This window comes from Rhinolophus sinicus, linkage group LG14, assembly GCF_036562045.2.
Source record: "Rhinolophus sinicus isolate RSC01 linkage group LG14, ASM3656204v1, whole genome shotgun sequence".
Classification (NCBI taxonomy): Eukaryota; Metazoa; Chordata; class Mammalia; order Chiroptera; family Rhinolophidae; genus Rhinolophus; species Rhinolophus sinicus.
In genome coordinates this window covers 46,127,786-46,188,733 of record NC_133763.1, presented here as the reverse complement: position 1 = coordinate 46,188,733, position 60,948 = coordinate 46,127,786, and the positions used below count along the sequence as shown (strand labels likewise).

At 47.1% G+C, this 60,948-nt stretch overlaps 1 protein-coding gene across 1 annotated transcript; it reads right to left on the bottom strand.

Moving 5' to 3' along the window:
- Positions 1 to 4,224: 4,224 nt before the first annotated feature.
- VANGL1 (VANGL planar cell polarity protein 1) lies at positions 4,225 to 53,582 on the bottom strand. The gene is made up of 8 exons (XM_074318608.1): positions 53,451 to 53,582; positions 44,052 to 44,255; positions 35,779 to 35,911; positions 31,596 to 32,203; positions 14,136 to 14,269; positions 12,576 to 12,708; positions 11,404 to 11,638; positions 4,225 to 6,036 (listed from the first exon to the last, which is right to left on the bottom strand). Exons 2-8 carry the CDS (start codon positions 44,120 to 44,122, stop codon positions 5,776 to 5,778), a joined length of 1,575 nt encoding a protein of 524 aa, XP_074174709.1. The 5' UTR covers positions 44,123 to 44,255; positions 53,451 to 53,582; the 3' UTR covers positions 4,225 to 5,775.
- Between the last annotated feature and the right edge of the window lie 7,366 nt (positions 53,583 to 60,948).

The window sequence follows — 60,948 nt, the reverse complement described above, 5'->3', positions numbered from 1 at the left end:
TGAAATTTCATGTCACTCGGGAAAGCTCAGATAAATATAAGCCCAAACAAATCCAGACAACTGTACATTCAAATATGTTTATCCAAATATTCAGTGCCAAAAGAAATACCAAAGACATTCAAGGAAAAAGCCTGGGGGTTGTCACATTTGTCCCCAAGGCTTAAGAGAGTTTTTATTCCACTAAGACGAGGACGGAACACTGATGTTTTCAAGCGGAGAGAGACATATAAGTTATAGATTCTTAGCGCCATCCTGGAAGTAAGATTTCACTGTGCTTCTTCAGGTGTTAGGAATCTGTTATCGTGTTGGGGAAGCTTGAAAACAACCCTTCCAAGAGGTTTATTTCACAGGTGAAACAAATGGGGTTATCTAAGCAGAAATGAGACAAAGTCCTGGTATAAGGGACTCAGAGAGTCCTAAAATCTAATTTTATTCAGTAGTTTTTGATTTCTTATCCACCCTTTGAAACTTGTCCTAATTCCTAATGAGTAGCTGTGCTGAGTGGTATGAGTGCCATCTTTCCTTTCCTGTCTTCCAGTGAAAGCCAACAGCAGGCGAGAAAAAGGTAGTTTATGCACAACTAAACCAAACCTTTAAGACTCTAGAATAGAGAAAAAACAGTGTTTTCAGAGTCCTATTTTGTGTCTGTTCTTTAAAACTCTTGAGGGAAATTGTGAGGGACACCAGTGGATGCAAAGAGCTTGCTGAGAACACGTTGTCGGGGAGGTTGCCCACGGACTCCAGCTCCAAACTGTCCAAGCTGGGTCTGCAGGAAGTCCCTCCCACCCCAAACAGGGACACCTGGTGACCTAGTATGGGAAGAGGCTTCCTCAGCTCAGGAAGAGGCCAGGTCAGCCCCTACACCCCTCCCTGTGAGCAAGGCCCAAGGTGCCTACCTGCCTAAGCCAGCAGGGAGGGTCAAAAGCAAAAGCTGGCTGTTGGAGCAACAACAGCTGGGTCTTACAGCAGGTGAGACACAGGCAGGGCTGCTTTTCCTGGGGGGCAGGAGGCATCTCAGGTACTTTTCTTTGAAAATCCTAAGAAATCTGCCAACCTGGTGGAGAAGCTTCCGATGGGATCCCCCTGCGGGGCAAACCCAAAGTGAAAGAGCAGCAGCGATTCCACCTCTAACGAAACACCATCTCAGGTTCTGATCCAAGGTTGTGTCCTCAGGCCCCTCCTCTACATCCCCAAATGCCAAATCACTTAGATCAGACCTCAGGGGACCGAGGTATGGAGGGACTGGAACAAAATATTAGATGTGAAATTCCATTTACCAGCCACGAGACTGTGGGCAAGTCTCTGAGCAACGTTTTCCTCACCTGCCAATTGAGAGAACCCTACCTTAAAGGCCTATAAGGATAACAAGGCTGTCTAGAACAGTACTGAACATACAATGCCTAATAAATATGTGTTAGGACCCTTCTCTTCCTTCTTTGGCTAGAATATGCCTTGTCCACAACGTGATCTGAAATCTACATTTTCTGACCATCCACTTGGTGAAAGCTCAATTCGGTGATTTCCATGCAGGGTTTAACTAGCTCAATTCACTACTGCACTGAATACCATCCAAGAACTGTGCTATGGGCGTAAGAACAATTCATATTTTATTTATAATGGGATACGACCACAAGGTTACATAGCAGTAAATTCACAGTAGTGATCAATTTTTTTTTTGGTAACAAGATCCATAAAGCACAAAGCCTACCCAGAAACGCTTAACATCACTTTACAATCACAGGGTCTCTGCTGCAGGGCTATTTAAATATTGTGTTCATATTTCTGTGCTACTTTCAATAATCAACCTTCTTTTTTTTTAAATCAAGCTCGACTTTTAAGTTATATCGAGAAATAGACAGTAAGGCTTCCAGGGTAGTGAAGTTGGAGCAGTAATTAGCATAGAACTTGACTGTTCGTTCTCTGTTTCTTGCTATTTGCAGATCAAAGGGTCCTGAGACAACAGTCTAACAGACCTGCCTGCAGGACAGCAGGCTCTCCAGAAGCCATTGACTCCTGGGGAGAAGCCAGCTTAACTGAGGGGAAGGAATAAAGGAGGGGAGGAAAAAGTCACTGGCTTTAGAGTCACCTCCCAAAAGATGGGTGCAATTAGGATACCTCTCAACATACGGCGTACGTAGAAACACACAGACCCTCACACACTCATAGAAACACACAGACCCTCACAGACTCATCCATATAAACACACACGTTATCTATGGAGATACACACTCATCTGCTATAGAAAACACAGATGTTCAGATGTCTAACACATAACCATGCCATCCATCTGGTAATATACCCTTGAGAGGAATGCTCACATATATGAAAACACATAACCACAAGCAAATAGGCACCCGTTTGGGGGAGCCTTACACAGCAGGGATGGGACAGAAGAGAGCAAACCAAGGACTCAATTTTGTTGGTTTCACAGAGTGGCTGGAACACTCCCGCTCCCAGGGGCAGGGGTGAGGAGGGGGAGGGGAATCCATTTCTGTCAGCCCAATAAGCTACAGCTTTATCTAAATACACACACTCAGAAGTGGAGAGGAGATACAAGAATGAGACATTCGACTACCACTGACTATGGTGACAAGTGGGGAGCACCTCATTCCTTTCCCACACACACAATCACCCCACAACCTCCCCATGGAAAAGGAGGTCCAAGCTCCGGCAATGAGCTGTAACACGGCAAAGACACACAGACAGACACACACACACACACACACACACACACACACCTTTTACCATTTGCTGTATAAAATTTGTCCTGTCCATAGATTTAGAAAGGAAGGACAGAGAGGGAGAAAAAAAGATGATGATAGTTGGGCAAAAAACTGATGAATTATTTTCTCTAGGGTTTCCTTTATGATCTTTAGCAAAAGTATTACGTTTTTCGACTTAACAGAAAATGTAAAGGATGGCTAGACTACAAAACCTTAAAATCTCTTCCAACTCTCAGAACGCAGACTTAAAGATTCAGTTCATGGATGATTAAAAATGGTCATTCCTTTCAAAAGGACATACTTAAGGACAAACGTTATCTACTGGTTAAAACACTGCCAGGGAAGAGAGCAATCTCAGACATGTATTCCTCATTCCATTCTTCTACTCTCTAACATTTACCATTCACATTTTAATAACTTAGGTTAAAAGTTATAGAAAATCTATAAACATTTAAGGCAAATGAAATCCTGTCTCCTCTAATGTGACCATATCTATACTATATACTCCTAGCCCCAGGGTACAGCTATCCCCTTTTTAAAAGACTAGCTTATTGGTTCCAAGAACTGAAATAAAAATGCACTGTGTTCAATTGTGGGATGCAGCTTTCTGAAACCTTAAACATTTTCATACCATTTACATTATTCCCACTGTACCAGTAACTCAAGCTAGGAAGAGTCTGAACATGCAAAGCCTTTATAAAGATCCTGCATTTTATTTTGGTATTCTTGCAAAAAGGACTCAATACAAAGTCAGTGTAAAAAATACTGGTACTCAATTTAAAACAAACAATAATTTCAGAAAGTCTGACATTATCCTATGCCAAGACTGGGCAAAGGAGAAAGGGGTAGAGAGAAAATATAATCCTGAATTTAAACCTTTCTTCACCCTGCTTGGGGTACACACACCAAAGCAACTAATCCACCTTAACCCCTTCTGGACTGATAACTTACGACAGGGCTGCAAACACAGGATTTTAGAATGCTGACAAAGAGTGTCATTGTGAACCATATGTAGAGACTTTTATGGCACTTCTACTGCTGTGTTCCTGACGCAGTAGCCTGTGACACATTTAGTCTGGGACATGATAAACTTTATGCAGCTAAAGTCTCATAGACATTTACCATCCCTTGCCCTATCTCCCAAAATATATTTCCTGAGAAAGACATTATCCTAAGGAATGTGCAGTTTGAAGGGACCTACAGGCAAAAACTATAATGAGAGGAACAAAAGCACCATGGTTACATGGTATGTGTTTTTCATCAACGGAACCATGTCGTGAAATAGTACATTTTGGCTTCATGCCACACTGACTGGTTTCCCCTTCCTTCCTAACACATCTTCTTTTTGACCTGAAGGCTGTTGATTCAAGAACACTGTTTACTTTTTCAGGTACAGATGTATCGCAAATACCCAAAGCCAATTCTGGTTTAAAAAATGATACACTTGCACGACCCCACCTGTGGAATGCATAAACCAGTAAGGTGTACAGGAACACAAAGAGCATTTTGACAGTGTCATCCTTTACTAAAGCAAGGAATGGTATCCTAATTACCTGGTTAAAGCAGGAGTGAATACTTTATACAGGTTTGTTGTAGATACAGGAAGGCAAACAGAGGCACAGGGACCCGCCCCAAGGTGTTGGGATGTGGCTCACAACCCAGGCCAGGGGAAAGCCCACAGGAACCAGCTGCATTTAAGAAACAGATCGTGGATGAATCGTTCTGAACGCTAAGACTGGCTCCCTACTCTCCTTTCCCCAAACTCTGCAGTTTGTTCGTTCTTTCTCCTCATTTGACCAGACTCTGCAAGTAATTTCAACACCAGGGGTCAAATGCACCCTTCCCTGGTAGTAAGTGGCAGAGGTGACGAGTTGCACAGTGACGGTGGTCAGAAATCAGGGACTGGACAGCACCAGCTGTCACTGCGGTGGGCACTGTTTGGTCTCCCACTGCAGGCAGCTTGCTGTGAAGCTTTGGGAGAGATTAGAGGCTCCAAGATGAACCTGCCAGTCCCAGAGCCAGTGTCAGCCTTCCCCCTGGTCGATGGGGGAAGAGGAAGAGAGTGGGGAGGAGAGGCGAGAGGGGAGGGCTCCCGCTGCAGCCTAAAAGGGACATTCCAGCTGGCTTGCCCTCCCTGTGATCTAGCTGGTGGGCACACCATGCTTCCCCACGCAAACAATCCGTGGGACCGCCTGAGGCTATGCAGAGCCCGAGGGCACACGCGCAGAACCAGGTCCCAGGCAGTGCTAGAGAAGGCTGGGCTTTCTGGGCCAGGCGGGTGAGCCAGGGGGCATGAGTGTATGTGTGCATGTGCGCATGCGCACACACTGGGGAAGGTGGGGTGGGTGGAGCCAGCTGCCAATCACAGCAAAGGGCTACCTGCTCCGGCCAATAGGGAAGCAAGGTCAGAAAACAGGGCAGGCGGGTTTTCTCTTTGGGAAAAAAAAACCAGAATCAAATCATTAGGAGCCATCAACTGATAGTGCACATTTTTTTTTGTTGTGATCTTTCTCTGCAGAACCTAAGGCAACAATGAACCAAGATGAGGCCGGCAATTCCTGAACGGCACGTGGGCGATGTGGAACTGGACACGTACATACACAAACACGTACGTGGACATGTCGTGTCTGGTTTCCCGGACCAGAATAAAGATGTGTCCCCTAGAAGTCTACGAGTGGGTCGCCCAGAAGCAACAGGAGAGTGGGGGTGCTGGACGAAAGGCAGGGTCCACTTGTTGTAAGGCAAGGCTCCCAAGAACCACCAGCTCCGCTTTGGTTACAGCTGTCACAGGAATACCAGGGAACAGATTCTTGAGAAGTCCCATCCACAACACTCAGATGTCCTCAGTCACTTTTTTCCGGGGCGGACATCCCCTGCTTCCTTCCAAATAAAGTGCAGATGGTCAAAGGACACTGGCCTGTCATCTGCCAGCCTCAGTCAGCAATGAAGAACCATTTAAAACAAAGACGCCCCTCTGGTATACATATATCTCTCTCTATATATATATTCTTCTTTTTTTCTTGTTGTTAATAAAGCCACAAATATAGAACTTTTACACCGACGTCTCAGACTGTAAGCGGAGGACAAATTTGTGAGATTTGGGGTCTATGAATTCTTCCGAGAGCACGATGAATGGAATCTTCTTCACATTGACCACGAGGCTGAAGTCCAAGCATTTAAGGACGAACACGATTCCATCCCGTAACCCGTTCGTCACAGCCTCATCACTAACGAGTCTCCACTGCGTAGACAGCCAGCGTTCCTTGTCATACTGCAGGGTGGGGCCCGCGCTGAGGTAACGTTCTAGGAAGGCCTGAAGGAGAGGAGAAAGGCTGTTAGGGGACCGACACCCGGCTCCGAGGGCACTGCTCCCACCCCTTCTTACATCTATGAAAACCACTGTCCCTTTACACCAAGACAGAGCCCAGCTCATCAGGCCAAATTCCCATCAGACCCTCACAGCTGAGTTACAGCTGGGGTAAAAGACTCCTGGACTCCCTCATTCTCCTTTGCCAACTTCCAACCAGAGGGTGAAGATGGCAGTAAGCACAGAGGTGGCTGGTACCAATTTTGGCCCCGAAGCCATCACTGAGGCACCAGCCCACTCCCAGGGCACGGCCCCTGCTTGTACCTGTTTGCAGGTATGCCTCCTCCTACACTGAAAGCTCAGGCCAAAGGCTGGGCACAGAGAAGCACCTTGGAAATATGAGCTGAAGAAATAAAGGGATGTACCTGCACGCACAAAAAATGCATGCTCAGTCACTTACTGGTTTGTGACTTTGGACAAGTCCTTTAACCTCTCTGTAAGTGGAGAAAAACAGCACCTAACTCACAGGGGCTGTTGTGAAGATGAAACGGTTAACGCTAACCATCTAATGGCACCAGGGAAATCCAACCAATGAGAGCGATGGTTATTTTATGTTGGATCGAGTGTGCACGTGACAAGTCCAAAGGATGGCCAGAACCAAGGGAAGGTTCACTTCCCTTCGCAGGAGTTCTCAGATCCAGTCATGCTTAGCTCTTTGGAGTTCTCTGACACACACACACACACACACACACCCCGCCCACCCCCTTTGCTGTTTCTCCTGCAGATGTGGTCCCTCAGCAAATTCCTCTTTGCCCTTTAAATCTTCTTAGACCACACCCTGAACCTCTCAAATTAATGAGCCCTCCTCTAAGTGCCTATAATTATTGGCAGGACTCCTGTGTGACATTTCACTTTTTGAACAATGACGGTTGACTTGCTTATCTGCACCCCACACTAGATTTTATTCTCCTGGAGGGCAGGAATTGTTGTTCAATTTGAATTTCCAAGGTGTCTGGCACATTCAAGAAGCTCAATAGTGTGTGTATTATGTCAATAAACATACTGATTTAGCTGAGAGAAAGAATAAGCCAGTGATACAGACAGAAATCACTATGGTTCTGGATAGACAGAGGTCAAGGACAGTTTCTAAGTGGTACCCACTTCCACCCACCCGTCACTGCAGCTCCCAGGTACAGTATCTCTGATCTGTAAGTATACATTTTAAGGCAGAAAGTAGAGTTGTGCCTCTAGGACAAAACACGCTTCTAATATAAAAATGTATTCTAGAGTTGTACACTTGAAACCTATGTAGTTTTGTTGACCATTGTCACCCCAGTAAATTTTAATTAAAAAAAGAAAAAAAAAATAGCTCCTATTAATCATAAGGAAAACAAACAACTCAACGAGAGAAATATAATAAGATAATTTATGCAATAGAAAACTAACATAGGAAAGATGTTCTATCATTAATAATTAAAGAAATATTAATTCAAATAATAAAAAATGTATTTTCCAACTCTTAGATGGACAATGATTAAAAAGAATGGTAACACCTAATGCTGTGACGTGTGTGGGGAAATAAAAAGTCTCAGATCCCAGAGGCAAATGTGTAAAACAGTCACACTCCCTAGTAGGACAATCTGGCAGATCTATACCTTTGATCCAGCTGTTCCTTGATTAAAAATTTATCCTTCAGAAATACTTGCACAAATGCACAAAAACATGTAAAAGAGATAGTCACGTCAAGACTGTTTAGGCCAGGGATTGGCACACTTTTCTCTAAATGTAAATATTTTCAGTTTTGCAAGCCATACTCTGTCACAACTACTCAGCTCCACCCCTGGAGAAAGAAAGCAGCCAGAGAAGATATGTAAATAAAAGGGTGTGGCTGCGTTCCAATAATACTGATTAACCAAAACAGCCAATCCCCGGTTTAGACTAATGCAAGATCTTAATCCAAATGTGTATCAATAGGCAATCAGTTAAACAAATCACAAATTTGTATTCAGTGGAATGAGATGCAACTATTAACGGGTATGTTACATCTGTATACTAGCGATCCGAAGTCCTGACATGGAAAAATAGCCAACAGAGAGCTTAAAGTGAGTGCTTCCAAACTATATGTAGGTATGACATCCCATTTTCCCCCCAATTCTGCTTTAAACATACACACACACACACACACACACACACACACACACACACACACACTCCTGAAAGAACACACCCCCCCACTCCCTATTAGTAAGAACTGTTTGGGCTAGGGGAATGAAACTTCACTTTGTACAGAATATTTTTATTTCATGTTTGCATTTTTACACAAATAATATTATTTTTTAATTTTATTAAATTTATTGGGGTGACATTGGTTAATAAAATTATATAGGTTTCACGTGTACAATTCTATAATACATCATCTGGATATTGCATTGTATGTTCACCACCCATAGTCAAACCCCCTTTCATCACTATATATTGGACCCCCTTTATCTTTTTCTACCTCCCCCCACCCGCTTGCCCTCTGGTAACCACCATATTGTTGTCTGTGTCTAGGAGTTTCTGCTTGCTTGTCAGCCTTGTTCGTTTGTTGCTTTCAGTTTTATACCCCACATAAGGGTGAAATCATATGGTTCTCGACTTTTTCCATCTGACTTATTTTGTTTAGCATGATATTCTCAAGATCCATCCATGTTGTCGCAAATGGCAATATTTCAGATCTTTTCTCATGGCTGAGTAGTATTCCACTGTATATATGTGCCACATCTTCTTTATCTAATCATCTATCCAAGGGCACTTTGGTTGTTTACAAAAATGAACCTACATACATATATATTGGCAAATAATTTTCGATAAAGGAGACAAAAACATACAATGGAGAAAAGAAAGCCTCTTCAATGAATGGTGCTGGGGAAAACTGGAAAGTCACATGCAAAAGAATGAAACATGATACAAGTGAACTGGCATCTTAAGATGCTTAACCATTGAGCTGGGAAGACTATGGGTGGAGCGGGGCCCCTTGTTAACTCTCTAGTCTTGACTTCCTGTGGAACTCTGTGGTAACTTCCGGGAACGGATGTGAATAAAGGGGGAAGCCATGTTGGGCTCTGGGCCTTGTTCTATGTGGGTGGCCAGACGGGAGAATGGCCGGTGAGTGTGCTCACACTCCTTGGTGGTTCTGTTTCTTTTTTTCTTTTCCTGAAAAAACCGTTGTCTTTTGGTGGATTACCTGGAGAATTATTGGGCCAGTCGACAAACTAGACTGCTATTTGTCTCTATATACAAAAATTAACTCAAAATGGATCAAAGGCCTAAATATTAGACCTGAAACAATAAAACATATAGAAGAAAACATAGTTACGAGACTTATGGACCTTGATCTTGGAGAGGATTTCATGAATTTGACCCCAAAAGCAAGGGAAGTAAAAGCAAAAATAAATAAATGGGACTACATCAAACTTAAAAGCTTCTGCACAGCAAAAGAAACCATCGACAAAACAAAGAGGCAACCAACCACATGGGAGAAGATATTTGCAAACAACACCTCCGATTAGGGGCTAATATCCAAAATATATAAAGAACTCATATGACTCAACAACAAAAAACAAACAATCCAATTAAAAAACGGGCAGAGGACCTAAACAGACACTTCTCCCAAAAAGACATACAAATGGCCAAAAGACATGAAAAAATGCTCAACTTCACTAGCTGTCAGGAAAATGCAAATCAAAACCACAACGAGATACCATCTTACACACCTGTTAGAATGGCTATTATTCTCAACAAGACAAGTAATAACAAGTGCTGGAGAGGATGTGGGGAAGAAATGAACCCTCATACATTGCCGGTGGGCATGCAAATTGGTGTAGTCGCTATGGAAAACAGTATGGATGTTCCTCAAAAAATTAAGAATAGAATTACCATACAACCCAGCAATCCCTCTCCTGGGTATCAACCTGAACAATTTGAAAACATTTATTCGTAAAGACACATGTACCCCTATGTTCACTGCAGCACTATTCACCAAGAATATTATTTTTAATTCAGAAAAGTACACATTATTTAAATGAAAAAAACAACAACTGGGAAACTTCACAAAGTCTTGAAAAAAAGGAAAAGAACTGCTTCTGTTCGTGGTACAAGCTATCCCTTTGCACGTGCAGACATACTATACTTATTTGCAACCACAGTCTCCACACTGTTTTGCATTCTGCTTTTTGAAACTTAATAGTCTAACAAAGATTCGTCCATGTTTCAATCAGTGATATACCATAATTTGTAAGCCACTGTTCTATCTTTAAGTTATTTCCAATTTCGAGTTATTACAGATTATTTTGCAAAAATCTCCTGCATGTATATATCTGACTATGATGAATATTATTTCTAGGCGAGTCAAGGAGTATGAAAAACCTTATGGTTTTACTGAATATTTCTGTATTGCTTTCCTCAGGGTTGATTCTGGTTAGTGACAATGTAATCAGCAGTTGTACATGTATAGGACAATGTATGTACACAGGTCCATACTAATATAACAGTAACATAACTAATAATGTTACATGTGTACTATATGCCAAGCTCACTCTCTACCACATGATTTCTATGTCATGTTGCCATATGTAATATAATTCTCACATAACAACCCTATGAGGTTGACATTATTATTATCCCCATTTTATAAAAGAGGAAAGAAGTGTAGAGTAACTTACGCAAAGCCACAAACCAATTAAACGGTGGAGCCAGAATTTGAACCCACTTCTGTTTGAAGAAAGGTCATATGCAAAACCCTTATTCTATTTTGCCTCCCTGACCCTTTATGAGATACAAGGCTGTTTCTTGTAATAGGCCTAGAAGTGTACTCATCATACATGAAAAGTCCATTCAGTAAGATGAATTCCACAACATCCAAAAACAAAGAGATGGCATCATTTGTACCGCTAACAATAATAGCCATTTATTCAGTCCTTACTGTACGACAGGCACAGCTTTCAGCACTTCACGTGAATGGACTCAGTTCTCACGACACCCCAATGAGGCATCAGTATCATCCCCAATTTACAGATTAGGAAACTGAAGCACAGAGCCATTACGCTATTGGCCCAAGGTCTCCCAGCTAGCTAGCGGAGGACCCAGGTTAGAATGTGCCAACTTGGCTCCAGAACATCCGAGTCCCCCTAACTACTACCTGTACAGTCCCGAAGCTAAATGCTTTCCTCTGCTTGACTCTAGAGGCCTTCAAAAGGCATATCTAAAAAAACAACTGCACCAAAACACTCTAGAAGAAGTGTGAATCGCTCATTCTTACTAGTCGGTGCTTTAGAGAAGCCTCTGACTTTATCCCCCCACAACGGGACTCCCACATACGGTGGCAAGGCGCACCTTTGGGGTCATGCTGTTGGTGATGCAGAAGGCCAGGTGCTGTAGGATGCTCTCCATGCTGTGGTAATGCTGCTGCCGTGTGGTTCGCAGGTACTTCTGCAGAGCCCGGGCCATGGAGGGGAAGATGGCCTGGGCGGCCTCCCTGGGGTCCATCACCTCCCCTGGCGCCTTTTGCTGCTCCTCGGCCTGGAGACGCTGGATGTGGATGAAAGCCTCCTCTACCGCAACCACCAGCCTGGGGAAAATGAAACATGGTCACCAGGATGGGATGTGTGAATAGAGTCATCCTGGATTTGGAAGGACTCCGGCCCGCCGGCTGTGTCCGAGCCTGCCACCAGCTCCCCCATAGCTCACATCCTTAGCTGTCACTGCAGATGGTTGGGAGGAGAGGGAGGGAGAGAGAAAGGAAGGCAAAAAGGCAAAAAAAAAACCCAAAAAAAACCCCCAAAAAACAAAACACATGGAACTGGGAAGAAGGAGGCCTGCCTGGGGCCGGGAGATAACTTCTGTTCTCAATCCCGCCCCTAACGTGCTTGGGAGACTCGCGTCAATCCTTTTCATCTCTACAGTGAAGGGTTAGTGAAAAGCCTTCTAAGGTCTCTCAAACTCTGGCTACAAAAGGCTCCGCACGCACTGAGAGGAGGCTGGTGGTGCAGAAGCAGCCTCACCAAGCACCACAGCTGTATCCCCATCCATCCAGCGGCCATGCCAGCAGCCCCTGGGAAAAAGGAAGAAGGTCAGCGCGTATGGTGGAAACCACCTCCGTGCATTTCTGTTAACAGGATCAGACCTTGCAAACAAGCAAGGGCCGGGGGTGGGGGCGTGGGGGGTTGGGGGGTGAGCACTGTAGGATGGGACCTCTCACAGTGCAGGCTCCAGGCCAGCAGCTCAGTGTCAGCTGGGAATTTGTAAGAAACGCACATTCTTGGGCCCAACTCCAGACCTCCTGAATTGTAAGTGACCTTTGTGGGTGGAGCCCAGAGGCTTGTGTGTTGACAAGCCCTCCTGGCGATGACTATGCGTGCGAACGTTTGAGAAGCACTGGAGCAAGATTTACTCCAAAGGCCCAGGCAGGTCATGTGTATAAACGGAAGTTTCACTCTAGCGGTTCAAACACAGAAAGTGTGCGACGAGAGGGTGTTAGTGTGTGTGTGTTGGGGGGGGCAGTATACCTCGCTCTCCGCTTCTTCACCCGCCGCTCATGGTCCGCCTCTTCGTAATACAACTCGTTGTGGCTTGAGTCCCTGCGCCGGGCAGCTGCGGCAATCATGGCCCGGGACTGACCGGTGGCGTTGTTGGTGGGCCCTTTGGGGAAAGGACGGAGGAGGAAGAATAGTTTTCATGTCATGGGGCTGCAAAAGGGGGCTGAACACTAGCACCATAGTCTGTCAGGACCCCCCCCTCCCCGCGAAGCACACAACCCCCCAAAGTGGCTTCCCAGGAGGGTGAGTGGGTCCCCTGCTGCACGAGACGACGACCATGTCCCTAAAGCCCGATCTGATCAGTGTAAATGGAAAAAGAGTTCAGAAGGGGATGAAGAATGCTCGACAATTAAAATGGTGGCCAAAAGTAACACACCGAGTGTGACGATGGGACTTACCATCCATTACAGAAAGTTTCGGGTTGGCCATAAGGGCAGTCGGAACGTCACGTTTCAGCAACAAGACCACGAGAGAGAATGAGAGGGATGGGAGAACAAGGACGGAGAAAAGGAAAGTCAAGGGGGACACAGTGACGTGACTGCACACAGGAAAATGAGGCATGCTGCAATGTCACGGCAGCCACAACTTGTGCAGAAAACCAACACTTGAGGACTTGCCTATGGCCCATTTGTTAACACAGACTTGGAACTCCTGGTCTCGTGTCCCTGACCATTGGCCACCTGGACTTCTCAAGAGGACGAGGCCCATCTCATGCTTTCCTATAAATCACCTACGTGGAGAATGACTTGCCTTGGCTAGTGGGAATTTTCACTGTTTTCAGACCCCAGGCAAACTTGACCAATCTTTCAGGATTCCCCAGAGCACACATCTCATTCACCAAAAAACAAAACCGAACAAAAACGGGGAGGGTATTGCCACCCAAAATTGACACCATCTATAAATCACTTGATTTGCTAACAGCGTGATCCTCTCTTCTAGGGTTTGCAGAACTCTTGCCCTGATCAAGCTGCCCAGCAAGAAATGACACCGTGTCCTGTTTCTTGCACTTAACCATCTGATATCCTGAAACAGCTCTGACGTCCCCAGCCTGGCCTCTGGCCTCCTGCCACCCACTCAACTCCAGCTCCTAGCCAGGATTGAGAAATGCCTGTAAGTATCTCACCAGATGCCTGAACCACTGAGAGTTTTAGTCTTAACGGTTTTGGGGAGCTGCGTCTTTGGGTCATTTATCCAAATTTTGAAAAGCAGCCCTTTCCTAATAGTTTTCATTAAGATGTTCCCAGCAGGAGGCAGGAAACACACATCACTATTGTTTTCAATCATAAAACCCCAAAATGAATGAACCTCCCACAGATGTAGACTGTAAATCAACATTCCTCTGCAACTATGTTTGCCGGGAGAAAAACAAAAGAGAGAGAGAAAGAAAAAAAGAAATTGTTCCGAAATGAGAATGTCCCATAAAGACAAACACCGAGAGGAGGCAGAACCAAATGGACGGTGACGGTTAAGCTAAGTCGGTGCCCACACTGCTCCCTACCCCCAGCACAGACATCATTTCAAGGCACGTACCATCTACGTTGTAGACTTTCAGCCCCGCCATGTGCTTGGTTGCTCGGAATTTGGAGGCTGTTAGGAGACTGGGGTTATAGATGGTGAAATCTTTATAGTAATTTTCCAGAACCACCAAGGCTGCTCGCTGGATACTGAGAAAAGAGGGCAAAATTAATGCAAAGCTTTTTCACTGAATAGTTAGGTCCTAAGTGAAAAACAAAACTCCTTTTGGAGTCAGGTAACATATCCAAGGAACATGCCCGATACGCTACTGGGTTTCACCACACCTTCTGTCTCCAGGATGAGAATTTAAAGATGAAACTACGACCCATCGTCAAGCGGCTTCTGTGCTCTCTCCCAGGCACATGAACCGTATCCCATCTGGCCAATTGTTGAGAAAGGAATATGTCATAACTCAGAATTGTTTAGGGTACACATAACTTTCCTATTTTTTGGAGTTTACAAAAGAGGAAATGGAGGACCCCAAAATGGTGAAGAGACTTATAGATGGTTGCCGAGCTAACAAGGGAAATAACAAAGTGTGGATCCAGGCTTCTCCAGGTCCTAATGCAATGTATCCCCCATACACCTCACTGCCCTGGTATGAAGGATGCTGGGTTTTTCATTTTCTATAGATCAGAGCTACACCACACAGGGCAGAGCACACGTGAAAGAAGCCGCTACAGATATGAGCTAACCCTGACTCCTCCTCTTCGTTCCATCCCCTCCAGCCCAGGCCAGCTCGATGCCCCAGTGCCCTGCAGCAAACTCTAACCCATCACCTGCTTGGCCCCTCGGAGAGCAGCCCAGGAGCAGAGAAGCGGGAGGAAGGTCTGGGAGGGACGGTGCCCACACTCAGCAAAAGAACTCGCTCTTGGTCTTTGGAGGCAGGACGGGTTTTTACACAGCTCATCTCATTTGTCCCCCCACAATCATTCAAGATAAGAAAATGGAGATTCAAAAATCTATGACCTGCACAGCCGCCTACATGTACCAAACGGCAGGGCTGGGGCTCCAACCTGCACGGACAAACCTCTAACTTGTGTTCTTCCCTGTGACGTGTGGCCTCCGTGGGACAGCGTACGTACTGCCACCAACCACCAGTGTGCTAAACTCCATCAAGTGGTTTGTATCTTGCCCTTATGTTTTCCTCCTGGTTCCCTTCTAAGTAGATGAAGTACCAAGGATTATTTACAGTAGCTTGGGCACCATGACGGGGCTGCTTTCAATTCCTAGATGACCCTGCTCCATTCCACGGCTCGCCGAGTGGCGCAGGCATCTGACGCCCCTAACCTATCAGCAGGACACTTTGCCAACCTGCCCCTCAGCTCCCCTTGGGACGCTGCCCCAAGAGTTTAACACAGAGTCTAAAAAATGATCTAGAAGTCAGTCAGCTAACCTCCCTGAGACAGAGTCATGGCAAAGCTGTCTTACTTATCCCGGTGCAGTGCCTGGGTCTGTGATCTGCATTCAACCGGTGTTTAGTATCAACCTAGACATGCACACCCACAGGGGGCTGGGGAAATCCTGAGAGACCAACCTTATATAATGGAAGCATTAGATTCCTAAGAGCAAATCCCCATTTTGAAAGCCCCAGTCATTCAGTTACTTAGTTGCTTACTCATCACTTTCATATTTGAGTACCTACATCTGCTGAGCCCTAGGAATGCAAAGATAAGATGGAAGGAGCTTCTCCTTAGACAGGTGTACATGGAACAGAAGCCCCGTGACAACTAACTGGAATACACAGGCATGGCGAAGCACACAGAACAGCTTCTGATGGCCCGGGGCTTGGGTGGATGTAGGGACAGCCCCCTGAGGAGGTGAAGTGGTCGTTGAGGTGAGCTTTGTGGGTCCCAGATCTTTGCTCACACTGAGAGCCTCGCCCAGTGGATCTCCAGCTCAACACGGCCCCATCTCCTCCTTGCCTGTCTGTCTGGTATCTCGGAAGGGGGCAAATGCGTCTTCACCTCCCGCTCCATCCAGAGACTGACCATAGCTCTCTCTCTGCTACACACACAAACACTACCTTCTCCTGCATCTTTACCACTTGGTGCCTGGGGAACTGCTTTGCTGGAGTCCCTGGGCTTGGGGAGACAAGGAGTCACAGAAATAAGTCTCAGTTTATGACACAGATATGCTGGGGTGAAAATATTCCATCCCACGCTCCTATCCTGACATGGAAACAGCTCTAAGCACTTGGGATTCCAGCAGAAAATTATTTCCCTGATGAAAACTTGAAAGTTAAAAGGCAACCCAGAGGTTATTCTCAGGCTCGTCTTCAAAGCAAACCTTCTTGTGGTTGATGGGTTTAGGCTTTTCTGTTCAGCCAGGCCACAAGGAGGGGCCCAGGGGATCACAAAAACTCAGCTCCGGCCTGCGAGGCAGGAGAGGCAAGGCTGGAGTTGAGCCTGGCGGCCCTGCTTTCCAACTCTCCACCCCAAATCACAGACCGTGCACTGGGCTGCCCCAAGGAGGGGTGTCTGCCCACGCGGGAGTGCACAGCCCACACCCTCCCACCTGCCAGCACACACAGCCCACCTCACGCTCATCCTTGCTGGCCCTCAGGGACCAGCGTGGGATGCTGCAGGTAACATGGGACAGGAGCCCCAGAAGCGACCTGCGTGCGTCTCCCAGTCTCCCAGAGCTCGAGAACCTTCGCTCAGAAGCACAGAGCAAGGGGGCAAGTTCAGACAGTCTCTTCTCCTCCAGCACCCTCATCTCCACACAGGCACCAGAATGTTCCAGATGCAGCCGTGCACCTGGCTGACCGCCCAGGCTGACCAGTGAACGTGGGAGCTGAAGGACTCTCAGGGAAGTGTGGAAATGCCTCTAAGAGCGGGGCACCTCCTTGCCTACAGAAAACCATCTGGGCCACACTTGACATATCCAGCCATACTGGGGTGTGAGAATCTCCACAGAACTGAAAACAACAAACTGCAATGCCCAACTTAAAAAAAAAATGGTTGTGAGATTCGGACTAAAATCCAATATGCCTTTCTTCACCTTTTTAAGAGAGTAAACTATGTAATATAGGATGTTAAGTCTTGTTGGTGACTCGGGATGACAACTACGTGCGTTATGGTCTGTGCCACGTGTGGAACACAGTGAAGACGGAAGACCCCACCCCACACTGCGGTCTGAGGACCCGAGGCTGTCTGTTCCCGTCTCCTCTATAATCTCCTTTACTATCAAAGTCATTCCGAGTTGCTGTCAACCTACCTGCCTCAGACACTCCCCTTTCTGATCTCACACACCCTCCACTCAGGTACAAACAGAGAAAATGGGCTTCGAGAGACCCAAGGAAGGGGCTCTGCTCCCGTGAAGAGGTATCCAGTGCAGCCCAGGAAGTCGTGGCTATTTCAATCCAAAGTCTCCGGTCTTTTTCATTTCTGTTCTGATTCCTGATTCATGCTTTGGACTGGTTGAATTTGTTAGGTAACTGACTTTAGGTTAAAAGTAACATACTACTAATACACCGTTTGGCTTCCCAGTGAAACAACAATTTAGCATCTACTGAGGGGACATCCTGCAGGGCACCCTGGCATCCGCCCAAGTCACGCATGACCCCCAATGCCAGGAGGCAGGATCCTTTTCCTCAACCAATGTCAAAGTTCCGTATCTTCCTGCCTCTCTTCCTTGGTAAGATACAAGGTCAAAGCAGGACCAGTTTCTTTTAGGATGTCTTTTCCAACTGTTTGGTTGCCAGGGATCTGTCCCTAAACTCACAGCATCGACAGCCACACATGTGACTGGTGACGTCCTCAAGCACGCTAGTCTCCTCCTCAACAAGCTGGTGAAAGTCCCCATACAAGGGACACCGCGTTTGACTTCCCCACTGGTCCGTAATATCCACTGGATCGACTTGCTCACTCAGGAAACCCGAGAATCCCACAGGCATAGGGTCCATTCTCAGCATATATTTCATAAAACCGCAGAATTCTGAGGCAAAAAGGGCCTCAGAGATGAACAAAAGCAAACCCTTCGACTAGTCCCCAGTCTCCCGACCAGATCATCTCTGAGAAGGCGGGTAGGGGTGGGGAGAAAAACCACGGTGGTGAGAAATCTGTTCTCTCTCGTCACCATCATATTTAGAGACAAAAGGTAGTGACTAAACAAGTCTTAGGCTGATACCCTGTATCATAGGCAGATGAGATCTGATGCACACGTTGGAGGTAAGACCCCACCAGAAACCCCTGGCAAGGAGAACTCTCCCGAGAAGGACACCTCTGAATTCAGTTAATACCCCATTCTATACACCCTCCAATGCTACTGTTCAGGGAAATATCCTTCCACAGACCACAGATATCTGTGGAAAACACACACAAACACAAATCCCAGATATGCATATGGAAAGACAACATGGATAATGGAATATTCAAGATCAGAAGTTCTTGCTGTCACCACTGGGAAAGTAACCCCCTCAACTCTGCTAGGTCCAGGATGGTCCACACTTGAACTCGTGGAAAAGGCAGGGCAGCAACACAGCGACACCAATGTCGGAGGGAATTCAACAGCCCCTTTTAAATCTGAAACTCACTGTTGACCACGTAGCCTCCCGGGCCTGTTTTCTTTTCAGGACAAAGAGGGTGGCATGTGAAATGCTGCACCTTTTGTGTCTAATCAACCACAACACGCTGCTAGTGCCGCTGACAACTGTTATACAACTGCCATGGCAACAGAGAAGAGGGGCTCACCCTTGTGCTCCGTTTCTTAAACAGACTTGGAGAGCACCACCTCCGAAGACAGTTAACATTGAACTTCAGAAAAAAATCCGCAAGAAACATTTTTAAAGGTAAATTCTGAAAAACAAAAACAAACGCAAATGAATGCCTCTCCCAGGCTCCGTGCATTATCTGCTGTGGGAGAAAGTGTGCACCGTGCAAATGCTCCTGGCTTTGACCCCAGAAAACAAGTCTCTTGGCTCTTTCATTTATTCTTTGACCTTGAACAATTCATTTCTCCAAATCTCAGGTTCTTCATCTGCTGGGTGGGGGGGAAAAAAACCAAAAAACATAGAAAACTCTGCTATAACGTAAATGAGCTCCACATTACTTAACTGTATAAAATGTACTGCTGCCAGATTATTGAAATGACTGGGGCAAGCCTGGCCTGTAGGTAGCTAGTCAGATATTCTAGGAACAGGCTGCGAGATCCAAATATACCAGGTTCTGGCAGAGGTCTGGTGTCACCGGTGGCAGTGATCTCCTGAGCTTGAAAATCAATGGGGCAATTCCAAATTCTGTGACTTTCCCAGACTTTTAAAAGTCAGTTGGCATTGAGGCCAGGAAGAATATTGAAAACTCAACCCTCCACTTTTCTGCTTCCCAAGGAGGAACTGCCTGCCTGGTTTAGACCTGTTTTAAAGACTGAATGAGATAATACATTTAAAAGTGAATGCCCCAGAGCAAATGGCTCATAAATGGCAGTGCTTGGAGCTTACATGACCTTGTAGGTTGGGAACGCTAATCTGTTCCCCATGTGAGCTCGCACCGCATTCCCCATCCAGGACCAGCACGAGGGCACATCACAGGAAGTGAGCCAGGACCGGACCCCTCACATGGCTGTCTTTCGGAACTTAAGACTATAAAATTACGGTATTCTCTATTTTTATGCAGTATTTCCTGCCAACGCTCAGCATCCTGAAAATCAAGCCTAGTGATGAGGGAGGCATCCATGATCCACAGAGTAGAAAAAAGCAGTGACCTGAGAGCCAGGAGGTCTGGATTACAGGTCTGCTCCTATGACTTCCACACCTGTCTAAGTCATTTCCCCTTTCTTGGCCTGTTTCTTGGCCCACGACGGAGAGATAAGACCAACTGTTGTTCCGTGTGGTTGTTGAGACGAGTAAAGGCAATGATGCCAGTGAAAGTATTTATACACCATAAAGAATTATATAAGTATAAAGTACGATCGTGTTTCCAATGAATAGGAACATTTTGCAGCAAGACATGGGTGGGTGGGGGGGTGGTGGGTGGAATATTCATGCAGCCTCTGGGCACAAAAGCATGACCCAACCTCCACTTATACTGAATCACAAAATTCTACTCTCCACCAAATGAAGAGAATCTTTGTGTTCACCCAAGCAGAGACACAACCGTGTTTCCCCGAAAATAAGACCTGGCCGGACAATCAGCTCTAATGCGTCTTTTGGAGCAAAAATTAATATAAGATCCGGTCTTATCTTACTATTAATATAAGACCCAGTATTTATAAGATAAGATAAGATAAGATAAGATAAGATAATGACCGGGTCTTATATAATATAAGATCAGATCTTATATTGATTTTTGCTCCAAAAGACACATTAGAGCTGATTGTCTGGCTAGGTCTTATTTTCGGAGAAACACGGAAGAATCGAAGAAATCAGAGCCCATCTAGTTCAAACTTGAAGTCCACATACCAATTCTTTTCCTAACATCCCAGACAGGCATCCAGCCTCCGCCTGAAAAGAAAATTCACTCTCACGTGGTGCTGAAATGACCTTTCTTTAAGTTCCACCCACTAATCCACCCACAGCTTCCTTCGAGAACCAAGCCCCTCTCTATTGTGAAAGCCTATCAAATACTTGAAGGAAACAATTGTGGCCATAAACTCCTCTCTTTTAACTCTCTTATTTTGCAGATAAAAGCACTGAGGCCTTGAAAAGCCTGGTGCACACTCTCCCCAGATGTCTATTTCCCTTTCATTCACTTTCTCCTGGATCTGATTGTCGCGTCTACCATTAAACTAATATATACTATTAAAACCAGAAATAGTAAAGCTTTAGCGCTCATCCAGCCCAAGACCCTTAAAGTATACAGCCTTTAAATTCTTCCAGGGCAGGGAGAAAAGCCTCCCTGAGAGGGCCAGGTAGGGAAGCCTCATCCAGTGTCAGCCACTTATTTTCAAATATTAATTTGCTCCCGTTAGTGCTGCCAACAAAATCAGCTTTCTTCATACGTGAAAAACGTGAAAGCATTTCTCACGTGCTAACGCCCCACGTCAATGCCAGCCACCATTATTCGGATTACCTACCATAGGTAGAGCTGACAGGAAAGTACTAAAGAGACAGTGTTCTCGGCACAGAGCAAAATGTGCAAAGGCCTACTTTCTGGGCGAGTACTCACTACCCTGCAAGCCAACTAAGGATGCTGACTTTCAGAGAAACCCTAATAACCGGCATCCCCAACTCCATCCATAGGCAAACATGAATTATGAGCACCCACCAAGTGCCAAGTGCTGGGATATACATGTGAACCGGACCTCAAGGGGCTCATGCTCCCTTTGGTGGTGACAACAATCAAGTGACTCAGGGGCTGTGATGGAATATGTGACCGGGGGTGGGGGCTAGTGGTTCGGGGGTGCAGGTGACGACCCACAGAGGAGGCAAAGCTGAGTTTCTGAGTTCAGTCTTACAAGATGACTGATGGTCACACCATGACGACAATGGGCTGTAAAGCTCATTCCAGGCAGAGGAAGCAATGAGGGCAGGCACAGGCGGGTGCGAAATAATCCCCCCTAAATGTCTGCAGTGAGAGCAAGAGGGTCTCAGGGCTGAGGCACAGAGCAGCTTGAGAAATCTGTGGAAGTGTGTGGAATAGTGTCTCCCCAAATCCACGTCTACCCTGAACTTCCAAATGTGACCTTGTAGGGTCTTTGCAGATGTAATACCAGTATGATAAGGTCATACTAGTGTCTGTAAGAAGAAAGGACGATGCACAGAGAAGGCCATGTGACAATGGAGCCGAGGCTGGAGTAACGCAGCTATAAGACAAGGAGCACCAAGGGTTGCCACCAACTGCCAGGAGCTAGGAAGAGAAGGCAGGGTCTGTCCCTTGAACCTTCAGAGGGAGCACAGCCCCGTCAACACCTGCAGGTCAGACTTCTCGCCTCCCAAACTGGGAGCATTTGAGCCACCCAGTCTGTGGTCCTTTGCTGCAACAGCCTTAGGAAACCAACACATTTGTATTTAGGGCAAGAATGATGAAGGCAGGTGAAGGTCAAGGCCAGGCTAAGATGAAAGGCTCAGGTGAGAGAGAGAAAAGAAGGCAAATGAGGGTGAGGAGGGAGGGGATGGGACGAGAGGGCGTGTGTAGGTAGGAGAGAGGGTAAGCTGGCAGGGAAGACCCAAAGGATGCCAACAGTAAAGGCTGTCTGGGTCCCAAGGCCACCCTGCCTCCTACTCTGCAATGTGTGTCTTCTCAGTGGGTGGCTGCAATTTAGGCCTGAACCCAGGGTCTCTGAGAAAACGCTAAAATGCAGAACCCAAAATAAAAGTTGATTCAGCTTTCTGTGAAAACTTCCAACCTGGGAAAGCCAGCTGATGCCCTTGGTTTTATCTGACTGACCTCTCCCCAGAGGAGTCAACAAGACTGCAGGCAAGATGTGTGGGCTTCACTGCACCCTGGCCTTGGAGACAAGCTGACTTGTCTGACGGAGTCAGGATCATTTGCAGCAATACCCACGTCAGTCCCAGAGACGCGAACATAATTAGCCCCTGGACGTTGCAGCCGCCTCCACTGAGAACCCAGCACATGAGTGTCTGTATCTCCTGACCCTCCTGCCTTTTAATTAAAATGTTTGTCTACAGCTGCACATGGAGAGGTGGCTTACACAAGTCCCACACAGATAACAGGCAATGATCACCTTGGAACTTGAGAACAGGAAAGAGAAAAAAGTGGGATCAGCTTGTGTTTAATTGGCTGGTCTGGGGGAGACTGTGGAAAGATCCGGAAGACAGGCTGTATTTTCTGGGACTTTGTCACGACAGAGCAGGAGGGACACACATTGCTGCTTGAGCTCTTGAGACGTGAGGCCCGTCCTGAGAGGCGACCCAGATCAGCGGTTCTCTGCTGCTGGTGACGCCCCAGCCTGCCGGCTCCTCAGCTACACGGAAGCTTCAGGGACCACATTCTTTGAATCAATATTCGCAAGCGGGAAAGTGTGCCTGGCCTAGGCTTTGAATATCGGGCTGCAGACAAGCCCTGCAGGCTGTCCCCACAGAAAGACAGCCAACTGTGCCTAGAAACGACTAGAAGCCGGGAATACACACCCCAACAGCAGGAAGGAGGTAGAATTAACAGGATCTGATGCTGATGGAATGGTGCCCGCAGTGCCGTCTGGGGGAGCACCTGGGGCCCTTCTCCATGCTCTGCCCTGCCCCCACTCTAAGTTTCTGGTGATAAAGTATAACCCCGGAAAATGGCCTCTCCAGTAACACAAGTAAAATTACTCCAGAGTGTGTGCAGAGGAGACCACTCTTTCAACCAGGACTAGAGCTGGGTCACAGGCACATGCAATGACCTGTTTCTTCCGGTCTCAGGAACTGAACAAGGAAAAGCTGTCATACATGTCATGCCTCTTGGCCGTGAGGCCACGATCTACCAGGAGGTTCTGAGTGTGGTGACAACACGGACAAGACAGCCTCTTTCTGAGCAGATGACCCAGTCACGGCCGGCCGTCGGGCTGACTACCTCTCCCACCGCAGTGATGCTGGCAGACCTCTCACCATGGAGGGACCTACGAGCCCTGCTTCCCCTCCACTGACAAGTCTGGCTGTTGCCACAGTCTGCCTGGAGAGCTCACAGCCCGGCTTCCAGGCCAGCGCACAGACTGTCCCACACCTGCCCTGCCTGCGAGCTCAGCTTCTCAAGGTTTTAAATTACTGTGCTGACTCACACCAGATAAACATCAAAGACAACCGCCTGCCTAAGAAGGAGATTTAGATAGTGACTAAGCACCTCCTGACCCACCCAAGTGGCTGGACTGGCCTTCTCTTATCTGGCCTCACATCTCTCAACACCGGTACCTCTGGCCCTGGGAAGAAAGACAAGAAAACTTTCCACACAATGAGAAGTCTGGAGGCTGAGGGAGACCGGCCTGGCCAGGTGGACCTCTGCTCGCAGAGATTGAACAGAGCTGGGCAGCGGCTTTGCAGGACAGGGAAAGCAGGCCCCTGCCCATCTGCCTTCTTAGGTGTCAGTCTCACACACACTGCATCAGACCACACCCATCAGCATCTCACACTCACTACAACAAACCACATGCACCGGCCCATGGGTGAGTGTGCAGAACACTGGGCCCTGCCTGCAGCGTGGGTCCTTCAGGGAAATCAACAGCACACTGGTTGGGGTAGGGGACCCACTGCCCGGCCACCTGGGGCCCGGCGGGAAGACCATCTATACCAGCTATTTGTCCACGGGCTCCTTCCCCCTCAGTGGCCATGCTGTGTGGGGCTGACTCCTCTCGGCCTCAGGGTGAGGCTTGGGGGCAGACACTGAGCGAGGGAAGCCGTCCCAGCTGTGGCTGCTGCCAGCAGACAGCTGTACAAACATACGGCTGCAGTGTCTAGCACCTTACACTCTCATTAAACCACTTTTAACGGGCTCCACGGGGCCAAAGCACAAATGGCAGCTCTATGCCGGCCTTCAAACACCTCCGCCAGCAAAGCAGATCTGGGCAGACCGTCACACTCAACTCTTTTGCTCTCACTCCTTTTCATCCTTTGCTTTTTATGGAGTGGGGGTAGAGACGGGCAAATATCTTCACTGAAAAGCAGTGAAACAAACATCCATTTCTAAAAATGAAATTGTCTATGAAACCATGATCGTAAATAACATGGCCATTTGAAAACACTGCCCAATCTCACCGCCAAGGGTGTTAGGTCCCCCGAGACAATGGGTGCTAGACCACGAGGAGAGGGGCCCACAGCCCCGCATGACAGCCAAATCTATCAGTGGTGTGATCACGGGCTTGGATATCATTGGACCGAGAACCACAGACGTAAGATTTCAAGGGGAGCTGGATATATCCTGGAATTAATGGAGTAACGTTAATCTCCCCAGGAGACTCTCTCTCTCTCACTTATAACTAGAAAACTAAAGTGCAATCAAGACAAGCAAGGCCGCCATTCAAGTTGAGAGGATGCAGGCATGCGCTGGAGAGGGGACAATATGGGCTCTGTTTCATCAGGGTTGAGCTGCACTCATTGATCTCATGGTGTCCTGGGGCTTTGGGGTCAAAAGTCACCAGTGTGTGTAATATGTTCCTGTCTTAGCTCGAGCTGCCATAACAAAATACCATAGACTGAGTGGCTTAAACAACAGAAACTTATTTGCTTACAGTTCTGCAGACTGGAAGTCCAAGATCATGGTTTGGCCAATTCAGTCTCTGGTTTTCTTATGGGCCTGCAAATGGCTGCTTTCCTACTATACCCTCACATGGCTTTTCCTCAATCCATGTGCACAGGGGGAAGAGAGAAAGCGTGCAACCTCTCTGCTATCTCTTCTTATAAAAATGCTCATTTTATCAGACCTATGACTGCATGTAACCTCAATGACTTCTTTAGAAGCCCCATCTCCAAATATAGCCACACTGGGGTTTAGAGCTTCAACCATGCATTTCCCCCCTTCTCTCCCACCCCCAATTCATGTCCTTCTCACATGCAAAATATATTGATTCCATCCCAATGGCCCCAAAGATCTTAACTCATTCCAGTATCAACTCTAAATTGAAAATCAAAAGCCTCATTTAAATAAATATCCTCTATATCATGTATAAATGAGACTCAAGGCCCAATTCATACTGAGGCGAAATTCCTCTCCAGCTGTGAATGTGTGAAACCAAGCAAGTTATGCGCCTCCAAAATACCAAGGTGGATCTGGCACAGGAAAAACCCCACCACTTGAAAAGGGAGGAATGGGAAAAGAGAAAGGGGTGAAGGCTGCCAAACCAGAGACCTTGCAGTGTCCATCCCATCATCAGATCTTCACACTTGAGAATAACCCTCTTTGGTTCAACGCTGTGTCCTAGGGGCCCACTGGGGTGACAGTGTCATTCTTCCCTCTTCTTGAAGGATAATAAATGTTCCTTCATGCCGGACCCACTTTCTCCGTTTCCTTTAGTCCCAGCTGACGGTGTTTCTATAGGCATAATTCCTCTTTATTCCTGGCTTCTACAGAAATGGCTGATTTAATCCCTCGTTCATATCCATACTAATCTCATTATCAAATTATTCCCTAGCCACGCCCTTGGTGCTCCCTTCAGTTCATGCTTCATCATTTTTTTGCAGTCCAGATAGGATGAGAATCTTCCAAATGGTTTGAATTCCTTTTTGCCTAGCAATTCTTTCTTCAAGTCCTCTCTCTCCTCTAGCATTTTACTAGATGCAATAATAAGGACCCAAGTTGCATCTTCAATATTTTGCTTGGACTAGCTCCTCAGCCAAATAGCCAAATGTCATCACTCATAAGTTCTACCTGCCCCGAAACACTAGGACAGGAACACAGTGCAGCCAAGTTCTTTGCCACTTCGTAACAAGGATCCCCTTTTTGTCACTGTCCAGTAACGTGTTCCTCATTTCCACCTATGATTTTTGGCGGGAACACATTCAGCCCACAAGGGTTCCTTTTCAACACGACAATGCTACAATCACACGCAATCATAAATGTCCCCTGTTTGAAAAGCAAGCCAAGAATCGTCTCTCCTAAAGCACATGTGAATAGTAACCAGACCTTTGACAAAAAGGTCCATGGCCAACACCAGTTTATAAGATACTCTTCGTCTCAGTGAATGAAGTATGCTTTGAAACCCCATTAAAACCCGCTAGCTGCATTAGATGCAATGGAGCTTCGGCAAAATGACTATCTTCCCGAATGTGTTACTGTGAACAGACACCTTTCCCAGAGGGCTGGGAGGAGAGTTCTATCTGCCTGTGTGCTTTCAGTCTCTCTCCTTGCTGACGACTACCAGCTATTGCTTTTCACTGATGTTCATGTGCCTCTTTATAGAGCTTTCCCCCACTTGAAAGATGTTTCTTCTGTATTTTTTGAGGGCTAGAAAGCAAAAATTAAATCTGTGAGAACTATATGCAAAGGAAGAACGAGCCGACTGTGAGAATGAGGGCCTGAGATAGCTGCGGGAGTCTGCTGTATCGTAGACGGCAGTGTTCCCCCACCTCGGGCAGTCCTCTTGCCTTAAATCTGGGCTGGGGCTCTGACTTGTTTTAACAAGAGAATTCAGGGCACGTGGTACTGGGCCAGGGCCAGGCCTAAGCCTTAACGGGCCTGGGAGCGTCTGCTTTTGTGTTCTTGGGAGCTCTGAGAAGTGTAGCTACCCTAGTAAGAAACTACTCCCAAAGAGGAGGCCCTCTGGGGAGTGCAGGAACTGCAGAAAATGTGGGAAGAGAGAGAAGCCCAGCCCCAGGTGACTCTCCAAATGACGACGACAATCACACAGGGACCACTGGCTGGACCAGCAAAAGAACCTTCTGGCTGAGTCCTGCCCACAGAAAATAATAAAATGTTGTTCTACACTACTAAGTCTGAGGGTGGTTTTATACAGCAAGAGATAAAGGTGGTCTTCTTTGGGACAAGTGACGTATAGAAAGTTAAAAAGGTTTGACCAGACAAAGGCTCAAACCTAGTGCTATGGTTATAACACAGGCCCAGGCTTTGTTTGCTAACTGACTGAATAAAAGAACCAATGGGCAAAGGAATGGCTGCAGAGCTCGAGCCAGCATCTCTGCCCATTCTCTCATTCCCTCCTTTCCAGCCCTGAAGCTATGAGTTCAACGAAGTAGGATAACGTATAGAAAACAGTACCCAGTCTGACACACGGAAGCACTCAAAAATGCTTATGAGTTCCTTTGCATTCTTAAAGCAGTGACGGGAACACAAACCCATGTATTCAGAGGCACTATGGTGACACAGTTAAGATCATTCTGGAACCAGACAGCCTGGGCTCAAATCCTGGCTCCCACAATCACAAACTGTGGGACACGCCACTGAATTCGCTTGTGCCTCAGTTTCCTCATCTGAGAATGAGGATAAGAGCGCCGACCTCCCAGGGCTGTTAGGATTAAATGATTGTATGTTAAGAGCTTAGAAGGCGACTGGCACATGGCAGGGACCATGTAACTGGTAAGGTTTTCATTTGTTGTACATCTCGGATCCAGTTGGCAGTGAATTACACTAGCTCTTATGTGCCGATATTCACTGCAGTTACCTGTAAAGATTTCGGAACTGGGAAATTATAATTAGGATAATTAAATGTCATTTTTAGTCTCTTTTTTCATCTGGATTTCTCCCCAAATACAGTCAGATCTTACTAGTCTTCGGTGAAATCCTGGAAAAGGGAGCAACTCATGGTGAGAACAGGGCCAAGAAAAGTGACCAGTGAGATATGTGTGGAGAATTACAAACCAAACGCGCTGAGACCCCAGGATACCACAGGGAGCACCGGGGGCAAGGGGTGTGACCCACAGGAAGGGGGTGGTTCCCTGCAGCTCTGCACAGGTCCACCTGCCCCCACGCCTGACAGGGCAGGAGAAGTTAATGAGATCCAACATCTGAAAAGCCCTTTGTCATCCCGAAGGCACTGAGCAAAGGTTAGGAAGTCTCTTAATCTACTTATGGATCTCACTTTGTACAACAATACATAACCTTTTCCATTTCTGAACGTTTTCAAATTAAGCCATGCCTCCATTCCTGACAACGAGGGGGCACGGCAAGGACCTTTTATGAGTGTTAACAAGAAGCAGATTTTCTGTAAGAAACTAAAGAACAGGGATTCTTTTGACAACTCTCAAAAATAGCTCAGTCGATGCACTAAAATCATCTTTGAAAAACAAACAAAAAAAGAACCCACGATCACGCTGCAGCTCAGCCCAAAAAGTTGCTGCCACAGAGAATGCTTTCCATAAAGGGAGAGTGGGCAGCCTGTGATGCCATGTCTTCCCGTCGAGTCTGAGAAGACCTGCTATTCTGACCCCACGACTCACTCTTTTGTCTGTTTCTACACTTCACAAAAGGGCTCAAAAGCTATATTTCTGGCCTAGTGACTCTTCCCGCCACCGCTGGTTTTGGACCAGATTTAGCGCAAGGCTCGGCAGGTGACGGAGCACACACATTGCCAGCAGGGAGAGATGCCAGGCCAGCCCCAGCTCCTGCACACTGGCTATCACAGGGCGGCTGGCCCTGCCTGAAGGCTCTATTTGTGAATAAAGGTGTCTCTCCCTCCCCAGCCATTTTTTCACCCCATAACCAGGGTTTCCGCGTGACAAAGGGGGCCTTACTGAAGGGAGGGAGATTGGGAAGCAGAGTGCCCTGGAGAGGAGCCGAAAGGAAGATACTAGGACCACCTAGATATGCTCTCCTCCAGGGCTGCTGGAAAGGTGGCACCCTTGGGTCTCCCTGGGTTAGTGGCTTCAGGGTCAGCAAGTAAAGACCGGGCAGTTGTCAGTCATAGTGAGGACCACCATGAGAGGCTGGCGGCCAGCCTGCGGGCCACACAGCACTGCCTCTCCTGCTCAGGTCTACCCCTGGCCGGCAGGGCTATGGGTAAGGTAGCAGGTACCTGTGGCTGTTCTGTCTGTCCCCTCCTTGTGCCCACCCCGATCCAGTCTTAGAGGAAGGAGTCATGGGGGAGCCTTGGAGAGGATGTCAGCCCCATCACCCCACTGCCTAAGGTAAGAAGATGCCCTTCCTTCCCTTTCTTACCTCCGAAGGTGGGACTCACCTACTTGGGATGAGGCCAAAACACAAAACCACTGCGGACCTCACTCATGGCCAGTGTCCTGGCTACTTACCTCTCCAGAGTCCCAAATATCACTCATCTCTACTGGGACCAGAGCCGGGAGCCTGATTTTTCTCCACCCTCTCACCCTTCAGCAAAACCTGTCCAGTCCTGAGACAGACTGCTTCCCACTGGGCTTTGTGGCTGCTACTGCCTGGCCTTCCCTCATTCTCCTGTGTTCCCATGACCCACGCTCATGCATGTGTCAGCAACAGTCCGCTGCACAGCGGAGCGCTGGTCTCCCTCCGAGGGACCGTGAGCCCCAGGAGTTCCGGAACCGAGCTCTGAAGCCACCAACCCTGTGTCTTGGGGCCCCTCCTGGGCTCTACACAGAGCAGACAAGTCTGCCCGTCATTCTCCAAGGTAAAACACAGGGAAGGCAAGCTGTCTGAGACGACTACACAGCTTTGCCTTACTTGCCTTCTCAGCCCCATAGGCTTCTGCAGAGGGGCTGCACAGAGCAGGAGAATCAGACACTGCTTCCCTCCAAGGATAGGCCAGAGCGGCAGCCGCCCTGAATGCTAAACCACCCAGCCCGCGGTGGTACAAGCGGAGCCCAAGGAGCGAAAGCGGGTGCGTGCCAACAGTGCGCTGGTTTGGCAGTGAGACCGACTGCAAACCGGGTTGGGCCACCTTCCTGGGCCCCAGCCAGGAATATGACAAAGCCCATTGTTCTGATACGCACTACGGTGCCCTTGCCAATCATCTCGGCTGCTTTACCAGCCAAGAAATCACATCAGTGACGGCTAAGAGCTTACCAGGTGCCAAGCAGGTTACACACATCGGCAGGTATTGCCTGAAGAGGCCAGAGAGCCTCACGTGAGGGCGAAGTCAGGCATCCCAGGTGATTTGCTCACCTGGTGACCATGTGAGTGCCAACCGTGTGCCATGCTCCAGGCCAGGCACTGAGAATGCAATTGGACACAGCCCCTTTTCCCAGGGAGTTCACTGTTTGTGGAAGAAAACAGACAGAAAAATAGGCCAGTAAACACGAAGTGGGAGATGCCTTACCGAGGGCATTATCTCAGGTCCTGCTGCAGGACATCTGGGTGAATCCGAAACGAGGCCAGCCATATTATTTTATACAATTACTTAAATCCCCGAAACCCCCATATCCTCATTTGTAATACAGGGATTGATAATACCTGAATCCAAGGGTTCTGTAAAGACTAAGCCTGACAATCTGTACACAGTGCTCACCTCGGGACGAATAAAAATAAAATGAACTAAGTAAATGATGATGATCTCTCTTCTGGTGAACCACAGAAGAATTAGATTTTATGCATAGATTTAAAGCATGACATCTCAATGTATTTCTGACTTTTTCTCATGCTTACATCTTCAAACCTCAACCCTTACAAGTTTGGTATCTCTAACCTGCACTTGATTCCTCGTCGGAGGGTCACTAGGGTGACCGTGTAATTTTCTGCCCAACCCAAGGCACCTCTGAGGGTGGGGGGTAAAAAGGAACGATTAATAATTCCATTATTAATAATTCCATTAAACCAGATGTACCATTTTGAGCAATTGGAACTCCTGATCACGTGGCCCATCATTCATAGGCCGATTTCAGGGGCAAGGTCAGCAGCCATCACTATGTATCATTTCTTCATCACTATTGGGAGCTGCCAATAACTTTGAGAGGAGGTCCAACTCACCTCCAACCTGGATGAGAGCTAGCATCTGCCCCGCCCCAACCGGAAGTCAGGAAAGTCATGTACATGAACACCCCATACCACACACACACACACACACACACACACACACACACACACACACACACAGCTCTTCTCGAAATCTGAAGAAGAGTCCGACCCTTGTCCTGGCACTTGGCACCCGTCATCACCCTTCACTTGCTGAAGACCAGCTGACTTCTAGCAAGACCTGAGTCGTCCCTCCCGCCTCCTCAACGTTCCCCCTTACCTCAGGTGTCCCAAGCTGTAGAACCGGGACTCGCCATCAGTGGAGCGCACCACCTGCAGCGTGAACATGGGCTGCAGCTGTCTGAGCTCCAGCAGGACGATGGCCAGGTAATGGATGAAGAGGAGGGCGTCCACGAGGGAGACTGCGTATTGCACAATGCCCTGGTAATTTCGGTCCCGAGAGTCCAAAATGCGGACCCCGTAAAAAAGCCAATAGGAAACCACAAACAGAAAGATGAGGACCAACAACAGGGCACGAAACACAAACACCCGCGGCACATCAGCCCTCTGCTTGCGGAAAAAGAGGGCCCAGGTCCCGATGAGCAGGATGAGGAGTTTGAATGCCACGGAAATGAAGAGTCCCTCACAGATGGTGCCACAAGGCTCCAGCTCCTCCCACCACAGGATGGGGGGTAGCAGGATGAAGGCGATGGGGGTGAGGAACACTAGAAGTCCGAGCACCGCGGCGATGGTGAGCCCCAGGTAGCGCTTGCAGTCCAGCCCCACACTGTCCTCCATGTCCTTGCTGATCCTGGCAATGTCCTCCTGAGATAAACTGTGCTCCGAGGTGCCCGTGATGGCCGTGGTGGTCTCTCCCCAGTTGTCATCCTGACGGGGAGAAAACAATGAGGATGCAGAGTCACGCACAGCGGGTCCTTTGTACAAGCCGCAAAGCGAGCACGCGGAGACACAGTGGACTCGGAGGGCCCACCCCACCGAAGCAACTCACACATTGGGCTTCCTGGAAAATGGAAGCTTAACTGGTGAAGTGTAGGAATTTTTAACGTTCACAATGTCCATTGACATTTTTCAAAACGTATCCTCTATTTACCTTTTCAAGCAGAGAAAAGATAATTTAACCTTCCTGTTTGTGTGTGGGGGTGATTTATTACTATGACACTGATTCCCAACCACTGTGTTAGAAATCCGAGAGGCCTGGAGGAGCCGGGGCTATTTGCCCTGCAATAAACAATCCCATTGTTTGTTAGACTATAATAAATGAGAGCTCACCTATGGCCAAGGAAGAAAACCCTCTGCGTTTTCTTCTCAATTCAAGGCTGGGTTATAAAAGCATACAAAGCCCAACTTCTGGAAGTGCTCTCCAGTAGCTCTGAAGAGCCAAGGGCATAGTAAGGGAACTTACATTGCTACATGCAAATCAAAGCTTACCTGCAGCTAGGACACATTGTTTTTAAACCTCCACTATGTTTTTAAGGTCCATTTAATAAATACCAATGTCAAGCACTCCTTGACAGCGTTTCTTAGCGAACAAGCTAAGCACATGTAAGCATCTATGGCCAGGACAGCTCAAACATTCCTCCCAAAACACACGTTCTCATGACAAACTAACCATCAAGGGCATGGAAATGTAGTATAATGTGTCTTTCACTTTCTTGCTTTCACTTTCTTGCGTTCTCTCTCTTTTTAAACTTTGAGATACTTTCTAGTTGGAGCAATTAGTCTCTTCATTTAACAAGATCCAGTTGTCAGGATTTTAAACCATTTTGCTATTTCACTGGCAACTCAGACTGCATTCCAAAGCAACAACAGAGCAAGGAGGCCACGGAAAGTCACACGGGGTCCAAAGGTTTTGCCTCAGAGATTTGTGTATATGATACAATTTGAAAAACAACAACAAAACAAAACAGTCAGATGGAGAGGCAAATTGGATGAAATTAATGTGTAAGACCCCAACTTAAAAAACTCTAGTTGAACAGCTGAATCAGCAAGATGCAGATCTCATAACTGAACAATAACCTCAAATCTAGTGATGAGAAAAATTATGATTATGAAATGTATATGCGAAGTGGCAAGGAGCAGCGGTGGCGGCGACAGTCTTGACCTATGAAGAAATAGTTCTTCAACTTGGAAAGTTACCAGCATCACATACCACGAGAGAAATGACTATTTAAGACAATAGTTAGAAGTAACCGAGACTCGCAACCATTGCGGGTGGAAGTACAAAATGGTACAATCATGCTTGAAAACTGGTCTGGCACTTTCATACCAATTTAACTATATACTTAACTCTATGGCCCAGCAATTTCACGCCCAGGTTTTTATCCAACATAAATGAAAACACATGGCCACAAAAAGACTTGTACAAGAATGTTCTTAACAGCTTTATGCATAACAGCCAAAAACAGTGCAACCCAAATTTCTGTCCATCAGGAGAACGGATAACAAATTGTGGTATATTCATAGAGTAGAATACTACTCAGTAAAAATGGAAAGGAATGAATTGTGGAAACACACCAAAACATGGATATATCTCAAGATCATTGTGCTGAGTGAAAAAAAGTCCAAAACAAAAGAATATGATTTCAATTACGTTAAATTCTAAAACAGGCAAAACTAATCTACAGTGATAGAACTCAAAACAGGGCTTGCCTTGCAGAGGTGGGGGTGGGGACAGCAACTGACTGCGAAGAATATGAGAGAATTTTATAGAGTAATAGAAACGCAGTATGTATGTATTGATTATATGGTTTTATTTGGCTGTTCAAACTTATCAGACTCCACACATTAGATCTGTTTATTTCTCCGGGTAGGAATTTACTTCAATTTTTCTAAAAGGGAAAAAAATCATCATCGGGGGACAAAATAGCCACAAATTCAAAGACGGACGACTTGCTCCCTAAAATAACTTGCTCTGTAACACTCTTAGTGAAGGCAAATACTGGATTCCATGTTTTGGATTGGGCTCAATATTCAGTTGATAATCAATGCTGAACTAATTACCGCTAGTATCTTGTAGTCATTTTGTTGGTCACAGCAGCACTCTGATTTAGCTACTCACTTTTTTCACTTTGTTCTGAGGAATTCCAAATGCAGTCCATCTATCTGCTTATAAATGCAAATCTGTGTGTGTACACACAGATATATGCTTATCCACAGTCCTATATCTTTACAGCTGTGTGTGTATACATCGGTTTATTAGGGGCCAAGGCTGGTCATGGATATATTTCAAGAGCTGTGGAGAATACGCAAACATGTTTCTGAGTATAGCTCAGATGTTTATTTAAATCAGATGGGACCCAGAGAGATGAACCCACATACTATTTGTGTTTTTTTTTAATTAATAAATTGCCAATACAGTTGACCCTTGAACAACGTGGGGGTTAGGTGTGCTCGCCGCTGGCACCGTCAAACATCTGCGTATAACCTTTGACTCCTCCAAAATTTACCGACTAATAGCCTACTATTGACCAGAAGCCTTACCAACAACAGTCAATTAACACACATTTTGTACGTTACACGTAGTACATACTGTTTTCTTATCATAAAGTAAGCTAGAGAAAATGTTATTTTAAAAAAAAAAACCCTAAGGAAAATACACGTGTAGTACTGTGCTTATTTACTGAAAAAAAAAAAAAAAAAAAAAGAAAAAAATCCACATATAAGTGGACCCGCACAGTTCAAATCCGTGGTGTTCAAGGTCCACTGTATTCAAAAATTTGGGTGATTTCACATAAAATCCTAGTTTCCAGCTTTTCTCAAAACATTGCAAGACCCAAGAACACCGAAGTCCTAAGCAATAAGAAGTGTCTGGAGCTGAGGAGTTGCTGTCCCCTTGACAGGAGAAACGCACTCTTTGTGCACAGACCCATCACTCCACGCCACGGCCCTGACACAGAGGTGTCTCACACACCGCTATTCATCCCCAAGCCTGCCTGACACATTTGTGCCCCGTCTTTGTGACCCGGGGTCTATTTCCCTCATCTGTGTTTTCCTATCAGGCATCTACCAGGCAGCCCCTGATTCACCCGGTCTGGGCTGTCCTGACCACCCTGCTCTTCTTTCTTCCCCACACGACTCAGGGTTTCAGGAGGGAGTGTTCTTCCCTTTCTCATCCGGTTCCACTTTGAAAACGCGTCTCCAGAGACGGCAGCCTGTAACTTTTCTGTCCTCTGCCCGGTCATCAGTCTTGCTGGCTTGTTTTTAACACCATTCAAAGCAGGCCTACCACTCACACGTCAGAAGAATCCCCAAACGAGCCAATGGCAGGACAGGCTGTCCTTAGACCAACAAGAAACCACGGGACATAGATAAACTAATTAACATGCTGGAAAAATAAAGATAAAAACCCAGGAGAACCTACTGCAACAAGACTTAGGAAAACATTTACCGAAAGGGGTCTCGATCAAGTGGCAGTGTACTTACAGCCTGCCTTTGGTCCTTACCTGAACTTCCTCTGTCTGAGCAGAATCATTGGCCAACAGGGCCTCTCCAGTGGGAGCTTGAATGGTGACAGATTTTTCTGACCCTCTGCCATCTTTATTCCGGGATGATTTGTGTCTCTCTCTATTTCTTTCCCTGGAGGGAAAAAAACAAAAACAAAAGATAATCAGCTGGCATATTTATGCCATGTTAATGAATTCTCATCAAAATATACTGTAAGTTTCATTTTGAATTCAGGAAAATTACACACACACACACACACACACACACACACACACACACGGTGCCAATACCCACCCATTGCACCCCCCTGCAAGGAGTACGATGATTTTCACTCCCTACTTAGCATTTTCTTTCCACCATTCCAGGACCCAAAACAAAGACGGTCTCTCCTCCTCTATCAACAGTGATCATTATTTTTTCAAAGCCTAAAATTGTGAATTTTAGAATTTCTGTAGGTAAGGCACATCTTTATTGTATAATTAGTGCCCGGGTTTGATGATAATTTGCCCAAACATATTTCCTAGTACTTTTTTTAAATTGGGACAACACTGCCAAATATTTAAACCTTGGTCTATCCAAAAAAAAAGGAAAAAAAGGAATGAATCTGGGACACATTGTCACCCTATGCCTTTGGACAAAAAGGAAGGAAATTCTAAACCAGCACAGAGAATCTTTCACTTCTCATTCCCACAAACCCAAACTAAAAGTCATTCCCAAAGCTTCTAGCTGTACTCAAAGACACCCACACAAACAAACAAAAGCTAGGACAAATGACACCAAGAGGTATGTGTGTGTGTGTGCCTGTGTGTGTGCGGGCACGCGTGTGTTTTCAAGCCTCCAGAGGAAAGCAGGCTGCTACATCCTTTGACTCCAAATGAATTTCCTGGGTGGTCTTCCAGGGTGACTGTGAAAGCACCCTGCTGTGAGTCAAACGAGAAATTACAAAGGAAATCAATCACCGTGCAAACCTCAGAGGTCATAACCTGGGCATTAACACCTCTGGGAACTGGCACTCCCACCCCCAACTGTGAACCGTCAACTCAACCAAAGGAGCCCCTCAGGGGCCAGCCATAAGTTCCCTCAACCTCCTGTCCCACCGGCTGGATGTCCTTCCTGCAACCACTAGCCCTCCTTCTCAAGTCTCCCAGGCAGGACAGAGCACTGCACACAGACGGTGGGGATGAACAGTCAGATCTCAGCTCTGCCCCAACGAGATGTGTGGCCTTGCACAAGTTATTCAACCTCTGAAAACTTCCGTTTCCTGATGTGTGAAATGGGGAATAATGATAATACCACAGAGATAGTACACGTAGAGAGAGCTCAGTACCGGGCTGTGCCCAATACGAGGTGCGATCAAACAATACTGTGAATGTTTAAATTTAAAAAACAAGTTATTACAGTAGAAGACGCATTGCCACTAATCCCCCTCAAAACACTCCCCCTCACATCAAACACACTTATCCCATCATCTTGCCACGTTCTGAAGCAGTTCTGGAAGTCCTCTTTCGTGAGTGTCTTTAGTTGCGCTGTCGTGGCTGCCTGGACGTCCTGAATCAATTCAAAACGTTTACCTTTCGTGGTCATTTTGACTTTGCGGAAGAGCCAGAAGTTGCACGGTGCCAGAGCTGGCAAGTAAGGTGGATGAGGACAAACTGTAATTTTTTCTTTGACAGAAATTGCCATATCAGAAGCAACGTATGTGTGACAGAGACTCACAAAATATGGTGAATGCTGCTGCCAAGTGCCATCCCACAGAAAGGTAGGAATCTTCAATATAGGAAGTGGCGCTTCGAACCTTAGTAACAGTGTGTGACAAGTTTCAACTTATTCGGTGCGGTCAGTTGGGTGTGACCTACGGTTGAGAAACGGTGTGTTTTCAAGTGTGCTGTAAATCATCCTCCATCATGACAACGCTCCATGTCACACATGGCTTCTGGTATATGGCAATTTCTGTCAAATAAAAACATTACGGTGTGTCCTCATCCACCTTATTCACCAGATCTGGCACCGTGCAACTTCTGGCTCTTCTCCAAAGTCAATATGATTCAGGACATCGAGCACCCATGACAGCGCCACTAAAGACACTCATGAAAGGACTTCCAGAACTGCTTCAGAAGGTGGCGCGAACAATGAGATAAGTGTGTTCAAAGTGAATAGGAAGAATAGGAGTATTTTAAGGGAAATTAATGGCAACGTGTCTTTTACTGAAACAATTTTTTTTTTTAATTTACGCATTCATCGTATTTTGTTTTATCACATCTTGTACATAGCAGCGATTATTATTGCTATTATTATGAGCAGGGCAAGGAATGCAGAGTGTGTGCATCTTGCAGAAAGAGATATACCAGTTCAAGGAACTATCAACACACAATCAAATGCGCTTCCCCTCCATAACACATGTCCTATTAACGCACTACTTAGCTAACAAAACCACAGGCAGATTTCCTGTGGTCAAACTCCTACCTTATCAACAAGTCCCTAGGGTAAGCACTGGCTTATCGAAGAGCAGAGATGCTTTCAGTGACAGCATCTCTAATCTCTTTGTAACTTATCATTACAATCTACTGTAAATTATTAGAGTCTAGAAATAGAGGCATTCTGGTCCATCAGGCAACCAGGCAAATAGCCGAGAGATGTGAGATGCATCTATTGCTGCCAATCGCTCCCCACCCCAACTTTTAGAGCTCTTCACTAAGCGCTTTACTATATTAATTTCATTCAATCCTAACAATAACCTCTATAAGCCCAGTATTATTGTTCCCATTTTACAGATAAGGAAACCGAGGCTCGTAGAGGTTAAGTGACTTCTGGAAGTCACAGTAAATGGCAGAGCAGGATCTGAACCCAGGTCTGCTCCCACTGCTTCTATTCACACCCACTAGGCTGCACGGATTGGAGAAGGCACTGGAAGATAATCCTAACGATGGTCGTCACACCCAATACTTGCTAAGCTATTAGTGCTGTGAAATAGGCCTCTGAAGCTACTGTTCAGAGTCACGACTGGGCTGTAACCTTGGATAGCACAAAGTGGTGTGCCCAACACTCTGGGCTGTCAAAGACAACCACTTCAAAAGGAGTCACTGTGAGGAAACCATAAACAACGTGGGAGCGCTTTCCACGTGCCAGGCCAGTCTCCAGAGTGAGCTGTTCAGACTAAGTCTAGAACCACTGCTCCCCGGGCCCCACCTCGGTCAGACCCAGCAGCTTCCTCTTCGATTTTGCTGTTGCCACTTTCCCCAACTGTTCTCACATCTATCACCCCCTCTGCCATCAGTCAAGTCACCTGCTCCCCTAACCCATCTATCTACTCACTAGTTTCATGGGTCAAATCCTGTGACAGCACAAATTCCACTGGAAACCAAAAGTCTTTCAGTGAGTGTCAATTCCTAGAGTCTGAACATGCCCAAGGCAGAAATCGAATGGGGAGCCACCCAGGGTTGGGACCAGCCGGTCTAGGACCGGCCACCACTTCAACCCTTGACGCACGCAGCCTGCCTCTTGAAGGGCCCAACAGCACCCCCAGGAGAAGCAACAAGTCTGACAAGTCCCCTGGTAACATCTGACACAAACCAGATAGGAGACTATTATCTGATAACCCCGGAAGGTTTCTCATCCCCAAAGCCAGAAACCCTAAATCAGTGCTTCTCAAACCTGCATGTGCAGAAGCCACTGGGGGTGGGGGTGGGGGTGGCGGGTAGGGGTGTGGATTTAAGTACAGACTCACTGACGCCACCCTCAGAGAATTCATCTGGAAGGGAGGCAACAGGAATCTGTATTTTTTACCAGCACCCCAGGTAATTAGGAGGAAGGTGGTCCAGGAAACAAAGGTGGTCCAGGAGACACTCCCCAGGGCTCTCCCACCCAAATGCTCCTAGCAGTCAGGGGTAGCTGCTGGCCTGCTTGCCCAGAAGTCGGCCTGTTTATGAAATGCCCTGTATACAGTAGGGGTTCAATCATGGGAGCCATGAGCATAATACTCAGTTGTACAAGGCTGCAACATCCAGTGGCTTCTTTATTGAAACAGTATTAAGAGGAAGAGGTTGGAAGAAAGGCTCAGGAATGCAGGGCTCAGGACCGAGGGACACCCAAGCAAGCCAAGCGCCTCCTCTGCACTGTCAGTTGTACTGATCTGAGTTGTCACAGGAGTGAGAACTGTCACACAGCTTTTATAAAGAGCACTGGTCCTAAATTACTGTCCCAGGGAGGTCTCTGTGCCAGGCCTCACTAGAAAAGTCCACCAACCATCCTGCCAGTGAGTACCTTGCTTTGCTGAGCAATGAGCCACGGTATGGCCGCCTCACTGCCACAGGTCCCCCAATGTTCATCCCCACAGGACTAAGAAAGTGCTAAGTGCTCTCTGGGAGAGGGCTCCCCAGTGGTGATGACCACCAGTGTCCAAGAGGACGGAAAGAGGAGACTGGGGAATACGACCAAACCACTGAAAGGGTGTTACAAACACATGCACAGCTGGGTGTCTTTCCAACTCGGCCTAAGAGGAATGGGTCACCTGTGTGCCTTGCTGGGCAGCTGTGTCAGCTGCAGGAATCCTCGTGTCTTTATCTCTGAGTTTGTCTCCACACAACACCTGCCCGTAGGAGTAAAGATAAGTGTTTTGTGAGCGTGTATGTGCATGCAAGAGGGGTGGGCAGAGCAGGCAACGGCATGCCAGCGGCCTGGCACGTGCCTGTACCTGCAAGTGTGTATAAACACATCCACTGAGGCGATTCTAGAGCTGAGCCCTTGGGGGCTGCTGTAAATTCCCTCTCGCCAAAGCCAGAATCCCCATCAATTCCCACACCATTCCCACATACAGTCTGTACACTTGGCATTTCCTGGGAAGATTCTTTAGCTCTGTTTCTGTTGTTTGCTATTTCTATTTGGGGAAAGCTGGCCCCACCGGTTACTCCTCCCTTTCCTTCTCTACCACCGCCCACTACCTGCCCTTTCTCTCTGCAGACTGATTGCCCGGGCCTGGCAGGCTGCTTCCTCTCGCACTGAGTCCGGTGTGAGGGTTGGGCTACTGCAAACCGACTGTGGGGCAGCCTGGGAACAAAAGCACCAATTCCTTCATTGGATTCCCTACAAAATCTTTACAACAGTATTGATTACATTCCCCAAATTGACTTTCGTATCCCCGTGGCAAATCTTGTGAGGGATATAAACGATAAATGTCTAACTAGTACATTGTTCTGTACACCTGAAACTAATAAAATTTTTTTTTAAAAAAGCACCAATTCCTCACCCACTCGGGCAGCCCTCTTTCAGACAATGCATTGTAGCATATTAGTCACCTGAGTTATCCTTCATTTCTCTTTTTTGCCCCCTACCAGTCACTCCTGCTGTTCTCCATCCAGCACCCAGCACAGCCCAGAGGAGACCATGGGCTTCCAAAGCGCCCGCAAGTCGGGCTTGAAACCTGCCGAGCATACCTACCAGCCCTGTACCTGCAGGCAAATAACATTTCCTCTGAGGCTCAGCATTACCACCTGTTGAATGGGGGTACCACCTCCCACCGTTCTGCTGTGAGGATGGGGGCTACTGGCTGAGGGTCCGTGCAGGTACTCTCCCAGTGGTCGTGAACACGGCTGGCAGCTGCTGTATGTAACTCCGACAACTGGTGCTCTAACCCCAAAGGTGACACTAGGTCGGCTGAAGCCTATACCATTTTCCCAGCAAGTTAACTGGACACTCTCTGGAGATGGCAGATCTCACAAAACCAGACTAATCAGCTCTTTGTTAGAAAACAGTCACCTGTCATCTGTTTGGAACCCAGCCAGTTCTCCAAGAGTGATCACGGTGTCATCAGGCAGATCGAGTTGGGTGCACTTCGTTATTCCTCCCTGGGTTTGAATTCTACTGAAATTACCAAGAAGCGAGGTCCCTCACCTTTCCGACTATTCCATTCAAATTCCCGACAAATCCCTGAGCAGACTGGCCTTCACAATAGCTTTGGCAGGGAGTATTACTTTCCAGGAGCATTATTGCTTCTTATTGTTTATGCCCCAGCAAAGTACTCCCTGCCACACGCTTCTAAGGATTACAACCTTTGCTCCCCTCACCCCACCGGGCCCTCTGTCAGAGAATTCACCACATAGGGGTGGCTGCTTTTTTCTAAAGAACCACGGAGCTCGCCTATAAATCTTTCATGGCCATCCCTTCACCCAGAGCTTTCCTGAGTAGGCATTCCGTAACCTTCCTTGATTAATTTATTAAAAGTCTCAGCTTGTATTATCACTCACCAAGGACTTTCCACATGGGTCCTGAAAGGCACTAAGAGTTCTGCATGCTGTTTTAATTGAAAGTTATAGTCTCTTAATGTTGCCACAAGGGCACGGCACTCCTGCATCAATTTCTCAGGCCCCCAAGAGGCCTGAGGAAACAGCAAGGCATAGCATGGGTCCCGAAGCATGACAGCCAGGACACATATATAGATAAAGGAGGCGAGAGATGGCTCCTACTCAGACTTCTGCAAGGCACCCTCCTTTATTCATCTCCAAACACCAAGAGAACCCCAACTTCTGACGTCTGCCATTGCAGTGTGGAAAAGGGAAGCTTGACCAGCAGTTGCTTTTTTCCAGTTAGGTCCAAAGAGTTGATATTTTTAAAAAGCTGTTTCTGGTCTTGTATAACTGATCTGATATGGTTAGCCACTGGTTGAAGTTTGTGACGACGTTTTTATCACCAGAGGGTGTGTGACTTTCTCAGGATCTGGACTCAGGTGTGTGACTCTTGGCACACTTCTTTCTGTTCCCCATGCTGATGAGAAAGCGTTACCCGGCCTCCAGCACAGGCTCATTTATATCTTTCCCCCCAATTTTTATGATTATAATAGCAATACATGAAAATAATGAAAGTTTTTTTTAAAAAAAAGCAACCCACCCATAACCCTAATAATCCTATGCTCAGAGGCAGACATGGTCAATATGTTAACACTCATCTTATCACAAGAATATATATCTATTATAATGCACAACCTTTTGAGTCTTGTTTGTTATAACATGGCCTCAGGAACAGGTTCTCATGTCACTAACTAATCTTTGCAAGGTTTCTTTTTATACTCTTTGATTCCATTGACATTAATTGCAAAACACACACTTGTAAAAGACTGAACAAGTCCAGAGCGATAAAGTAGAAACGAACGTTCCTATCAGTCACCGTCTCGTGTCCAGTCCCTTCCCTGTGGATGACCACTCCTGGCAGCTGGGAGAATATCCTTCCAGATCGCTTTCTGCCGTGTGTACCTCCATATGGGCTTGCAAATAAATAAGTCAGTTACTGCTGTTTTATAAAACATGACGCTCTGCTTTCAGCTGCTTCTATGAGGAACTGTTCAGTCAGGGAGACTCCACTACAGTCACCCTTCCCAGCCCACGCAGGGCTGTGACCACACGTAGGCCTTCGGGCTGTGGCCAGTTGGGGCCTTCGAATGTGGTGCTGAAATGCCAATAGCATTAATACAGCCACTGGTTAGTGACCTCCTACTACGTGTTGTGTTAAATGCTTTACATGCATAATCTCCTTCAATCCTCTCAACAGTCCCAGAGGAGGGTATGGTTATACCCATTTCACAGATGAGGAGTCTAAGTGGTAGCAGCATTGCAATTTTACCAACTGCATTCTTAACCAGTACATGCCCCCTTTTATTCATTCATCCCTTGTTCCTTTACTCACCAGACATCCTGCAGGTGTGCAATAGAGCAGCCGTATGATGACCAGTGAGCACCTGTTCATTTGTAGAGGCCCCCAGCACCCAGGACAGCGTTTTTAAAACCCAGGCTTGTTCAATGGGAAGGCTAGTCCGAGACAACTAAGGTACCAGGCCAACCCCACCACTTCAGTGTATGTGGCAAGTGCGAAATGGACAGTGAGTCAGCAGCTTTGAGAGAAAAGCAACACAGGAACACTGAAAACATTTTTTTCATTGACATTCTTGGTAAAGCTTTGGGAGAGCCGCCATCTATCTATGAGAAGTCCTTGGCAATGAAAAACATTTCCACTGCAGGGAGAAACTTTAATTTAAAATCAATCGTGAGACATTAAGGTCGTCAACTCTAATGGCAGCTGTAAAATGTACATTGGTGGTGTAGTGAAGCCCAACGCATGTCACACGTTCTCCGCACCCAGCTTCTCAGGCGTACCTCGGACTAAACCTCCATCAACAGCCTTGCGACCCACATCACTATTTGAAAAGAGAGTCAAGAACACCCCCCACTCCCGCCTGCCGTGCATGTTTCTCCAAAAGGAAAAGTGGAACGATCCACAGCGTACGTACCCTTGTCTGTGAGATTTTTTCGAGTGACTTGAATAGTAAGAATATCCAGAATATGTGGACTCGGTATCCATAGCAATGGAGACCTTGCACTCGATGAAGGAGCAGGTAGTGTGTCTCCTTAGAGGTAGAGAATGTCACCTACTGGATTCCTACAACCTCAAAGGGTCTGGACATCAAGGAGCCACTCCTCAACAGGAACAGATTCTGGGTAAAGGGGGAAAAAACAAACAAACAAACAAATCAACCTTCAAAGGCAACCGAAAGGGGCTGGGAGGTACCTGACAGCAGCCACCTCCTCTACCTGAATGCTAAACGCTCCACTCATGCAGCGACAAGCTTCCCCAGGTATCTGTGAGAGGGACCGGTAGGTGCCAGGCAAGCCAAACCCCTATCACAGCAGCAGGAGAACCAGAGGGTGTGAGACCTGGCCCTTGGCCATTTCCGGGACACAGCCTCGCCCCCCCTGGATTCAGGCTGGAGGAAGTGGCTTCCCTCAGCCCCTAGACACAATGCCCAGCCCCCACTGTCAGTCCTCCGGTTACAAAAACAATTCCCAGGGAAGCAGCTTTTCAGGATTTGCTCACAGTTTCCGAAGGCCAATTGAAAAATAATGAAAAACAACGTTCTCAGTCTCTTTAATCCAAGAACCTGAAGTCCTGAGACTTTATCTTAGGGCACTGCTTTCTTTTTTTTTTAAAGACACAATTCTGACAGCATTGTTTATAAGAGTGAAAGCTAGACATGATCTAAATGCCCTCCGAATGGAGGACTAGGTAAGGAAAACACGGTTTATCCACCCAAAGAAATATCATGTGGCTGTTTAAAATGATAATGACGAAGAATGGAACTTTTTATGAGAGAATGGTAAATGTAAAATGCAGGCTACAGGGCTGTAGAGACACACTGTGCCTCCATTACAGTTACAACCATATAAAACCACTTATGTCAGGACAAGGATTAGGAGACAACATCAGAAAAAGTAAGCAGGTGATTTATAAGTTGCAGGCTTCTGGGTCTTTTCCCGTATTTTCATTAGATACTGTTTGGCAATAAAAATAAATTGGAAACATTTCCAAGTGCATTCCTGAGCCCCACACACTGAATTTTTACTTCTAGAAAGCGGAGATGTACACGTCATGTCTCATCCTGCACCCCTCACTCCAGACCCGGCCTCTGCCCGACAGGGTCCGTCCTTCCAGAGCCCTTGGACGCTGAAACTGCAAACAGAGCCAGCGAGATACTTGTGAAGAAAAAATAAAGGCCTTGCACATGCCATGCCCTGGCCTCTCCTGGGAGGAGGCCATGGTCCCTGACCCCAGCGACCCCCTGCAAGTCGGAGGGAATCGCCTGAGAACCAGCACACGACACAGGGCATTGCCTCCAATACTGCTTCAGGTTTTTCCACCTCGCCATTCCTTCTGCCTGGACACGAGGTGCATTCGCCTCCGCGGTCTGTGGCCCAGAGCTAGCCTCCCTGGTCCTGGATGTTGTGACTCACCCTTTCCTTTCTCCCTGCCATCAAAGGCCCAAGGGGAGCAGAGGGAGACCTGGGCTCTAGCCAGAGCTCTTCCCTGTCTAGTACAGCCTGGGATAAGCCTCGTAGCTTCATTTGTCAAATGGGGGGGTAAAAGGACCAGCCACCGTCCTCACCGGGTGGGATCTAAAGATGCAAGTAGATACAGTATCTGGAGCTGAGTTCCAGCCCCCATTTTACCAGCTTATTAGCTGTGTGACCTCAGTCGATTAAACCTCTCTGAATCCACATCTGTAAGATGTGTCTAACACGGCTGCTGGGAAAGAAATAAGCTACAAAAGTGGACGCTCAGCCCTGGCTCCAGGCACGCTGGGTAAATGAAAGCTGTGGTGTCCTCCTCGTCTTCCTTAGGAAGAGGAAAGCTCTCAGAAAGGAGCAGGGCAGAGTGCCTGTCCTGCCTTCCCACCTGTGGCTCACCTGCAGTCAGAGGGCACTGGGCGGGCATCTCAGCCCATCACTTGCTACCTAGCTGTTACCTGAACAGGACAGGTTCCCCTGGAAGCGTCAGGTGGCTCCTCCTCTTTTAAATGGAAATAAGGTGGCCTATTTCACAACTCCTATACTTTCTTCTGCCTTCCACCGCCAAATCCCTGATTGCCCTTTCCAGCCCAGCTTCTAGCTAATTCTGGTTAAATGTTGCTGGGGTGTGTCAGAGGCCGGCGGCCCAGGCCCCACAGACCTGGGCTCAGCCTATTCATGCTTTCTGGCTGTGACAGGGTGGAGCAGATGCTTACCTCTCTGAGCTTCTGTTTCTCCCCCTGTAAAATGAGGCCATTTAATATCATCTCTTCCTAGGGTGGCTGTGAGCACTAAACCAGACTCCCCGTGTAAAGCCTCTGGCACCCGGTAACCCAAGTTTCATTTCATTCCCCTCTCCCCTCTGCCAGGCGACATCATTCTTCATCCTCATTAAAAATGCTGGTCATTCATTAAGGCAACTCAAGGCATGTCCCTCAAAGGAAATCCTGGGTTCCCAAGTGCCCTTTGGGGAAAGGTTTTACCTACCTCTACCAGCTGCCCTTGTCCAGTTTCTCTCCCATAATTCCCGCCTATACTTATCAAAGGGGTGGTCAGTATACTCTCCTGCTCCCCCTCTCGATTGTAGTCTGAATTCTCCATCCTTTCCACTGAAACAGCTCTGAGTTGGCCAGTGATGGCCAAGAGCTCAATCCTAAGGTCACCTCCTTACCCTCCCTCCCCTAGACCTTTTTCTTCATCCCATTTATTCATTCATCCACTGCCATGCTGAGTAAGCAGCTAGAGACGCCGCTAAGCAATGCTAGGGGTACAGCAGGGGCACGCACACGGCCTGCCCTCACAGGGCTTCTCCGCTGCCAGTCACTCTGCAATTTGATGGTGCTGCCCCAGCTACTCCGCCCCCAGCGCACCCTCCCCTCTCCCCATCCGGTTACCCCTTAACACTCAACACTCACCTGTTTCTTCTCCATCCATCCATGGATTTACTCTAACATGAGCTCCTTGGAGACAGGAGCTACTGTTTACCTACCCCCGGGATACTGTGAACCTAAGAGGCACCCACAAAATACTTACTAAAAGGATAACGCTCGAGTGAGCATTTCCCACTCAGAGGCCTCTTCTCCACCTGGGGTTATCAGCACCCCCACAACTGCTCTCAGCTACGCTTCCCTGTCTTCCCAATTTCCTCCCTTCACTCTCCCAGTTCTCAGCCACCTGCTTCCTCCAGGCTGCATGGACACAGGGCTACAGGATTACAAAGCCTGCAGGTGTCCTCCTTGGATCCAATCTGCCCCTTCTTCTACGTTGTCCTGTTCCTATCAACTCTTGTCCGAGGTCTGAGTGGGAATTAAGAAGAAGCAACAGGAGGCAAACGGAGAACAATCCGGTGTGAACTCATTTTAAAAGCCAGTAGTCTCCCTTATCTGCAGGACACATTCCAAGACCCCCAGTGGATGCCTGAAACCATGGATAGTACTGAACCCTATATACATGATTTTTTTCCTAGACATACATACCTACGATAAAGTTTGATTTATAAATAAGGCACAGTCAGAGATTACCAATAATAATAACTCATATTCATAATAAAGTAGAACAATTATACTGAAATCAGACGTATGCAAATGTGGGCTCTCTCTCTCTCTCTCAAAATCTTATTGTATTGCACTCACACTTCTATTTCTTGCGATGATATAAGATGTTAAAACGCCTACGTGATGAGATGAGATGTGGTAAACGAGACATTATTGAGTAATACAAGGGTTACTTGAACACAAGCACTGCAATACCTAGATAGTCGATCTGATAACCAACACAACTGCTAAGTGACTAACGGGTGCGTGCTGGACAAAGGGGTGATTCGTTTCCCAGGCGGGATGCAGTGGGACAGCGTGCAATTTCGTCACACTACTCAGAACGGGTGCGATTTAAACCTGATGAATTGTTTATTTCTGGAATTTCCCATTTAATATTTTCGGACAGTGGTTGCCTCTGGGTAACTGAAACAGAAAAGTTTCCCAAAAAGCGAAACTGTGGATAAGGGGAGATCCCGTAGTTAAGAGGAAAACACATCCTGAAGCTTATCGCTGCAAGGCTATATTGACAAGATACTAGTTCCCTTGTATGCATAAGAAATTAGCAGAACTCAGATAAGGTCAGAGGGATGCCTTATCAGGAAGATAATAAAGTAATGAAAAGGAACCAGATTCCCAGGGTCATAAACAGGCGGCTGCACTGGCCTGAATGGGATGGAGTCACGTAAAGGTGTAGGTATGGATCTCGGAATCTGGAGCTGTCTCTCTATCACACTGACCCCTGGGGTGACCCACATTACTTGGGTGCAGCAGGACAGCAGCCAGGGTGATCTTTCAGGTTACAATGTGGATATCACTCCCTGCTTCAAGCTCTCCCTTTCCTGGCGTCCCACTGCACTTTGAATAACACACAAAATCTTTCATTTGGTCTGCAAGGCCCTGCCCACCTCTCCAGTTCCATTCTCCCCCTCCCGCTCCAGGTCCTCTAAGAAACCATGGCAGAGCCTGGTGTATCTGCTATTCTCACTCTTCACACGCCCAGCTTTGCCCGGTTCCTACTCATCCTTCTCAACATGAATATTGCTTCTTCCAAGAGGCCGTTCCTGACCCTCCAGTCTAAGTTAGGCCCTTGTATAGCACCCTGCTCTTTTCCTTTCTGTCACAATTTCCAATTATACATTTGTATGATTACTTCAAGTCTGGCTCCCATATAGACAGTAAGTGCCGTGAGGGCAGGGACCATTTTCATTACTGTCTGTCTCTCCAGCTCCTAGAACCTAACAGGCACTCCATAAATGAATGCTGAATAAAGGGTTTTTGTGCCCTGCCTCAAGACGCGGAGGCCACAGGTCCACTGTGGAAGAGGCCTGAGAGGCCATCTAGTTCACATCTCCAGTTAAGGTGCAGAGACTGGATCCAGCAGCAATGTCAGAAGCACCAGGGGTGGAGCTGAGCTGCTGCTCACACATCAGTCTCACGGGGAGGCATATGTATGTTTCAGGCACACTCTGTAAAAACAGGCGGCCGACTCGTTCGGCTGCTGTCCAAGAACACATGGACTAGCTGCCTCCCCCACCCTCTTGGGTTTATCCCTCAGAAGCCACAGGCTAACACCAGGACAGGGCTGCAGCTCATCACATCACATCTCATGAAGGACAGGAGAGCAGTGCTGAGACAGGTACACGGGACACTTTTGCCGGGTAGCATCTTCAGTGCTGGAATTCCCAGGCAAAAATGTCACAGAGAACCTTCTTCACTCCCCTTTATTAAAAGCAAAGATTAGTGGCCGCGACTCTTCCCCTACAATCATGTTCACTCACAAAGTACACCTTACGACTTTAAAAGAACAGTGTTCGGAAAATCATATGAGGGAAGTAATGTATTACGGTAATGACAGTGGTAAACATAAGCTAACCTTTACGAAAAGGAAATTATAAAAACATCAATAGCTCTGCCTAGAGCTATTAAGTAGTTAAGGAACCTCTAGTAAGGAGGGTAGAAAGTTACCTTGCAAGGGGTGCAGACACAGACACACTTTAAAGAGCCATTCCTCTCCTTCGGCAGTGGATGTACTTCTAAGGGAAAGAAGTTTCTGGTGCAAATGTGTTTCTATATACCGTGTACATTACTTGGAATATTTGATTTTTTATCATGTGTAATTCTAAAGGGTTGACGCCATTAATTATTACTTTTGTTATGTTTTGAAGCTAACATGTTTCTCAAGATACCCATGTTTAATTATATGGCACTCAAGGGGAAAATGACAATTTAAATAATTTTGTTGAGGGTCAATGTTTCTTCCACGGAAGAGAAGCAATGAGCGCAAGATCTGGAGTGAGACTGTCACTGTTCAAATCCTGGCTCTGGTACTTCTCAGCTGTGTGACCTCAGATCAAGTTACTTAAACTTTCTGTGCCTGATTCCCTAACTATAACAACAGAATTATATTTTAGTCCATGGTGGCTATCAAGTGAAACAATTCGTAATAATTTAGAACATGATACAGACTCACAACTATTGGGCAATATTATTGTGCAGTAAAGTAACATTCCTTCAGTTAGGAAGAATACCTTTATATGGTATATGACTTACATACCATTTTCATTGAACTTGCGTACAGTTTTTTTTGGTTGATGCTAGTCTACCTTTAATGAATACCATTAACTGTAGCTAAGTAATTTAATGATTTCCATTCTGTTCCTTGCAGGCCTCCTTTTACTGTTTCCAGGTTGGAAATGAGCATCACAGAGATCAGAGAAAACCGTATGTGTTTTACTGGGTTTACCTCGGGGTTGGAAGGACCTCGGGGTTGGAAGGGAGGATGGGGAGAACGATGGCAAGGTCTGCAAAACATTTTGCTGAACTTGTTGGTCTATAAATCATAAAACACCATCCAGGTCACTGATGTGGGGATCAGAGAGGACATGTGGCATTTATGACAAACCCCATGAGTCTTGCATTACAACAGAGCTCTTACAAATGAGTGATTCTGGGCCACTATTCCCAAGGAAAGCACAAATGTCAACCTCATTTTACCTGTCTTGCTAATGATCTCAGCTCACCTTCCCAGAATAAGTGCTCTTGGCCCCAGTCATTCACAACCTCTGAAACACCCCGAGCAGCTGCGTGTAGATTTCTGAGAAGCAGTGAATGGTTCACTTGCCTGGGCTTCTATGATGTACATTTGCTTTTAAGTGACCCCCTAGCCCCCTGCTAGATATTTAAGCTTAAAAAAAAAAAAAGATTTCACGGGCACTACCTCCTCTGTAAATCCCACGTTGGCAGGTTCAGTGACTGCTGTCCAGTAAGCAGGATTCAGAAGGACACACTGACGGAGACCGACAGCAGAACATGCATGTGTCTTTTCATCAGGCTTCAGGCGAGACCAAAGTCACTCATACATACATAGTCCAGCCCCAAGCCCACCCAATCCTGTCTTGTCTGCCTTCTGGAGAACGGCATAGCATGAGGCCCAAATCATTTGCCCATACCCAGCCAGTCCCCTAACCACAGCGAGTTCACTTCACAGATAAGAGTATGGTGACAATAATCTCACAGCTTACAGTGAACCAAGTGCTTACTGTGTGTGAGGGACTGTTTTACGTCATTTGCATGTAATATCTCACTTAATCCTCCGAACAAGCCTTATAAGGAAGATGCAATATTAATTTCATGATACAGTTAAAGAAACCAAGGTCACATACCTGGTAAGGGCTGGGCTTAAACTCTGAGAGTCTAATTCCAGAACCTGTGTTCTTAGCTATGGAAAATGTATAGCAACGTAGCAATTACCAGAACTATTTCTTTCCACAAAGGAGGGTGGGCAACAATCGTAAATGGTCCCAAACCACACAGAACCCACAAAGAATTTTGCAGTTTCAACTCCTACTCACAGGTTCAGGGTCCCAAGCATTGTGGGGAGTCCAGCAGAAAAGAAAGGACGCTGAAATATTAATAGATCTAGGTCCTACGAAGCTCACAACCCAAAGGTGGAAACTACCTGCTAAAATACAATGTGATCAGCAACCCAAATACTGCTGAGGCCTAGGGTAGTAACAAACTGGATGTTTGTGTGTGTTAGGGAGACAGAGGGGACAATCCCTTCGTCACTCAATGCTTGTTTATTCTTCAATAGATCAGGGTGACATGGAACTGTTGCTTGGTAAGGAATTTCTCTTTATGGTTTATGTCGTTCAAATCTGTAAGACAATAAAACTGTGCTGCCTGGCAAACAGTCCTTACGAAGATGCCGTTCTCAAAATTCTTCTCCCATTTTTACCTACAAATTAAGTTGCGACCAAGTTACAGTGCCAACAGGGTAACTGAAAATTTCACGATAGATGTTTCACTAATTATTCTGAGAGACACCAAAGTTTGGGAATACCAAATGCTCACAGATAGGTGAGAAGTGTTATTTCTTTGAACCGTAGGATAAAACAGTTTCTTCCCACAAATCAAAGCCCCAACTATATCACACTGATTTAAATTCAACTCTAAACACTCTAAATTAGTGGTTACATAAAGTGACTAATTACATCTCCCTGGATGCAGACAGTTTCTGCCATCTCACTTAGAGCCTAGGAGCTGTGTAATCAAACAACCCACCTTCAGGAAGGAGAATGCTAATTAGCATTGCTGATGGGTGACACCAGTTACAATATTTCCAGCAACCCTTTAAAATTTATAAACACATCCCTGAAAATGCCAGATTCTTCACAGCCTGCTAGCTTTTGGAATAAGCGTCTAAAAATACATGCATTTCCAACCACAGACCCAGAAAAAAAAGGGGGGGGGTTAACAAAAATGCACGTGCCATTCACACAATCACCATAATAAACTGCTCTAGCATCTCTTAACGAGCAGCTAAAAGAGCTCACAACACCTTCGCGGTGCCGGCTTGATACCTGGTTTGAAGACGTGAAAACTGATCAACAGATTTCTGGGCTCCAAGTCTCACTCCAAGCTCATCTCCCGGCCGCCAGGCCGCGGCTCCGCCCCACTCCTGCCTCTGCCACCGACGCGTTTAAATTTTTATAAAGCTTCACACTCCTCTGGGCGCGTTGCTTGGGGGAGTTCAAAGCCTGCCGTTGGAAATGAGGTCCAGCCCGTGACGAAGCCGCCCCGGCGCGGTGAGATTTCCTCCAACCGGGACCCCTCGGGCAGAGACTCGCCGGCCGCTTTCTGCTCCACCCCGGCGTTTTTTGAAAGTAAACTCCTACCTGCCTGTTGCGCTCTGCGATGCACAACCGGACTCGCCCCCCCGGCTTCCAGGGCCGGCTCAATTTTGGAAGCGAGGTGTGAACACAGGCCAGCTCTGTGCTGGTTTCTGGCCCAGGGCCCTGCGGCCCCGGGCGCTGGCGGTTACGGGGTCGAGCCCCGCGGCAGGGTGAGAACCAGAGTGCGCGCCCGGCTCCCCCGGAGCGCAGGGCGGCCCGGCCCCCGGCCGGCACGGCCGATTCAGCCGCCTGGTGCCTGCAGGAAAGCTCGGCCACTCCCTGCCAGCCGCCGGAACGCACAACCCGAGGGCGCACCCCGAACTGCAGCTAGGGGAGAAGGGGGCGTCCGAGGCGCGGGGAGGGAATGTGGGGACCGGAGGAAGTGGGGTGCGGCGGGGAGCGCAGGGCAGGGGCAGGAGCAGGAGGGGTGCACCTCGCGGGGATGGGCGAGGAGTGGGATCCCGGGAAGCACACACGGGGTGCGCTCCGCAGAACTGGAGGCGGGAGGAGGACGGTGAACCCTGGTCTGAGTCCTGGGGCTGGGGTGAGGGATCCGCGCTGGGGGCGTCTCCCCGCCGAAGATCTGCGCCCCGCGCCCGCCGCCCCGCCGCCGCGCCCGGCCTCTCGCCGGACTCACCTCGGCGCCGGCCGTGCGGGCTCCGCGGCCGCGGTCTCGGCTCGCAGCAGCCCCGGCTCTGCGGCCTGCGCTGGGCTCCTGTAGAGGCAGAACCCCGCCGCCGCCGCCGCTGCACTGCTGCTTTCCGCTTCCTGTCCCGGCGCCGCCCCGCAGCCCGAGCCCAGCCCTGCGAGCCCGGCGCGGCCGCGAGCCAAGAGCAGCGAGCGCGGCCAACCCCACCGCGGGCCCGGCCCACCTGCCGCGGGGGCGGGGCCCGGGCCCGGGAGGCATCTCCCCACCCGGTCATTTCATACACCGGGACACACACACACATACACCACACACACACACACACACACACACACACACACACTCACACATGGCCAGGAATTGACCCCACTCAGCACCCCAACGTACTTGCACCCTCAAGCTCAAGACCTCTCTCTCTCTCTCTCTCTCTCTCTCTCTCTCTCTCTCTCTCTCTCATCATGCACAAAATCCAAGCCTGTTAACACATGTTCGAGCAGCCCAGGGACTCATCCCCCAACCCCGCGCCCCCACCCCCACACGCTCATATATACACATTCTAAGAACTGGCCAACAAATATCCATCTACACCCACACCTCCACCAGTACGCACACTCACACTTAAACTCGTATGCTGCCCAAGAAACAAATAACCCTGCACACCCAGACATCCTACAGGCGCCCACAGCCAACCTTCTCCCTTCCCCTGCCCTAACAGAGCAGTCACTGCCCTGAACCCCAGTCTTTTAGAAACTGTTGGAAGAGCACACTCTGAAGGCAGGCAGCCCAGGTTCCAATCCTGATTCAAGGAGGTCTGCTTCCATCGGTGAGGCTGCTTCGCTGTCTGAAAAGCCAGAGGGTGGTAACACCAACCTTGCAGGATTGTGGTGAGGACTATGGAAAGTAGCTGGTGCCCAGCAGGCACGGAGTAGTTGTCAACTAACTAGATGAATTGTTGCACCCTTATTCCTTAGTTGTCTTGTGCAGGGAGGGTTGGGGATCCATGTGGAGAGTCTGGAATCTGGTTGGGACCCAAAGCTGCTTGCATGACACAGCTGAGTAGAGGTGGTGTATAAGGAATAGTGTGGGCAGTTGGGGTGGGGAAACACACGCCCACCTGAACTAGCCTTAGTTAAGGAACTTCAGCCTTCAAGGCCCTCACTCTCTCCTCACCACCCCTTCCACTCCCCATTCTCTCTTCCATATATTGCACTTCAGAGGGCATCATATGTGCAATATGCAATCTTCACTCCTCCCCTCCCAGCCCTCCTACCCCACTATACTTCACTGCAGAGCTTTATAAAAACCTGTCTCTTTCATCTTTAAAATGTAGACCCTTCAAAGTTACAGCAGGCCAGGGATTTCTGATTTTAGTTATGATGCTTCTGAATAGCCCCCATGTGACATACAGATCCCAAATTAATTTTCATGGGAAGTGATTCGAATCCAGTTTTCTAATTCTAAGTACCTTAGCCATGTGGTGCTTTTGTGGGAAAGCGGGGTAGTACAAAATAAATTCAATTTTAAGGTAATAAATTCACCTTTAAATGCCATCTACTATTCATTTGTATCCAACAATCTCAAGTATTCAAGCTGAGTTGGAAAACTTCTCAGAAACTGAATGATGGTCTGTATAACCTGGAGGGCTGCCTGGCTCCCATTATCTGTCACAAAGTGGGGCGGCCTTATTCAGTTAGCAGTCTTATTGAGCTCTTGCCCAAAGTCAAGTTCTACAGCTTAACCTTGAGCAACAATAAAGGTAATGCTGTGGGTTCCATCTGCCACCCCTTTTGTCTGGCTTATCCATTTGTTCCAAACTTGACCAGGGAATTGGATATTCTCTAGACTCCAGCATGACTATACTTTCCACAAATGCATGCATATATTTTCCCCTTCCTGCCCACTCTCACAGCATTCCCAAACCCTAGAATGCTACCCACTAAAATTCTTCCTGTCTACCAAGATCCAACTCAAACGCCGTCTTCCCCAGTTCTCCCAACAAGAAATCAATTTCCTCCCTCACTTGAATTCCCACAGCACTCTGGATTTTTAGATTCACCTTCCTACCTTGCATTGGTCATTTGCATGTCACTCCTCAATAATGTGCCTGCCAATGTCATGTCTTGTCTTTTTTTCTATCACAGATCTTTCTACATAGTAGTTGCTTTAAAAAATACTTAGCAAATGAATGAAAAAGTGAAAAAATACTTAGCAAATGACTATAGAATATCATTGCCCTTGGGAAGTTACTAATCTACCCAGGAAACAATGTCACTGAAAAGTTGTGACACATGCACATAAAAATACTTAACAACAAAAGAGAATATATAAAATGCTAAATGCACTACAGGCACACTTAGAGAAGTTATTTATTCAGCCTCAGGAATTATGAGTAGAACTGAAAACCAGGAGTTAAGTGAGAAAGGCCTCTGATCAACAAAAGAGGTGGTACAATATCCATACCTTAACGTAGATGGACTTCATAAATAAAAGAATCTTTCGTACCCTCACTTAGATGCTGTTTACACTTAGTTTACAAACATTTCTAACAACCTTCATCATCTAATTCCTAAGCCTACTATAGATTAGAAACACATTAAAAGAGAGCAGGAGGTGACATCAGGAGACCCCAGGAACTGCAAAGGGTGTCATTGTGAAGATGGTTTAATTCCAAAACTCATGCCCTTTCTTTTACCAGCTACTTTTCTTGGTGCGCTGTGACATCACAGAATAGCAGTGTCCATAGTGGTGACCCTGACTGCCAAAGGTTAGATGGATATTCTCTATACAATACTCTATTCGAGGAGACAAGGAAGATGTGAAAAAATATTAGAAAAATTTCCATGCAAAATATTTGAGATGTTAAAAAGTGCTGATTCTTTAAAGGGCCATTTTCTGTAAAATCTACGTACGTGTGATATCTGTTTATAGGTTACTAATGCTAGTGATGGGTTATTCGTGCCCAAGGAGAGAGTCACAGGGACCTGGCTGGTCAGCATCAAGTTGTCCTCATCTTGAGAAAAGAGAGAAGTGGAATAGACATAGGAGAAGGACAGTGGCTGGAGCAGTGACTGGCTTATCTCAGGTGCTTAATAAATATGAGTTGAATAAATGAGGAAGTAGTATTTCTGTCTGGAGTATTGGCAGGGATGGAAAGAACCGTGTATGAGATATAGTCAAAGGCAGTGAGCAGAGCAGTTAGGCTCAAGATCAGGGCTCATGCTGAGACACAGAAGATTCAAAATTGAGTGGCTAGGATTAGAAGATAGAGAGCTTTGAATCCAACACGAGTGTCTGAACTTTTTTAAACGGGCTAACAATATGACAAAGTATTCATTCATCCAAAAACATGTACTGAGTACCTAATACAAACCAGGCAATGTATTCACTTCCAGAGATACGAAATTAGATAACATAACATTGATCAGTGATTCAATAATGTATTCAACAAATATTTATGGAGCACTTACCACATGCCAGTCACTAGTCTAGGCTCCGGGGATCCATCAAAATAGACAAAGCTCCTGCTGGCATAGAGTTTATATTCTAGTGGGAGAGATGCACAGGTGAGCAACACATGCAGTGCATCGATGGTAATAGTGCTAAGGAGAAAACAGAGCAGGACAGGACATGGGGGCAGGGGGAGGGGTGTGTGCCTCACTCTCCTGGAGGAGTTCGTGCTGCCGGGCGAGACTGTTCCTTAAACAAAGCCACACAATTGAATATGAGAGTGCTGTGACTGGCCAGAGGCAAGATGGGAATGCTGGGAGCCCAGAGGGAGAAGAGCCAGCTCAGCATGCAAAAGCAGCATGGCTTCCCCTGGCCGTGACCCTGGGCACAGAACGTGAAGGATGCACATTTGGCAGATAAAGAGGGAGGAAACATTCTGGGCAAAGGCACCGAAGTGTGACAGAGTATGTCCAGGAAACTGTGTGTGACGGCAGAGTGCAGAGCTGGTGAGCTGGTGGAGAGTGGGGGTGGGGGGGTGACACAGGGGTGATAGCTGCGTGGAACTGCAGGTCTGGAGGCATAGGCACTAAAATGCTGCTTGTGTCAGGGGGCAGGACAGGAAGGCACCGAGTGCTGAAGCGGCATGGCTCCTCAGGGTGCCTGACAGCGTTTGGCACAAGGGGAGCAGAAGGGAGAAAGCAGGGCTAGGATGGGTGGGAGAAGGGTGGGCACGACCTGGAAGCAACGGGCAGAAGCCAGAGCTCAGAGGGCTTCTAGGGTGACTTAGAAGTGGGTTTTGTCTGCTAGGCAATAGGGAGCCACTGAAGAGTTTTTATGGAGAGGAATAGACAAGCGGACTTCGCCGTGTGGAGAGTGGCTTTGTGAGGAAAGAGTGAAAGTCGGGAGACCAAATAGGAGGCCGTGGGTCATAGGGAACCCAAAGTGATGAAGGGGCCTGAATTAGTGCAGCCGCAGGCAAATCTCAATCGCAAGTGGGGAACCAGGAGGGAGAAGAAGTTCAGGCAGAAAAGGTAAATTCACTGTTAGGCAAATTGGGATGTGCAAACAATCATAGGTCCCATTTATTGAGCCTTTCTTGTATGCCAGGCACTCTGCTACGTATTTTACATGTTTTATTTATTCCTTGCTACAACCCGTGCTGTGAATATTAGATCATCTACATTTTATAGGGAAGGAAACTCGGGCATCGAGAGGCGATCACACAGCTGCTACCTGGTGGGGCCAGGTTTGAACCTGGATTGGCTGACCGCAGGCTCCACTTTTGTCCATAAGCTAGATCGCTGTGTGGCAGTGTGAGAGGACGTAGGCTACTGGTGATTAATATTGTTTGGGGAGAGGACACGTGATCGACAGTGCCGAAGAGAAAAGAGAAGAGGTGGGTAGAGAAACGCAGACTTTGTGAAGCAAAGAGATAGGACAGGGACGTGTGGAGGTGAGACAGGTGTCATTGCCATTTTGTTTTGACACAGGCTCAAGCCTGTTTATAGACCAGGGGGAAGAAATCTTAAATGTCAACATTTAAGGAAGAAAGGGGGCCAGGTGGAAGGACCAGTCTTGTAGAGGCAGAGGCAGGTGAGCTCACAGGGTGGGTGTGGGAAGTCAAAGCCATCTTAGTAGTCTTCATGAAGAAGGAGGCAAGATGCTCCAACAGAACCCGAGAGGCCAGGAGATGAAGACAGGCCAGAGAGAGGAAGTGTGTCTGATGGCTTCCCAGGGGTCCTTTGATAATCTGATTGCCACTGGGATGGAAATCACAGAGAAATGCACATTCTCCAATTTTTTTCCCAAACAATGTGAATGGGCTCACAGATCCTGAAAAGGACCCCAGACACACTGATCTCTACAGTCTATTCTATGTCTAAGAATTACCTTCAACGTCCAAGTGGAAACTTGAAAACACAGCTGAAACGGGGGGATTTTCTATTAAATAGCAGTGTTGGGCTTGCAAATGTGCTCTGTGAAAAAGCCACCAGGACCTCGGGGACCTTAACAAACAGCCATGGCCCATGGATCAAGTGCCCTAACTCCCCAGTGGGCCAAAGCCTGGTGTCCCACGCCAGTCTGCAAGTCTGGGCAGGCAGACCCGCTCTCAGGCTGTCATTACCTTGGGGGCTGGGAGGGAACGTAACTTCAGGTATCGCTCAGATCGCAGAAGCAGGATCCACCCAAGTCTTGCACTTCAGCTGTCTTGTTATCAGTGAAAAGGATACGAGCCAGGGGCAGAGAGCCTGATGGAGACACCATTCAGTGCACACGGCCTTGGGGCTTCTGGGTGTTCCCAAGGAGACTCCACTTGCCTGGGCAGTGCAAAGGATCACAGTTGGGGCCGATCGTGGGCAGGGCTGGACAGGTTAATCATACCTTCTGGGGCCCGGAAGTCTCTTTAATGTTGTTTTTAATCTATGGAGACGTCATCGGCAATTCATTACCTATTTATGAGAAACACTTGAATAACACCCCCCTGCATCTCGCGTTAAGCTAATTACTTGGAGTAACACCAGGTGGCATTAGTTCCTGAGGGTGAGCCAGCCTCTGGTACCAGGAGCCTGGCTCAGACTCCTGGCTGTGGAGCAGACACAGGCATGGGGAGCAGGCCTCTGGCCCACAGGCTGATCCCCTCGCCCCCTGAGTCACAGAATCCATGGGTACTGCAGAGTGGGGGGCAAGTCTGGGCATAGTAGGACAGACAACACCATGAGCCCATCTCCATGGGCAGGGTTTGCATGAATCGTGCCTGTTAATTTTCTGTATTTCTGATGCTTTGACATCTAGGGCCTTGCTGACCTCCCAGGGGTAGGCGAATCCCTAGAGATAATCAAGACTCACCTGTGAGTGTGCTCATTGTTGCACACCAACCAATCCAGAGCCCCAGCCCCACCCCCTTCTCCATCAGGGCCACCGTCCACCTGCCCAAATCACCCCTAAGTCAGGTACCAGACACGTGGAGACAGCCCCTACATCCCAAAACCTGCTGAAATGATTCAAACCAGCCAATCCTAAGCCAGCCTACCCAGGCTTTCCTGTGCCTTCTCACAAGAAACAACAAGAAAGGTCTTGTCTGTGTTTTCCTCCTGCTTTCTCTGCCTCTTGACTAACCCTGGTGCTTCCCTGTGTGGCCCCCCCATGGCACGTCACACCCCCTCTTCTCGGGAACTGTAACAAACTTTCTTTTCAATGACAAGTGCCTCCTGTCTGTTGGTCTTATTATAACTGAATAATAACAAAACCTACATTTTTAAAACAGGTTGTCTATTGAACCTTTGCTGACCTGTGAACCCTAAAAGACCAGGCAGAGAAAAGGAATTAATCTTTTTGTGTGTGTTCTTTATTATGAGCCAGGCATTGTAATTAGTCATTTTTACTCTATTATCTTATTTGATGGTATTTTCTTGGTAACATTATAAAGTAGATATTTTACAAAATCTCAAATAGGTTGAGTGGCTTTCCCAAGGTCACAAGACTAAGGCTGAACCCAGGTCTTCCCGTTCCCAGACAGGACTTTCCCACCACACTGGTCATAGACAACGAATATTTCTTTTCATTGTTTCTTTATTCCTTCTTCCTTTCTCTGATTAATGATCACTGCCCACCTAATCCTCCACCACTTTTCTTTCTGTCTACATTTCCTTTAAAAAAATTCTTTGGCAATGTTATTTATGTTTTATTTCCCCCTAGGTGAAAAATCTGAAAGACAAATAAATCATAAATTCCAGGAGATAATAAAATTCCTTCTTTTAACCACGAAAGACTTTAAGTGCTGAACTTATAATTATTTTTACATGTTAAGTTCCATAATAAAACATTTTCAAATATGTATTTTGTTTCAAATGTTTTTTAACATTCAAGTATAGTTGGCACACCATATTATATCAGTTTCAGGTAGACAACACAGTGATTCAACATTTGTATATCTTATGATGCTTTTGTTCAAACCCCAGGACCAAGAAAGAGTAACAGGGCCAGATAAGCCCTCCTGTGTAAAATAACTATAAATTCAGACAAAATATATGAAACAACAGGA

Bases quoted from the DNA above. Each gene is read 5' to 3' on its own strand.
- VANGL1 (XM_074318608.1), bottom strand. From the start codon at position 44,122: ATGGATACCGAGTCCACATATTCTGGATATTCTTACTATTCAAGTCAC. The intron at 32,204-35,778 runs GTAAGGACCAAA...TCTCCCCGTCAG, and splicing joins CTCAGACAGAGGAAGTTCAG to GATGACAACTGGGGAGAGAC. The intron at 11,639-12,575 runs GTATACTGCCCC...CATTTTCCCCAG, and splicing joins GTGAAGAAGCGGAGAGCGAG to GCTGGTGGTTGCGGTAGAGG.